This window comes from Bactrocera oleae, chromosome 3 (genome assembly GCF_042242935.1).
Source record: "Bactrocera oleae isolate idBacOlea1 chromosome 3, idBacOlea1, whole genome shotgun sequence".
Taxonomy (NCBI): domain Eukaryota; kingdom Metazoa; phylum Arthropoda; class Insecta; order Diptera; family Tephritidae; genus Bactrocera; species Bactrocera oleae.
The window spans coordinates 2,697,748-2,766,073 of record NC_091537.1 but is presented as its reverse complement, the minus strand read 5'-3'; the positions used below and the strand labels follow the sequence as shown (position 1 = coordinate 2,766,073).

At 37.5% G+C, this 68,326-nt stretch overlaps 5 protein-coding genes across 8 annotated transcripts; 3 read left to right on the top strand and 2 right to left on the bottom strand.

Annotated features, from left to right (window-relative positions):
- The first annotated feature begins 1,872 nt into the window (after positions 1-1,872).
- Positions 1,873-4,320, top strand: LOC106622297 (acyl-coenzyme A oxidase 1). Its single transcript, XM_014241435.3, has 2 exons — positions 1,873-2,979; positions 3,044-4,320. Exons 1-2 carry the CDS (start codon positions 2,012-2,014, stop codon positions 4,101-4,103), a joined length of 2,028 nt encoding a protein of 675 aa, XP_014096910.3. The 5' UTR covers positions 1,873-2,011; the 3' UTR covers positions 4,104-4,320.
- A 12,540-nt stretch (positions 4,321-16,860) lies between these two features.
- On the bottom strand, positions 16,861-19,063 carry LOC106622294 (fatty acyl-CoA reductase wat). The gene is made up of 5 exons (XM_014241432.3): positions 18,792-19,063; positions 18,599-18,686; positions 18,291-18,539; positions 17,444-18,231; positions 16,861-17,372 (listed from the first exon to the last, which is right to left on the bottom strand). The coding sequence occupies exons 1-5, from the start codon at positions 18,989-18,991 to the stop codon at positions 16,958-16,960; spliced, it is 1,740 nt and encodes a 579-aa protein (XP_014096907.2). The 5' UTR covers positions 18,992-19,063; the 3' UTR covers positions 16,861-16,957.
- A 5,902-nt stretch (positions 19,064-24,965) lies between these two features.
- On the top strand, positions 24,966-27,513 carry LOC106625005 (V-type proton ATPase catalytic subunit A). The gene is made up of 4 exons (XM_036369351.2): positions 24,966-25,291; positions 25,352-26,049; positions 26,130-27,107; positions 27,175-27,513. Exons 1-4 carry the CDS (start codon positions 25,099-25,101, stop codon positions 27,265-27,267), a joined length of 1,962 nt encoding a protein of 653 aa, XP_036225244.2. The 5' UTR covers positions 24,966-25,098; the 3' UTR covers positions 27,268-27,513.
- Positions 27,514-29,311: 1,798 nt separating this feature from the next.
- On the bottom strand, positions 29,312-33,447 carry LOC106625007 (V-type proton ATPase catalytic subunit A). 4 transcript variants are annotated; one of them, XM_014244806.3, is made up of 5 exons: positions 33,304-33,447; positions 32,055-32,151; positions 31,289-31,986; positions 30,231-31,208; positions 29,312-30,161 (listed from the first exon to the last, which is right to left on the bottom strand). In XM_014244806.3, exons 2-5 carry the CDS (start codon positions 32,128-32,130, stop codon positions 30,069-30,071), a joined length of 1,845 nt encoding a protein of 614 aa, XP_014100281.1. In that variant the 5' UTR covers positions 32,131-32,151; positions 33,304-33,447; the 3' UTR covers positions 29,312-30,068. The 4 variants fall into 4 exon arrangements, with proteins under 4 accessions (XP_014100281.1, XP_036225245.1, XP_036225246.1 ...); XM_036369352.2 differs by having other exon boundaries at positions 33,212-33,376; XM_036369353.2 differs by lacking the exon at positions 33,304-33,447 and adding an exon at positions 32,610-32,634.
- A 1,994-nt stretch (positions 33,448-35,441) lies between these two features.
- Positions 35,442-36,681, top strand: LOC106625006 (cilia- and flagella-associated protein 251). Its single transcript, XM_036369355.2, has one exon. It carries the CDS (start codon positions 35,644-35,646, stop codon positions 36,562-36,564), a length of 921 nt encoding a protein of 306 aa, XP_036225248.1. The 5' UTR covers positions 35,442-35,643; the 3' UTR covers positions 36,565-36,681.
- The last annotated feature ends 31,645 nt before the right edge of the window (positions 36,682-68,326 follow it).

Genomic DNA, 68,326 nt, shown 5'->3' with positions numbered 1-68,326 from the left:
ATTTGAAAAAAGAGAGAAGAGAAGATCGCACAACCAAACACAATAATAAAAATTATTATAATTTATTTATTATAACGTAATATATGAAAAAATTGAGTAAATTTTGTTGGCTTAAAATTTTTTGCATGCTGACTAGCACTAGCACTGCTAAACTAGCTTTCGATAAATTCTCATTTCATATGCTGCCTACGCCCTAATTTCAATAATTTTTTTTTTTATATAAAAAATGATATATTTTATTCAAACTTTTCATTATACCGAAGATACATATTTGATAAAGATTTTGTAAAATTTTGAGGGGAAAATATTCAAAACTCGGTCATTACGACGTCATTTCCGGCAGTCCCACGGTAAAAACGCGTTAAAGTTTTAGGCGAAAATATAGCTGAGCTCGAGCGCGCTACTTTCCAAAGCTGTATCTCCAAAACTATTATTGGGCTCTACTTGAGCATTCAGCACAATATTTTAGAGATAATGTTATAGCAGTAAATAAGGCAATAATTATTTTTTTGCTTTTTGAAGCCGTGAAACCCATATTACCCCTTAAACGAGAACGGTATAAATTTCTGGTCATTAATTTGTTTGAGTATTGGCTCAATATTAGCTTAAACTTACCTTCTAGGCAGTAAGTAAATATTTTTGGTGTTGTGTATTTGTGTGCGATCGTCTATTTATGTGCATATGTATCTGCCGTTATGCTAACTTGGTTTGCTCTCTTCAATTATTCGAAACGTTTATTTTTGTTTTTGTTCGTTGCTTTCGCTTTTTGCGATTCGTTCAATTGGAAATGTTGGTTAATTGAGTTTTTTGCTATCGAAGTTTTTTGTTTTATTTTTGCATTAAACATTTTTTTTTTGCTAAAGCATAAAGGTAGCCAATTTTTGCTTTGTTTGCTTTTCACTGTCATTTGTTTGAATTTTTTATTTCTGTTGATTTTTTATCACTGCTCCGGCCGTTTTTGCTTTCTACATAGACATACATACTTGTAGATATGGCCGTTAAGGTTTTTAAATTGTTTTTGATTTTTGTTGTATATTTCTTTCTATTTTTAATTTTTTTTAGTGTAAATTCAGGACATTTTAGTGCCGAATCAATGAACGTTTACGCACACACATATTCATACGCATTTATGAATTCACAGTTGAAATTGAAATTGCTAAATTTTATAGGCCTTTCGAAAATATTTATTAGAGCTTTAAGAGCGTTGTTCTGAATTTATTCAGACAACTTTTATTATGTTAATGTGTGCATTAAATAATGCATATAATTGGTGCTTGAACTCTGCTAGATGTTTGGTCATGCTTCTTCTGCTTTCCGTTTGTTTTAAAGCGCACTTTAAGTCATCTGACAAAGCTTCAGTGATCTAAAAGGTTTAATCTACATTCGAACCACTGTTGTTCTACATATATGTGAAGCTTTTTACTACACTCGGAGATCTAACATTGGAACCACTAGAGGAAAATAATCGTTTAATACTTTTTTTGTAATCTCAGCACCCCAGTTGCTGCTCCCATCACCACGTCGACCGCCACATAAATTAACAGCTTGTTCTCAGCAATACTTAAGCTTTCTTGCTGCACAACATGAATGCACGCATTATCGCTTGCATTCTCGCTTCGCAAATATCCGCTGTAGTGTAAGGTAAATGAACTCGTACGTTTGCAACCGACGCTTTTCTACGCGCTTTATCTCTGCCGTAGTCTGTAGGCTCTCGCTGGACAGAAAATAAAAGTGATTAGGCACCAGGCTTTATAAATGATTAAGATAATCAGTTATTTATACGCGTGTGGCAAATAAAACAACACTCTTGCAGCAAGCAAGTTTTGATGGTTGAGTGCAATACAAAGAGCTCTTATCAACTCGTTTTAGCTAGTAGGCTGACAACATTCGGCCAGTTTGGGTGCAACTGTAAGCTAACGCTTTCATAAAGTTTTGAAAAATTATATACAAAAGTGCTACAAACTTATTAAAAAGTAGAACAAAACAGTTTTAGTACCGAAAGTGTAATATAATGACGAATGTTGATCTGCAACGCGAGCGGCAGTGTGCAACAATTACGAGTGAAGACTTTGCGGAGTGGTGGGCAGGCGGTCGCGCTGCACTGCATGCACGCAGAGCTTTAGCTAAGCTTTTCATAGAGGATACCGATTTGACGGACCCCCAACACACATCGCTGATGTCGCACAAGGAGCTTTATGAGTACACAATTGCGAAAGCTTGCAAATTTCTTAGCAAACTGCGCGCATGGCATGCAGCCAATGCTCAGAGCAAAGCCAATGCAGAGCAGAGTGCGATTGCAACGCTATATGATTTTCGAATGCTGCTGGCTGGTCCATTGGGTACGGCGTTGTTTCAGCAAAACTTGCCGCTGCGCTTGCATTTTTCGATGTTCTTGCCAGCATTGTTGGGCCAAAGTACGGAGGCGCAGCAACGTGAATGGTTCGATCGCGCTTGGCGCATGGACGGCATTATCGGCACGTATGCGCAAACGGAGTTGGGGCATGGCACTTTTATACGCGGACTCGAGACACGCGCCGATTACGATGTGCAAAGTGAAGAATTCATTTTGAATACACCAACGCTAACGGCCTACAAATGGTGGCCCGGTGGTTTGGGTCAAAGCGCCAACATGGTGATTGTCATGGCGCAATTGTATATAAAAGGGAAACATTACGGTTTGCATTCATTTTTGTTGCGCATACGTAATGCAGACACACATCTGCCGGAACCGGGTGTAGATGTGGGCGAGATCGGACCAAAGTTGGGTGTGAATGGTGTGAATAATGGTTTTCTGGGGTTAAAGGACGTGCGCATACCGCGCTCGCAAATGTTAATGAAACATGCACAGGTGCGTCCTAATGGACGCTTCGTGAAAGGGCCCGAACCGTTGCTTACCTATGGTACCATGGTGTTTGTGCGTGTAATGATCGTGCGCGATGTTTCCTTCTGTTTACTACAAGCGGCCACGATAGCCACCAGGTGAATGGGGTGAAAATATGGCAAATTGCATACATTTTCACTTTACCTTTTATTTGACGTGCAGGTATTCGGCAGTACGACGTCAGAGTCCAATTGCAACCGACCAAACTGAGCCACAAATATTGGATCATACCACTCAACAGGCGAAGTTGTTTCCACAAATCGCAAATGGTATATTCTTTCGTATTGCAGCGGACGTTGTATGGGTTATGTATCAAAATGTTGTGAAGGAATTGGATGCGGGTGAGCGTCGCAGCCTGCCCGAGTTACATGCTTTGTCCTGCTGCCTCAAAGCATACTGCTCAACGGTGTCCGAAGAAGGTGTTGAAGTGCTACGCAAATCCTGCGGCGGTCACGGTTATTTGAGTTCGTCAAATTTTCAACAAATCTATGGAACCGTCACTGCCGCATGCACTTACGAAGGCGAAAATACGGTTTTATTGCTGCAAACTGCGCGCTTCCTCGTCAAACAATATGTGGAGGGCCTGAAACGGAAAGTACTGCCAAAAAGTGTCAGATATCTGCGTAATGCAACGCGTCCTAAATGGTGTAATACTATTGAGCTGGAAATGCTGACGGAACTCTTGGAGTTTACGGCTACCGAAAGCATTCGTACACTTTACGAGTATCAAAGACAGCAGCGTAAACTTTTGAAATCGGCAGTGTTAGTGGCCAATAAAGCTGGTATACGTTTGACACAGGTGGCCACGTTACATGCACGCGCATTTCTAGCACGCACCGCATTGGAAGAGCTCGAAAAGTTTTGTAAACACCTGAAACCTGTTTTGGCGGACGTTCTCACGCAGTTGGCTGAGTTGTTCGTACTGGAATTGTGTTTGAGTAGTCTGGGTCACATTTTAATGTCTTATCCGTTAGACACGCGACAAGTCGATCAGCTGCAGTCTCGCTACGAACAGTTGCTGGCGCACTTTCGTGTCAATGCCGTCGCTGTGGTCGATGGTTTCGATTTCGACGATCGTGTGTTGGGCTCCACCTTAGGTTGCTATGATGGACGTGTCTACGAACGTCTGATGGCGGAGGCGCGGAAAAGTCCCTTGAACCAAGAGTCGGTTAATAGCACATTTCATACACACCTTAAACCCTTAATGCAAGGCAAGTTGTGAATCTTTTTCGCCTAGAAATATGCTTTATTGCTAAAATAGTTAACTGAAAATTAGTTTAAATGCAAATGAAAGAAGGCACTCTGCAGCATGAGATCTGTCTCTGTAAGTTCACTGTTTTATTAGTCTTCATTTCCCATAAGGTATATGGTGTCTGCTTAGACTTTCTTTGCTCATATTTGTTTCATGTCAAGCCTTTTATATTTTCTTAAGCTGCGAACAACACAATAAAATTTTCTTTTAATTATGTTTAACTTTTTTTTAATAATATGCAGACTGCTTGAAGTATAATGGCCAGTTCACATAGAACTTTTGCTACGCTTTTCCGAAGCCAAGCAACATGTTGGACAACTTCGCATCTTTTTACGCTTTGCCAAGCAACCGTCGCCCATTTTTTTTATTAGAGAAAAACAGAAAAAGCAAAGTGTGCATTGCGGCATACCCTTTGTTTGCTGCGCTTCATTGTTTCAGTATGCACTGTCACGCAAAACGCGCCAAGTTGTATGTGAATGGGCCTTAAGTCTCACAGAGTTTCGTTTCAAACAATGTCACTCCGCTTGCGAAAATTGCTTTGACGCATTATTTTGAAATTTTGAGACTTCTAAAAATAAGCAAAATTTACTCTTTTGTTGTTGCTGTGAATGTGTGTGCATATGTTTGCCCATTACTTAGTGAATGCATAACTTTATGTATAAATATTTAAATTTGTGAAATTTTTCACTTCTTTCGCCATTATTTTTTTTCGTGACTGTATTCGTTTGTGCGCAAAGTTTTTTGCTCCGTTATGCAAATAACCGTAATAATGAAATATAAATTTTCGACTGCTAATTGCAGCGTGTAAAAAGCAACTTCAGTCAGCGCACATTGTCTACCTCACTCCTCACTGCTCGCCATGAACCCCCCATAATTCCGCTTGCTACCTTTACATCCGTTCCGCACGCTGCGACTACGTACAAAAAGTGCTTCCGTCGCCTTGTCGTCGTTAACCGAAACAGAGTCAGACGGTCGGTCAAACGTTGCGTTGTTTGCGTATTTGCGTAATTAATAAAGGACTCGTTAGTGCGTTGCCATATTTTGTATTTTTTCGGTTGTTCACACAGTTTAACTTTTGTTTTGTTTCCCCTTTCGTAATTTTTATGCAAAAACTGGTTATTGCTGCTGAGTAAATAATGAAAATTAACGCATATTCGCTTGCCACTCGCCAAACCGTCACTTCCGCTTAGCAAGGCGCACAAACACACAAACACACACACACGCATAAACCTGTGTTTATATGTATGTGCACAGCTACATTCCGTTACATGCTTAATAATAAATGTAACGAAAGCAATTTATGCCGCAATCCTTTAATTGCCATCAGCATTGTTGCTTTGTTGTTGGCTAAAGGACTCTTTCGTTAAAGCGAAATGAATTTTATAGCGTTCCGCTTTTCCTTTTGCTAATTAGCTGATTTTCGCATTTTTAATATGAAAACGCACTAATTATGAGGGTTGAGTTGTTGTTTAGCTGTGTAGTTTGTTGTTGCATGTTGCAATTTGTTCGCTTTTGGCGTGTTGTTGCAACACTTTGGATTGTACATTGCATGCATTAAAATATTCGCGGTTCGAGAAATGCTCAGCTGAATGATTATTCGGTTTTTTGTTCCCCCTCTTTTTTCAATTTCCGCCACAAAGCTCTTCATTAGTGGAAGAAAAGCTTACAAGCCACATCTTATACAATATTTTATATTTCCTTGCAGTTGTAGTAAATTAAAAATAGTGCATTGCTTCTTTGTTGTTGGTTTGCAATTTACATTTTGTGTTTTCTTCATTATTTAAATGCGAACTAATTCACACTTATAGGTTTTAATTATTGGAAGGTAGATAACTAGAAAAACTTAAGCGCGTTAAATGGAGCAACAATGCTCATTTCCAATAAAAAAAACCTCATCTTAATTATAAAAATGTTCAAATGCTGGCATTTGCTAATGACATGAACCATTTTAATTTATATAAAAACAAGTAAGGGAGCGTTAAGTTCGCATGTAACTAAACATTTTATACTCTTGCAAAGTCAAATGGTATACTCGTTTGAACAGGGGCTTGAACAGTTTTGGTTCGATTTAGACAGAATTGGTCATTATTCACACAAAGTTTTACTCCGATAGAATCATTGTTGCTTGATTTGCATAGTGGAAAGTGGATAGAATCAGATGGAATTTAAAATGGTGTTATATGGGAAATAGGCGTGGTTGTAATCCGATTTCCCCCATTTTCGCACTATAACATAGAAATATGGGAAGCATGTTATGTAAAGCTGATGTTTGGTTGAAATCGGTTAAGTAGAACTCAAGATATGGGTTTCCACCTACGGAGAGAGACCACGCCCACTTTAAAAAAAAATGTAAAATGCAGATGCTCCTCCCTAATGTGATCCTGTATACCAAATAACAGTCTTGTATCTTATTGCGGAGCTTAGTTATGCCAATTTATGTGTTTTTGATTAGTGGCGTTTTGTGGGCGTGGCAGTTTTCCGATTACGCCCATCTGTAATACCAACCGTCTCACGGTACCAAGAAACATGTGTACCATAGAGATATCTCAATTTTTACTCAAGTTACACCTTTCACTGACAGACAGACGGACAGTCACCCGGATTTCAACTCGTCTCTTCATCCTGATTATTTATAGGTATATATACAACCCTACTTGTATATCTAACTTGATTAGTTTTAGCTGCTACAATCAACCGTTAGGTGAACAAAACTGTTATAGGTACTCTGTAGCAACAGGTTGCGAGAGTATAAAAACGAGATGAATGTGTCTAATGTTGAACAGAAGCCAAGCAAATATTTCTTATCGCTATAAAGAAGTGTTGCCGCTAACGAGTCTTGGCTACAACTACATACATTGCAACTGTTATAACATTGATGTTAAAAAAATTTGTACTCAATTTGGACAAAAGCTTAGTTTAAAATGTTTTTTCATTCCTTATTCACCTATAAATGGAGCATTCTACTAGTTTTGTGCCGCGTTTGAATTACCAATTGATTTTGCGAGGACTTTTTCATGTCAGAAATATGTACAATCGGAGATTTGCCTAATTTTCTAAGTTCGATCGAAACTCCGTTTGGACTCACGCACTTTATCTGCTCTGCTCCGGTGGTTTCAGGCAGGCAGTTGATTTTATATAATATCATCATCATAATATCGTAATGTATGCCAGCTTGCGAACCGTGTAACTCCTAAACCAGAGGCAAAGACTGGCTTTTCGTTATTGCTATTATTTGACACAGGACAAAGCAAGTTTTGAGTTATGACTCTCTTCTAGTGAAACGCATTGTAAATTTATGCACTTAGTGCGAATTGCTTGTTGTTGCGCCAAAGAAGACTTGAAAGAATTACAAAAATATTTGCAATTACCACTTTGAAGTGCGGTTGCTGCAAGTCGACAACAGCCAAATTGAGAAGCTCATAAAAAAGAAATCAAATGTTTAACAAAATAACAAAACGATAAACTCACGTCGTTGAGACGCTCCGATTGCTGTTGTCTAATTGTTTAAGATTGTTACAGTTGTAATTGAATTGATAGCGAGCCACAAGGCGAGCAAAACAAGGAGTCTAGCGAAACAACTACGAATACAAGCGAAAATAGACCAAATGTGCTTACTGCACACTCACACACATGAGAGCGCCGGCGAGCGTGTGTTTGTGTTTGCTTGAGTGCATGCCATGGCAGGCGAAGAGCCGAGCGGTGCTCACATGAAGCAAAAGTGGTTAACAGAGATTTCATTCGAGTTCATTCATCCAATGAAGCAATGAAAGCAGTATATTACGAGGGAGTAAGGGAGTGTACAGGGGAAGCAACAGAATTAAGAATTGTGCGTAAAAAAGAAACAAGTGATAATGATGACCATAGTAGGGCGTACGAAACTTTTAAGTGAATTACGGAAACTCTGCAAAACGCTGGAGCGGTGTAAGCGGGGCGGTTAAATGGCAGTTTATGGACAAGAGTGATTTTGCCAATCGCCAATAACTGCATGACTGAGCATGTGCGGATGTGTGTGTGTGTGTGTGTGCACTAATTGGGAAAACAAAAGCAACAATAATAAGAACGCGGCATAAAGCATTGAAGTTGCTTGGCGATGGACGCGTCGGAAAAGTGGTTGGCAACGCCTGTAAGTATGCCAAGCCTTGCGATCAAATGAATTTTGTATGTAACGCGGCAATTGTTGTATTTGTTGACTACTTGATCCTTTAATTCCGCAACTAATTGCCAATCGCATTCGACACTTAACATGACTTCTTCGCCTTTGATGGTCAACAGTTCAACGCTTCCATATATGTGTGTATATATGTGTGTGTTTGTGTGTTTGCGTGCAGTGCGCTTACACAATAGCCAGTGCGCTGCCAGAGCGTGGTGACGTCGACTGGATGGCCAGTGAGTTCACGACGGATGAAAATCTTCAAATTTCGTTTAAATAAGTTACTGATGTTTAGGGCGTGTGAGTGGGCGGCCATCCGTTAAACCCGGTCGTATGGCAAATCGGCCAGTTGTGAAGTAAGCTGCCTAAGAGCTTTCCTGCTGCAGTCCCGCCGCCCAACCATTGGCCTGTCAGCATTTGTTTTATTTATTTTAATTCTTTTTCCTTTTTCTTCATCCGCAGAAATTCAATTAAAAACCACCATAACTTTTGTGCGCCTTGTGTATGTGTGTGTGTGTATGCTGGTGTTGGTGTTGGCGTGTGCACTTGGATTTAATCAGCATCAGGAATAAGGATTGTGCTAAACTACATTTAATACCCAGTAAAGTGCAAATATATGAATGTTTTTAACTGCACACACACACACACATACGTGCTTTGCTGTTTTTGTATATATGTATGTAAGCGCTGGTTGCATGCAAGTGTGAGTGAGCTTGAATTAAATGGCTGTAAGTTCTTTGTCGACTACGACTACGATTGGGCGATAAGACAGCAGCTCTGCTATGCCAGAGGTCATTTTGCAATCATGTAACGGTAGCGGTAAGCCAAAAAGGGCAAAGGCAACGGACGAAGTAAAGTTGCAACATGTGGCCCCGGGTGCCTGAAGTGTAAGTTGAATGCAGTAATTTGGTTGGCAGTACTTTACGGATTAAATTAAATTGAAAATAAAAATTGATTTCCAAAAGAATCTGTTGCCAACTTATCGGCGTCAAGTGGTTTTATAGCAACGATAGCGACATGTATCATCATGTGTGTGTATGTATGTAAATTTAAAAGGATTTTCACATTGGCTAAAAATCAGTAAGCTGATCATATTATATAAACCAAATTGTATGTAAGAAAATACTTTTTGGCAGTTTGTTGCTTTGCTATTCAAAAAATAAAATGGCGTCCACACACGTTGCCTTTCGAAGTTTACGAATATTTCGCGATTGCTCAAACCCAACACGCAGCACAAGTGTCCGACTGTTGTTGTTATTTTTTGTAATCATTTGCATGCATAGAGACACAGATAATACCACGAAGCACTCAAGTTATGAATACAGACAAATCGGTTCACAAAGATTGTAAAAAGTGAAACGCTCTCGCTTTCGCTGTGCGCAAAAAATTATTGAAGAAAATGCTTTTTTCTGAGACGCTTAAACCAAGTGAATGCATAAACAAATTAAAAATGTATTTTCAACTTTTTTATACTCTCGCAACCTGTTGCTACAGAGTATAATAGTTTTGTTCACCTAACGGTTGTTTGTATCACCTAAAATTAATCGAGTTAGATATAGGGTTATATATATATAAATGATCAGGATGAAGAGACGAGTTGAAATCCGGGTGACTGTCTGTCCGTCCGTCTGTCCGTCCGTCTGTCCGTCTGTCCGTCCGTCCGTGCAAGCTCTAACTTGAGTAAAAATTGAGATATCTTTATGAAACTTGGTAGACATGTTTCATGGTACCGTGAGACGGTTGGTATTGCAGATGGGCGTAATCGGACCACTGCCACGCCCACAAAACGCCATTAATCAAAAACAAATAACTTGCCATAACTAAGCTCCGCAATAAGATAAAAGACTGTTATTTGGTACACAGGATCACATTAGGGAGGGGCATTTGCAGTTAAAAATTTTTTTTAAAAAGTGGGCGTGGTCCCGCCTCTAATAGGTTTAATATGCATATCTCCTAAACCGCTAATGCTATAATAACAAAATTCACTGGAAGCAAATGTTTTTAGCACTTCTATTGACGGTGTGAAAATAGTTGAAATCGGGTGGCAACTCCGCCCACTCCCCATATAACGGTACTGTTAAAAACTACTAAAAGCGCGATAAATCAAGCACTAAACACGCCAGAGACATTAAATTTTATCTCTCAAATGGTATAAGATGACTTTATAGGAACCGCGTTCAAAATTAGACAGTGGGCGTGGCACAGCCCACTTTTAGGTGAAAACCCATATCTTGAGATCTGCTTAACCGATTTCAATTAAATTCGGTGCATAACGTTCTTTTCATGTTTCTATGTCATAGTGCGAAAATGGGTGAAATCGGATTACAACCACGCCTATTTTCCATATGACACCATTTTAAATACCACTTGATTCTTTCACTTTCCACTATGCAAATCAAGCAACAATGATTATATCGGCGTAAAACTTTGCGTGAATAATACGTTTAAAGTATGCCACCTTGTGACCAAAAATTTTCTAAATCGAACCAAAACTGTTCAAGCCCCTAAGTACTAAATATGTGGACCCCAGTGCCTTTAGTTGATCTTCTACCGAAAATATCAGTCAATCCACAAAGAAATCTCAAACGAGTATACGATTTGACTTTGCGAGAGTATAAAATGTTCGGTTACATCCGAACTTAGCCCTTCCTTACTTGTTTCTAACAATTTTTGTTTATTTTTGCGTGATGGAGCTACAATATATGTATTTTACTCTTTTTATTTTTGAAATGTTCAAATCACTAGCATGCTATTTTTGGGGTTAATTAAATATTCGCATGACATTAATATGCGCATAAAATTTTCATGCTGTATAATACATTCATAAATTATGCTTGCCGGTGAATACTTATATATCTACATATGTATACTCGTATGTATGTTTGTATAAGCGTAACTGTCCCAGCGTAAAAGCACTGGCTTTCATATACGTTATGTTTTCATGTAAAAAGTAGCAAAAACACCAAAAAATGCGGAGCAACTTTAATGTATTTTAACGCCAAACTTTGACACTTGAGACAAATATTAACAATGACGGTGCAAGTTGGTGAGCCAAAAAAATTGTGTTGCCTCGTGCGCGGCGAGATGAGCAGCAGTAGAACAGCAGCCATAACGACTCTGGGGCTGCAACCACACCAGCGCAACGAAGACGAGCATTATGCGCGCTATAGCCTGTAGCCGCACATACATACGCGCGCACACTATCTGCTAGACCAGGCACATGTACATATGTAAATTAGTTGAGCAAAAAATTTGCATGCATGGAAAATATTCGCTCCAAGTTCGGCGTAGAATAACAAGAAAATGTAAATAGAAACTTTAAATATAACTTTCAGTCAGAATTTGTGTAAGTATATCAAAATAACACATAGAAAATAATGTAAATAAAATGGAATTTATTTAGATTACACTTCCAACTAATTCGGTCATTTGGACATTACTCATACGCAGCGTAGCACACAGCGCTTTGTCGGCTTGAAGGACCATAAAGCAGTTTAGCGTTGGCATGTTGCGCACTGTGTTTGATATTCGGCAATTTGTATGCATAATTATGGTTAAAAATCAAATTATTTCAATTTATTTTTAATTTAATTTATTTATGTTTATGGTTGGTCACGGAATACTTCGGAAAACAAATCGAACGGAAACAAAGCGGAAATAAAATAATTTGATATACAGTTATGCTGCTGGAAAATTTATTAGCATTTGACTGACAAATTGAATACAATCAATGATGCACTTGTAGCATTTGTACAAAAAATGTACAAATTCTCATCTAAAGGCTGTTTGGCGCATAAACACGTATTTATTATACGTAATAATAAATGTGAAAAAATTTATTCCAAAATTGACAATCATGGAAACTACGAAAATAATGATGATTTGATTCCCAGAAGCAAGCGAGCAAATAATTAAAACCTGCGATATCATCAATTAAATTTTTGTGAAAAAAATAAAATTTTATAAATTGCGAAATGCTTGTTTGTGAAAAATGTGAAAAATACAGAAAATAATAGATTGGTATGAAAAAATTATAGAATTTTTGTATTTCAACAGAAAGCAAAAACAAACAGCCAATTAGAAAAGCTTAAATTATTATTATTTTTTTTTTAATATACTAATTGAGCTCACTATTCATTCAAGAATGTATATATTTTCTAGGGCTTAATATGTGGTAAGCAAAAGTACTCTCTAAAACATCGGCTCTACTTTCTCAGTCTTATTATTCTTTATAGTTCGCAACTATATTCGAAAATATTCTCTACTTGACATCCAGGTTATGTTACCACCTAAGCGTTTCGTTCAAGAACGGCTAGTATAGTTCCTGACGGAAAATGTACAGACTACATATACATATAAACTAAGGTGGAGCGAAAAAGAATTCTTTCTTCTTAGCCTGAGGGTCAAATTTGTAAATTATAAAAAAAAAATTTTGGAAAAAAAAAATTTAAAATTTTTAAATTTTAACACCTAGAGGCGGCCCACTCATTTTTAAAGTGTCGTGTTAAAATGTTTATTTCGTAAAAAATTTTTGATAAGTTTTCTAGAAGCTGTGGAGAGTCCTCTTTCTGGCCAATTAAAAGTTGTAAACTTATTGTATAAAAAACTTTGTGGTCATTATTGGAGCTTTAAAAAATACTTAAATGACCACATGCTTACCTTAAGCGTTAAAATAAATTTTGAGTAAAAAACCGTCAAACTTGGTAATTTTTATATAAATGTGAAGAGTTTAAACCTAAAAAGTTAGTTTTTGTCCTAAAAATATTTTAACTCGAAATTTACTTCAAAAGCTCTAGATGTTAAAAAATTTTTTTTTTTCCAAAAATTTTCTTTTTTTATAATCTACAAATACCCTCAGGCTAAGCAAAAAAAAAAATATTTTACCCTAATATAAACATATATCATACATCATATATGTATATGTATACACGCATACATACTTATATCGGCTATTGCTTGAGGTTCCAAAGTGAAGTTTGTTCGAAAATATTGCTCTCTTATTGGAAATAACAGTATTCAACGAAAACGATTTTGCAAGTAGTATTGTCAACTAAAATTACATACAGACAAACGAACAAGCATATATATAATAATAACAACAATTTATATAATAATATAATGTACCGCAATTTATACATGCTAAACACGCGTTTCTATATTGACAACATATATCTACTAAAAAATACTCTTCGCTCGCTCAAACACTATGCATCCACGTTTTCATTGATGAGCTCCAACTTTTCCACGATTTCGCTTAAGCAGCTTGAAAAGCTTCACTGCATCACTTTTAAGGATTTTAAATCGATTAGATGTTATCAGAAACTGGCACATGACACTGCTACACAACAACAACAAGTCAATAATACACCTACGCAGTTATAATGACTTTATATACACTCGTATGTACTTAGTTACCTAGTTATTTACTTCACTATGACTTTGCCTTTTTTCAGTGAGTGTCCTTTTTTATTTGCTTTTTTTTTAGACCAAAAGTTTTCAACAATTTCATTATCTGCCAACAAGCATGAAATGATACGCCCAAACAATTTTTATAGAAAAACTTTTTCGCATTTCATACTCACATGTTTTGCACTTGATTCATGAGTAACAATTTAAAATGATTGTGGCAAATGTAGCAGCAGCAACAACAACACAAGGGGAAGTGACGAATGTGACACAAGTGAACTCGATTGACTGCGAACATATATATACATATATTCTTAAGTATATAACTAAGCAAATGGTATGCATACATGGACTTCCACATAGCGGTCCGCTTGGACGCGCCGTGTGACATATGTCTCATTGCTGAGTGGGTGTATTGTCAAGCAGATAAGGATGACTGCGGGTGGCTGAGCATGAAGTCCTGTGTGAGTTGTGCTATCTTACGAGGCACATATATATTATATAGGTGTGTATGTAAATAAATATGCAGGCAGTTGTGTACTTATCGGTTGTGCCAACAAGTTGACAGCTGCTTTGGTGTCGGCAGCTGGAGCGGTCAGTTAAGAGACCTCATGTATGCACATTCAGCCACTCTCACCTATGCACATGCACCCATACATACGTATGAAAATATTGGTATTCTTTCCGTTGTGTGTGATGGACACTTTGTTGGGAGGGTTTGTGGGTAATCACTTTTAATTGATGCCTAAGATGACAACCTTTTTATTGAACTTGTATTAAGCATTAATCTGCAATTATGTACTTATTTGCTTTGCCAAGTTTACTATAATACATATGGTAGATATACATATTTACTAACGGATTACACAGCTGTGAAGAGGCTTACATGTTTCGCTACCTGCAAAACTTATAACCGCTTTACTTTTATTAAGTTTATAAGTACTCATGTACGTATATTAAGGTTCCGTTATTTCCCAAGTTAATTTGTGTTTTCAAACGCACCCTAAAGTTTCAGTTTTCGCCATGTCGTATGAGCGAGATAAAATTCATAAGGCCCTTGTATGATTGCTCAATACATTCGAAGCATAACTTTAACTGCGTATAATATTTAAAGTAATGTTTTTATGGAAAAAAGATTCCTTATGTACCGCAGAAAATTTTGTATTAAAATGTCTGTTTTTATACTCTTGGGACATGTTGCTAAAGAGTATAATAGTTTTGTTCACATAATGGTTGTTTGCATCACCTAAAAATATGGTAATCGAGTTAGATTTAGTGACATATATATATATATATATAAATGATCAGTATGATGAGGGAGTTGAAATCCGAGTGACCGTCTGTCTGTTCATCTGTTCGTGCATACAAGTGATAACTTAAAATTGAGATATCTTAATAAAATTTGGTACACATTTTGCGAGAGCATGAAAATAGGTGAAATCGGATGATAAAAACTACTGAAATTGCGAAAAATCAATAACAAAATGCGTCAGAGACATTAAATTTTACATTCGAGATGACGCAAAAGAGCTTTATAGGAGCAAGTGTCTAAATTGAACAATGGACTTGGCACAGTCCACATTTATGTCAAACCACATATCTCCGAACCTACTCGATCAATTTTAACCAAATTTCGTAAATAAGATTATTTTGACATTCTCATGTTACAGTGCGAAGTCGGACGGTAACCACGCCTATGTTCCTATAACACATCTTTAAATTCCATTTGATTCCTTGTGTTTCCAGTGTACAGATCAAGCACTTATTAATATTATATATCAGTCTAAAAATTTGCTGGAATATTTCCTTTAAGGTATGCCATCTAAGGTCTAAAAATTGTCAAAACCCAATATAACTATTCAAGCCCCAAGATAACTGAAATGTGAGTTAGCCTATAGGTAACTGTTTGCCGAAATGAGAAATATAATTGAAATTCGGAGAAAATGTTTTTTGATAATAATAGAATATATCCTTGTGTCAAAATGGGTTAAACCGGATCAATACTTCCCTTAGCCCCCTATTTACGTAATATAAAGATTTTTCAACTTCCAGTTGATTTGATACCATAAATATCGACAAATGTGTCCATATAAGCATATATTATACATACACACATGAATATTGGTTGGTTGCAAAGTTTTTGGTCGAAATGAAAAAATACTGTTTTTGGTACGAAATATATTTTTTTATTCAATTTAATCTCCCTTAACTTCAATACACTTATTCCAATGATCCTTCAATAATTTTATGCCATCCCTATAATTACTTTCCGGAAGCTCTGCAAAATACCCGTCTGCGGCTGTAATAGCTTCTTCATTCGATAAACGTTTTCCACGAAGGAATTTTTCAGGTTTCAGAAGAGGGAGTAGTCGCTGGGAGCCAAATCTGGGGAATACGGTGGAAGCTCAAGCAATTCGAACTTTAATTCGTTGAGTTTTGTTATTGTTAAAACACCATTGTGAGCAGATGCATAGTCTTGATGAAAAATGATTTTTTTGTGCTGAAAACCAGGTCTTTTCTTACAAATTTTTTCATCCAGCTGATCCAAAAGCTGCAATAATATTCAGAATTGATTGTTTTACCTTTCTTCAGATAATCAATCAACAAAATTGCTTTTGCATTCCAAAAACTTCTATGCCTCCAATGATTTTAGCATAATTTTCGCTGACGGAAAGTAAAATAAAGTATGAAAACTAACTTTCAAAATAAGCTAAATTTGAACTGAAGGTATTTCCCCAGCCTTGATCCTTGCAATTTGTAAGAGTGTAAAATATTTGGTTACATCCCTTCCTTAGTTATTAAAAATATAGTTTTAATTGATTTGGAGATAAAAAAATTTACAAAAAAATTACTGTTTTTTTTTGTATATTCCATCACAAAAAGATAATTAAATAAGCCTTGTCGTGGCTTCAAAAGCCATTTGTTTCTGTTTCTAATTGAGTTGCCTTAAAAGCAAAGGTTATTGAGATAATGTAATGATTATATGTGTATTTGTATTTATAATGAAATGAGTATGGTACGTCAAGAAATTATGTATTTAAATGAAGCAACCTGCATGAAAATGAAATTGCCTTTCGAACTATCGAGTTTGTGGTGAATGGTTTTGTTGAAGAAGAGCATTCTCGTGTGCTTCGAGTATCAGCAAATTATTGAAAATTAAGAACAAAAAGATATATATATATACATATATGTATATATTCGAAAACCTAGGTGCCTTTATTGTCACTTTACACAACATTTATGAGTTATAGAAAGCAGAAGTTACAGTCTATGTTACATTTGTTGGACTGTTTCCGAAACCAAATCTAATGCTGATTAATTTCATGAATACTTCATGCAATCCAAAGCCCCTGATTACCGCATAGATCAGCACAGCTTGGGAGACGTAGAAGAGATACTTAAAAACCGAATGCACCATTTGCCTGCGTCGATAACTCACAGCCGCAGATTTCGGATTTTCCAATTGATCATCGCAAATGAAATATTTCATGCCCTGCATGTATGTGTAACACCATTTATTATAGTCAAATAAACGCGTGTCGCAGAGGAAAATCTTGTGGTCGATTGGATCCATGCGGTCCCAGACGGCACGCATATTGGTATTCTCGAATATCCACTCGTAGTGAATGAAGTAAGCAACTGCATTGAGGAACACTTGTGTTTTGCGCACCCAAGGTAATATGCTGAAGATATAATGCAAAGAAAGGTACGTGAAGTGAATAGAATTCGAGTTGCACTCAACTACTGGACTTACCGCTCTTTTCGCCTGAGTATTTTCAGACCCAAATCAAGGCACAGAGTACCTATTAGGTGATAGTATATGCTAAGGTATCTAAAAAGCAATTTATTGCCGACTAAATTCGGACATAAAACCCATAAATGACGTTCCAGTGGATTGCTGAGATAATGCGACAAAGTCTCAGTTGTCATAGCTTGAACTGGTAAGTATGAAGAAGATACTATAGCGAACACTTTGGGACTCGGTGCGTTTGCTGAGACCTCAGTTATGGCTGCTACTGTTGACTGCTCTTTAAGCGCATTCGTCGAATTGATTAAGTTTTTATGTGCCACCACATCCTGATGCAAGGACCAAGTAGCTGCTAATATGGCGTTTATCGTGAAATCAGCACAAATTATATCGATATGTTTGTGTGGATAGATGGGTAGTAAACGCGACAGGCCAGCCGCTAAAGCGAATATACCGCCAGTGATACCGTAGACATTATTTATCCAACCAGGAATTGGCTCACGGTTGGTAGATATGACAATGCTGGGCCGTGAAACGCATGTGGGAAATTTTGCGGCGCTACGTCGTACGAGTTCTTCTGAAAGACACTTCGAAAAGGTATATGTGTTAGGCCACTCACCTATCATTCTAGCTGTTATGGTGTCGAATATATCTAAGTCTGTGGCCGTATTATTGAACTTTTCGGCGTAGGCTATAAGTATGTCTGGCTCCAGTGGTGGCTCGCAGAAGTCTTCCTTGACCACTTGACAATTCGGCTTGCAATTGCTGAAGGCAGTTGACACATAATGAAAAACCTGTAAGGTTTTGCAATTTGTTAGCCATGAATCAGTTGTATTTACGCAAATTGATTTACTTGTAGTTTTTTGAAACTCTCCGCCAGTTGCAACATTTGTCGCGTGCCACGCAAATTAATGGTCACTAGTTTATGCAGACTGTCATTGAAGCGCACTTCGGCTGCGGCGTGCAAAACGATCTCAACTGTCTCCGCCAACAGCTGACGGTGTGTATCTGATATACCTAAGCCAATGATGGACATATCGCCTTCGATTATGCTGACATGATTGCGGTAGTTGGGGTATTCTCTGCGCAGCTTAGCGAATTGCTGACATGAATGTTGCTCAAAGTTAGAAAGTCTTCGAAAAGAGTTAATAAATAACATACCGTTTGTTCAAACAATTCGTCGAGCCGCTCATGTGACGTTTTGTTCTTTTTAGTACGCGCCAGCAAATAGATCATGTGGACCTCGCACCTTTCATTAAAATAAAAATTTATCACATTTTTTTCGATTCTCAGAAATAATTTTCGAATTCGAAATTAATATTTCCGATTCGATCTTTGCATCTTCTCTGCTCACCTTAACAATTTCTCCAACAGTAATTGCCCTAGAAACCCTGTGCCTCCAGTTAGGAAAACTGTTTTCCCTCTGAAGTAATTGCGCATCGGGCTTCGCTCGATGTCCTCTGTACTCAAGTTGTAATTCAATACTCCTTCACTTTGCAAGCGTTGTTCGAGCACTTCGATAGCTATTTGGTTTTTCCGCCTTGCACCAATCATTTTTTATAGGTCTTGTAAAATAAACACTTCGAAAATCACTGTTGTTGAGTAAACTGAAACCGATTTGGATGTCGCCACTATCTTAAATACTGTAATCCAAGTTAACTCTACGACTTAATATTAAAATGTAATTCAGTAATTAGAATCTTGCTTAAGCAGACCGCTTATAAACAAGCAATTGGTTATATAGCTCATATTCAGCATAACGGAAAGGGATAAATATGCATGAAGCATATTTAAACAATTCAAAAATTTACGAAACCGCAATTTGTTATTGTTTTAGTGGGCATTTAGTGCGTGAAGTAATTCCACACACGTTATGCGATGCATAACAATACCTGCGTCACAAAGTCACAATTAACACACCTCAACCTTAACTCATAACTCAATGCAAACACAGCCAATTAGATGCATTACAAATATATTCTATTTATTTCAGAATATTCAGAAAGCAATGTATAACTAAATATGTACTCATGCATATAAAAATATGTAGACACAGGTTGGTTGAAAAGTTTCTGCACTCGAAATGAAAAAATACTGTTTTTGGTGCGAAATATATTTTTTTATTCAATTTAATCTCCCTTAACTTCACTACACTTATTCCAATAGTCTTTCAATAATGTTATGCCATCCCTATAATAACTTTCCGGAAGCTCTGCAAAATACCCGTCTACGCCTGTAAAAGCTTCTTCATACGACGAAAAACGCTTTCCACGAAGTAATTGCTTCAGGTTTCTGAAGAGGTAGTAGTCGCTGGGCGACAAATCTGGTGAATACGGTGGTTGCTCAAGCAATTCGTATTTTAATTTGTTGAATTTTGTCATTCTTAAAACACCTTTGTGAGCAGGTGCATAGTCTTGATGAAAAATAATTTTTTTTTGTGAAATGTCTATGGCATTAACAATTTCTCGCTTGGTCAAACTTGGATCTTCACTAATAATACTATGAACTTGCTTAATGATTTCTGGTGTTATTGCGATTTTCGGTCGATCTTCGCGTGGATCGTCTTCAAGCCTAGTACGAACACGTTTAAGTTCACCAGGCCCAAAATTCAACGGTGCGTTTTAAAGATGAGGACTCTCTATATACTTCTAACAATTGTTCATAAATTTCATTTGTTTTTAAACCTTTCAAAACAAATAATCTAATCATGGCGAGATATTCAATTTTTTCCATATTAAAAAAATAATCTGACACCTTAACTTTAAATGGCTTGTAAACAAATAATCAATTGACAGAATGACTTGTAACTTTGCATGTGTTCTCACGACAGATATAGCAACTTGAGAAAAAAAATTGGATCTAGTAGCGCTATTTGTTAGTGAGAGCAGAAACTTTTGAACCCATCTGTATATTTTACATTTTACATTTTATTTTTTAACGTCCAACGAAATTAAAGAATACAAGCATTCATATGAAATTGTAGAAGGCAAAAATTACTTAAGGACGTTTGACTGTAAAAATATTACTTTACTACTTTGCTTTTGCAATATCTACTGAACTACTTCGTTATTATATTATATCTGGGTGTATGTATATATATTGTCAATATTAGCAGCCAGAACACTCGGTCGATATTATGCCAACATTCGAGTAATAACAGTTTTGCATAAATAGTTTGCTTTTAGTAAGAATAATATTAACAGCTCGAACCCAAAATAAGCTGAATATAAGATTAAACGTTGATTAGGAGTTGAAAGCCAAAGCAAGGAGCAGATTAGTTAGTATGTTAGTATGTACAGTGCGGAGGGTAGTAACAACAAGTATGTTATGTAATGTACATAAACACATTATACATGGAGCTACTTCATACACTTGTATGGGCGTGCAAATAGATATATATATGCGTATGTGTATGTAAAAAATGTATCCAGCGACGAACTAGTATGAATCACGAAGCCAACTAGTCTATCGACTCTTTTTTTCACCACCAGCGGGTAGTGTAGGCTGATGCACTAAGAGATGACTATGATGTCAGATTTCGTTCAATAATACATTAGTCTCACACTAGTTCAAACTGAACTGAAACTGCTAAAAAGCTATCTAGTTTCAGAAATGCCGATACTCAACTTTCCAATGCATTTTTATAATTTTTTCTGACTAATTCGATTTTTGTCGAGAGTGTTGATATCACTGCAGGGTTGCTATGTGGGACACAAGTCCGCACTTACACGTACATATTATGCATATAGCTTTTATTTTCACTTTCTTGTTTTGAGAAGAAAACATTTATGTATATATGTATTTGTGTATGATTACACATATAACAGCCAACGGTCTTATGGGCTGGATGGTTGAATTTGAATTTTGAAAAATAAAGCATTTCGCAAATACGAGTACACGCGCACAAATGGAAGTGTGTGTGTATAGGTATGAGCATATAACTGTAAATGCTTTAGTTTATGTGCTTATGTGTGTAAATATGCGATTTACGTTTTTGTATAAACAAAGAAAAATACATAATACTTTCGGGATCCATGTTAACTTTTTACCCGAAATCAACAAAACAAAGGCCGTACATTGAAAAGGATTTTTCGACCCTTCAGTAGCTTAAGGCTTACAAGCGAGTTTGTAGCAAAGAGTGCAAATATATTTCTGAAATCACAAAAAAAAAGAAATCTCATGCACATTCTCCAAACTTTTTTGGTTGTTAAATAAATCTTTAATTTTGTAATTTTGGCTTAAATAAAGTTCTCAACGTAGTTAGCGTAGTTAACGGTAAAGTAGTGAGAAATTCAGCAAGCTTTTTGCAGTTAACTATAAGCGTTATATGCTCAATGAATCCACATAATTAAATGCAATTATTTTTGGCATTAATAACTGTATTTTGTGCTGAATTAAATTATTCTCAACTGCAAATAAGATTTATGTGAAATTAACGCCAAAAAGGTGCTATTTTAATCGAAGACTTTACGACCATCACTTTTATATAATTACGTAATTTTAAAATATAAAAATTTAGGTGACTTTTTGGTTTTGTTGCAAGTTCAAAAGTTCAACGTCATGAGAAGTGTCACTATTTTCTCAACGATAACTTGAAGGAGTGCTTACATACTTACTGAAGTGTATTTGTAGTTTAACTAACGAACTCTTTTGCCGGGTATGCGTCAGCCAACTTACAGCTCTGGCAGCAATAGAACCTGGACGTTTGCGTAGCAATTGCCCACTTGGGAGTGAAATTGAGTATTTTGCTTGTAATTGAAAATTGCCACTCAGCAACATACCAGTAGTTCAAACGCTTTTGAAGAGGTTCACATCAACCAAACAGTGAGTACGAGCATAGCCAACTGATTTCTGTGAAAATTATTGGAACTCCCTCAGTAAATAAGCAATACGCGACTGAGGGCACACCGCGCGTGTAACACATTTTTATAATTTTACTTTTGCAGACAAGAAAGAGTCTCTCTCTCTTTTAACTACGAAACTAATTGTTTTCTTGAAGTATTTCTTAAAGGAATGTATTCTTATGACTGCAGTCATACTGCAACAGGGTGGCACAAAACTGTGCAACTTGACGACAACAGAAAGCAGGAAAATGCACAAATAATTCGAATAAAAATAAAAAAGCGCAATTATGCATTGCGCAGATGCTGGGCCGAGCTTTGCCACCGCTGGTTAACGAGACTTATATAAGAGGTTTCGACAAACGAAATGCACGAATGGAGGTGCGAAAGTTTGACTAATTTTTACTCTTATCGCACGTTGCGCACACATTCTCTACCAAGCAGTAGTCGCGCACTCAAAGCAACGGCATTCGTTGGGCGCCAAAACTTCTGTGTATTTGAGGATACAAAATTTATTTGGAAATAAAAAGAATTTGAGTCGAAAACGTTTGGCAGGCAGCGATAGCGTGTGCAAACAAATGTAGCGCACTCCCGCAGTCAGGCAGTCAAACAGGCGAGGCGAAGGGCCAGCTTGCTAACAAATGAAAAAGGGTGCAAATGTGGAGAATAGGAAGTAAAATCAATTGAACTAACCAATTATCAAATGCTGTTGGCAGAAGTGGCATTAGAAGTGGAATAAGTTCGAAAATGTGTAAACGCGTTTTGTAAGAGCGCATGTCGAGGCGAGTGTGGAGCTGGCGCTTACCGCTGGAAATGGTAGTTCGATGAGTGGCGTAGCTGCATTGGGAAAATATATGGTTTGGCAACTTTTTTATTGATGGTTTTCAGTTTGCAAAGTAATTTTGAAAGGCGAATGTTTACATAATATTAGATAAGTGCGTTCGGTTGCTGGAGTGCGGTGCTGCAGTGGCGAAACTTTATCTTACCAGTTATGCAAACTCATTCAAATATCTATAAAGCCAAGCACACAAACACATATGTATGTATGCACACATACATACATGCTCGTACATGTGTTGGCGTGTATGCAAGAAGTTATTCAATTTTCTAATTGCAGCTATGCATGTACATATGTATGTATGTGTGTAAGTGTGGGCGAGCATTCGAGTATTTGTCTACTTTATCTGTGGCGGCTTCAGTGGGTTTTTATTTAAACTTACTCTGCTTAAGCGTCTATCTAACTTTCGGACAAAGTTTTCATCAATGCATGAGAAGTCAAATTGGAGTGCTTTATTTTAAATAAATTCACTGCGAATTGCTGATAACGCAGCAGTAAACTTTTTCGTGCACAAATATGTAATACTTGTAGTAGCTGCGGTGTCTACATAAGACGAGAATTGATTAAAGGAGGGGTCAATTTATATTTTATTTTCATCAACATATGTATATGTATACAAACATATGCATATACAGTACAGTTATGTAATTAAAAAACAATTGTTTAACTGTGTTTTCAGCTCAATGCCGTTTTTGGATTTTTTTTTAACTATCCTGGGTGGGTTTGAGAATTGAAAATCTCTTTAATAATGGCTAATCTAATATAATATATATGTATGCATGTATATTAACAGCCTAAAGTTAATGTAACAAAATGAAGTTAACAATCTTTCAACACCACGTTCTCTTTTTCATCAACAAGCCTGTGGCAATGTTAAGTTCACGTCACTCAGTCTTTCTTCCAGCCGCCGGCACCGTTGTCTTGCTCCCTCATCCGATGAACAGATGCAGCAGAGAAATTAAGTACTTTTGTTGCATGCATTCTGATCGCGCGTCAGTTACAGTAATTTTCATTTTACTGTATGCCATGTTGTCACCGAGAAAACAGTACATTTACGGCGTCATGAATGTCCTTCAACAGTATATTGAAGCATCCAACAGCATTGACCCTTCTTATGCTGGTCAGCCGAACAAGCAGCAAAGCAAACAAGCTGTGCGCACCACGTGAAAGCGAGGGCAGGCACTGATTTGCTACTCGTTGGTGGCTGGATGTGGCAACTGTTGGCTCTGCCACTTTGTGGTTGTAATAAAGAGATGTTTATGCTTTTACCAGCTGGTAATATCCTTTCTCATTAAACTTCAGTGTTTTCTTAAACCACCCATTGCAGTTTCGAGTTCATATTAAGTGAGGCAAAAATTATATTAAAAAGAAATCATTAAGTATAATACTCCACAAGCGAAACCCTGTGGTTAAAAAGAAATAAAACTGGGAGATTATTCGCGCTCGACCACATGTAGCATAGGCTGTCATACTGGGTATATCGATGTGTCTGCGCCATTCTTGCATACTATAAATTTACGGCTGCCAAAGTTATATATAAAAATCCGTAAATGTAAATTAAATTCCTTCTTAATCAACTCTGTTGTCAATACAAATTTACTTGAAGTTCCGGCGACGGATGAGATTTCATTAAGTTTAAATATAAAGTAAAACGTACAAAAGCAGTTCCGCCTGGATTTGAGTGAAACTGTAAGTGAGTCGCGAAGAGCATTAGTCGAGAAGTTTTATATTGACCATGAGGAATATTTTTAGTTATATCCATCTATAGTCTGATGCCTATAAGCACTACATATATAAATTTCCCAAAACCGAATCGAATTAGGTATTATTAGTATTATTTGTAGTTGGCAAATCTGGCATACAATTCAAAATCGGAAAAGTGACACATTGAAATTGATATGTAATTTAAAATATAAAAGACGTTGTGAATGAAAATTTATTTAACAATTTATTGAAAATTACGTTACTGGACATATTTCAAAATGTCGTCTGAATGGTGTACTTGCTATAACACGAAACCACAAGAAAAATCATGTGGTTGTATAGATGTTGACGGAAAAGAATGTGTTTGCCTACCGCCGTCGAAAGAGAAACTATCTTCTATTGAGGAAGTTACAAAGCGTAAAAGCTTTGACGAAAGCAGGTACGGGCGTGTTTTTGGCGTTTCTGGTCCAGGTAAACTGTAATATGTCATTGAAAATAACTGTTAATTTAAATTTGCTTTAAACGCGATAGTGGTTACTGCTGAGAATATGTCAGGTTCCGCTATGTATGAATTGGTGCGGGTTGGATATTTTGAACTCGTCGGCGAAATTATACGTCTGGAAGGTGAAATGGCAACAGTTCAAGTTTATGAAGATACTTCCGGTGTTACAGTCGGTGATCCTGTTTTAAAGACCGGCAAACCCCTCTCTGTGGAATTGGGCCCAGGTATAATGGGCAGCATTTTCGATGGCATTCAGCGACCTCTACGTAGTATAAACGAACTTACAAGCTCTATTTACATCCCCAAGGGTATAAATGTAACGAGCTTGTCACGAGATATAAGTTGGGAATTTCGCCCAGGCAAGGTGTCAATTGGTTCACATTTGACCGGCGGTGACATTTATGGATACGTTCAGGAAAACACATTGGTAAATCATAAAATTTTATTAAATCCACGTGCAAAAGGTACTGTAAAGTATATAGCTCCACCGGGACAATATACCGTCGACGATGTAGTACTTGAGACCGAGTTTGATAATGTTGTTACCAAACATACCATGTTGCAAGTATGGCCAGTGCGTCAGCCACGCCCAGTTATTGAAAAATTGCCGGGAAATCATCCATTGTTGACTGGGCAACGGATATTGGATTCACTTTTTCCATGCGTTTTGGGCGGAACAACTGCAATACCAGGTGCATTCGGTTGTGGCAAGACAGTTATTTCTCAGGTAATACGTTATTATTTTATTAACAGATATAATAATATATAATATAAAAGTAAAATTTAAAAAAACTTGTAAATTTCTAGTCTTTGTCTAAATATTCCAACTCTGATGTCATTATATATGTCGGATGTGGAGAACGCGGTAATGAAATGTCAGAAGTATTACGAGATTTTCCCGAACTATCTGTTGAAATTGAAGGGGTCACAGAATCTATAATGAAACGTACGGCTCTTGTAGCTAATACATCCAACATGCCGGTCGCAGCACGCGAAGCTTCCATTTACACAGGTATAACTCTCTCAGAGTACTTCCGTGACATGGGCTATAATGTATCAATGATGGCTGATTCCACCTCCCGTTGGGCCGAAGCGCTTCGCGAAATTTCAGGTCGTTTGGCTGAAATGCCTGCCGATTCTGGTTACCCAGCCTATTTGGGTGCTCGTCTAGCCTCCTTCTACGAGCGTGCTGGACGCGTCAAATGTTTGGGTAATCCCGAACGTGAAGGTTCCGTCTCCATAGTCGGTGCTGTATCGCCACCGGGTGGTGATTTCTCAGACCCTGTTACCTCGGCCACACTCAGTATTGTACAAGTATTTTGGGGGCTAGATAAAAAGTTAGCGCAACGTAAGCATTTCCCATCAGTAAATTGGCTAATATCGTATTCAAAATATATGCGAGCGCTGGACGAATATTATGAAGTGAATTTTCCGGAATTTGTCCCTTTACGTTTAAAAGTGAAAGAAATTCTGCAAGAAGAAGAGGACTTATCCGAAATCGTACAGCTTGTGGGTAAAGCTTCATTGGCCGAGACCGATAAAGTAACTTTAGAGGTTGCCAAGTTGATTAAAGACGATTTTCTTCAGCAGAACTCATATTCGACATATGATCGTTATTGCCCATTCTACAAGACTGTTGGCATGCTGAATAACATAATTACTTTCTACGATCTATCACGTAATGCTATAGAAACAACAGTTTCGGATGAAAATCGAGTTACATGGAATGAGATACGTCAAGAAATGGGAAATATACTGTACGAATTATCATCCATGAAGTTTAAGGTGAGTTTGCATGTCTGATATTCTTTTTGTAGATAAATTAAGACAATGCATTTAAATGGTTTGTTAGGATGCACAAAAAGATGGAGAACGAAGAATCATGCATGACTACAAAAAACTTAATGACGAAATGCAATTGGCTTTTAGTCGAATGTTGGAATGAATTAATTTGGTAAAACTATTTCATTCGAACTCAAATTCTACTTATTGCGTAACACTAATGATACCGTTATTAATATTTTTATACTACAGCATAACACATACACAGTCATAAAAAACATAATAATTTCCATTTGCTGAACTTATAACTGAATCACGTAAAACTTTTTAATTTTTACTCACAGTTTTGGTTTATACCACGCACTTGAGATTTCAGATTTTATATCAAAAATAAATGTTTTAATTTAAAGTTTCTAATATTTTCAATTAATTGCCGATTGCTAAATAGCAGTCCCCAAAATGAGGCTGAGTATGAAGCTATAAAATAAGCACGAAACTTAACTGTCAAGTATTTAGAATCCTGACACGCCCTTTTCAAATTTCTATGCATATGGTGCATTACATATATTTTTACATTTCACAGAAGCGTTAAACTAAGTGTATACATATGTATGTAAGAAACTCCTAAGTCTTTTAATTTGAAATTTTGTTTTAGCATGCCGAAAATACTTTGCTTATGATTCTAAATTATATTACACGCCGAAGAAAACATAACGTACCTGGTGTGCCATACTAAAGAATTAAACACTGTTTTACGGTATTTTCTAACAAAGCAGTAAAATGAAGTACAAATTATTTCGTCTGCTCAAATGTATATACAAATTTTGCATGAAAGCAAAAATTGAAAAACAAATCAAACACAAAAACAAAACAAAAAGATTTTCCGTAATAAACTCCTAGCAAGTTTTTAATATCCAACTTTATACGTACTTATATAAATGCCGAATATGTACGTGGGCACACAACGCTTTGCTGAATTCTAGTATTGTTACAATGTTCCATTTAACTGCCCACTGCAAACTATCTTGTCAAAAAATAAGCTTAGACTTTTCACTGTTATCCACTTATTATCCCATTAAGCGCCATGGTTACAATATGTCCTGCAGTTATTGCTTTAGTCCGCATTTCTGCACTGGTACTGCCGCTCAGCACCTCGTCAAGTCGCTTTACGGTTTCACTTCACCCAACCGTGGCCAGCAGTGGAGTCTACGCTAGTTTATTACGCTATCAAAATCAAGCACACAACTGGCCACATACTGTGCCTTACGCCGCATGTGTGTGTGTAGATTTTCATGTTGAAATGAAATTTGCTTTGTTGACGCGCACATTTTATTTTTATTGTGGACATTTTATGCGGACGGACGGTCGGTCAGCCGCCCTGCAATCATGATGAAATTTGAATGTGTGTATAAGTTCTTTGTATACGAATAGCGTTGACGACGTGTCATGTTTAGCAAAGTGGAACGCCACAAGCACTCACTTCACCTGCTGCGCTGCGTTTATGGCGGTGGCAGTTGAGGGTACTGAAATTTATTGGTGGCCCACAAAGTGGTGAGTTTAAATGTTTTTAATATTTTAGCACTTTCGAGTCATAAATTTTGAAGTTTCCGCTCTCACGTTTCGAAAGTACATATTTTCGTTGGCTTTTAACTTTAATCTTTCATATGGTCTAATGAACGATATGGCAGTGTAGAAAGTATGTATGGAGCATGTTTGGGAAAATGCAACAAATTTCAGTCAAATTAAGTGTTCACTTTACTTCTGGCAAAAAAAGAAAAAATACAAGGTTTAAGTACGCATAATAACATAATCTAATCTCTAGTAACATTACTTACACAACATGGCTTAATCTAAGAAAAGTTTGAGTTTTAAATTTTGCCAGCTAATTTTCAGCAATCTCATTATATAATATATGGTACATTAAGCAATTAAAGTTAATTATTTATATAAGTGTTTTGTACACTTCACTCAAACAAGTAGAAAATTATTGAATTATTTTAAGTTTGTGTGTAAGCAATTTGTTTATAAAGTTCAACCAAATACCCTATTTTCTGAATCCTCTCTATAGTTGTTGTTGTTGTAGCGGCAGAACTCTCTCCCCTCTCTATCGTGTGTAGCTGTGTACATTTAAAGCAAGACCCTATTTGGTTCTGCAAAATTTTCGATTAATATTTACTAATAGATAATGAAACTAACGACAGCAGGAGTTTTGTATGTTTACAGTAAAATGTAGCTTGAGGCTGCACATTTTATTTCAGAATGCACTTTTCACAATACATTTTCAATAAGGTAATTATTTACATTACATTCAACAAATGAAGGTTAGCTGTAGCAGCGAAAACAATACATTTAGATTTTGACAAACAAGAATTTCAATTATACAAATAATACTACTGGTATGCATTTTTAAATAAGTAAATGTGTATATGTAAGCTGACGTATAATCCGCACTTTTGACTTGTATTTTGTAGATTGAATGCGCAGTTAGCGGATAGCAAATATCCGTTCTACAGTTATGTATATATATATATATAGTGTGTGTAAGTGTAAACAGTAAATGCGCACGGTTCACATTCCAAAAGATACAAATGTTAACAATAATATTGGAAGTACATTTTGGGACGTTTGTGTTTTTTCACTTTGTTGCTTGCAATAAACATTTTATTTTCAATAGAAACACCGAAAGGCCGGAATGTTTTCGTTTTAACATTTTCACAGAAAAACATTGTAATTAATTATAGTAAATGATTTAAATACGTTTGTTGGAAACATTTAAGTGGAATGCATAATTTTGTCTTTTAAAAAGGAATATTTGTGTCCCTTTTGGTGCTGTTTCGTTACTGATTTGGGTGACGCGTTTACACGATTTTCGTTTAATTAATCTACATAACAATATTATAGGCTCTTTGTCTTTTTAGAACAATTAAAATTAAATCGAACTTGTGTAGAAATCGCTTATAAAGCTTAATCTTCCAAGTTTCTGAAAGCCTGTTGCAGATCCTCATGCAGTTGCTCGAAATCACCCTTGATCTTGGCCTCACCATCCTTCACGGGATCCTATGAGGCAAAAAATTTAGCAATCAATAACAAATGACTACTGTTATATTTGCAGTTATTTGTGCTTACCTTGAATTTCATGGATGACAGCTGGTACATGATGTTGCCCATAGCTTCGCGGATAACGTTCCATGTGATCTTGTTCTCGGATTGCGCTGTCGATTCCACAGAGTGGCGGGCCAAGTCGTAGAAGGAAATTATGTTCTTCAACATACCTACGGTCTTGTAGAAGGGGCAGAAACGATCGTACGATGAGTAGGAGTTCTGTTGCAAGAAATCGTCTTTCAACAATTTCGCCACCTCAAGTGTGATCTTGTCTGTTTCGGCCAATGAAGCTTTACCGACCAACTGTACAATTTCAGATAGATCTTCTTCTTCTTGCAAAATTTCTTTGACCTTAGTACGCAATGGCACGAATTCAGCAAAGTTCTTTTCATAGAAATCGTCCAAAGCGCGCATGTATTTCGAGTAGGAAATCAACCAATTGATCGAAGGGAAATGCTTGCGTTGGGCCAATTTCTTATCCAAACCCCAGAACACTTGTACGATACCCAAAGTGGCGGATGTGACAGGATCGGAGAAATCACCACCAGGTGGCGATACGGCACCGACAATGGAGACGGAACCTTCACGTTCGGGATTACCCAAACATTTGACACGTCCAGCACGCTCGTAGAAGGAGGCTAGACGAGCACCCAAATAGGCTGGGTAACCAGAATCGGCAGGCATTTCAGCCAAACGACCAGAAATTTCACGAAGAGCTTCGGCCCAACGGGAGGTAGAATCAGCCATCATAGATACGTTGTAACCCATATCACGGAAGTATTCGGAAAGTGTGATACCGGTGTAAATGGAAGCTTCACGAGCAGCGACAGGCATGTTGGATGTATTAGCTACTAAAGCGGTACGCTTCATGATAGACTCGGTGACACCGTCAATTTCAACGGACAATTCGGGGAAATCACGCAATACTTCAGACATTTCGTTACCACGTTCGCCACAACCGACGTAGATAATGACATCAGAGTTGGAGTACTTAGACAAGGCCTGCGATGGAAGAAACACAAAACATCATGTTAATTATATTTTATTTGTTGTGATTAGATTTGTGGTTTTCTTGTAATTACCTGTGAGATGACAGTTTTGCCGCAACCGAAAGCTCCGGGAATGGCGGTGGTACCACCTTGTACACAGGGGAATAGAGAGTCCAATACACGCTGGCCAGTCAACAATGGGTGGTTGGCGGGCAATTTTTCAGTTACTGGACGTGGTTGACGTACAGGCCACACTTGCAACATAGTGTGTTTGGTGATTTCACCATCGAACTCAGTTTCCAAAACGACATCATCAACTTTGTAGTTACCAGTAGGAGCAATGTAACGGACGGTACCCTTGGTGCGTGGATTTACGATCATCTTGTGTTTTACTAATGTGTTTTCGTGCACCAGACCGTAAAGATCACCTCCGGTGATGTGTGAACCAACTTTTACGTTAAGTGGGTTGAATTCCCAAGCTTGGGTACGTGACAAACTGGGTACGTTTACACCCTTGGGAATGTAAATGGATTCGGTCAACTCGTTAATGTCCTTTAGTGGACGCTGGATACCGTCAAAAATGCTGCCCATAATACCGGGACCCAATTCGACGGATAGAGGTTTGCCTGTACGCAACACGGGATCGCCAACAGTTACACCAGAGGTTTCCTCGTATACCTGAATGGTGGCCATGTCACCTTCCAGACGAATGATCTCACCCACCAATTCGTAGTAACCTACACGCACCAACTCGTACATAGCAGAGCCAGCCATACGCTCGGCTGTGACGACTGTGAGTTTTAAAGAGTATATTCGTTAGTTCATAAGGAAAATAAATTGATCTTGACCTACTACTTACCAGGACCAGATACGGCGAAAACGCGGCCGTATTTGCTCTCGTTATCCTCATCATCGAAGCGCTTCAAATTCGACATTTTGGCTTTTTAGATGTTCAACTGAAAAATTCAGAAAAAAAAGGTGAAAAATACTAAACTTACGACGAAGAAATATTTTAACGAGGTTTAGCAATGCAAATAGTGTTTAGTCAGCTGACGGCTTTTATTCAAATTAGACATTAGCAAGTTTCTCTTATCAGCTCTGATTAGAATTCACATGGTCTGCCAATAATCTATCTAATTGTCCAATATTTCAAATATTCCACACAAACCTTAATTTAATAATAATTTTTACACAATTTCTATACCACTTAAAATACAGTATTTTTGGTGACTTAAAATATTCACACTATTAATCACATAAAAGCTTCGTGTTCACGTGACCTCCTGATCACCAGCGATGTATTTAAGCAAGCTTGGGGATCGTGTTCAATCGAAAATTTATTTATTATTTCTTCTCAAAGAAAATATTATTTAAGTACTTCTATCTTAAGTGGTTAACCTTTTTATTATAATACCTTCAGTGGACGAAATACCCTTTCAACCTAAAATAATTAATTGAAACGAATGAAGATACAAGATTCACTTTCGAAGTTCGAAACTTTGACAGTTGCATTTGACGTTGATCACAAGACTATTGTCATCTGAATGTGTCAGCTGACAACTGATTAACCACGATCGGTGAAAAAACTACGCAGGCAACCATTTTGAATTCTTAACATTAACAACTATAATTTTGGGTTTACTTGCAGTTTTAATACAGTTTGTATGTTTACTAACTTCAGTAGCTAACTTAGTTACAAAGTCATAATACACCTATTCGAAATGGTTATTAGTACTGATCACAAGACATTCGAGGTCAGCTGACAACGTCATTTAATTGGGTCTTATGTTTTTGCCGTCTTTTAAAGGAAGCAACAATTTTTGTTTTTGTTTGTTTCAACTCAAATCCAATGCACTTTTAAATCACTTTATATACATATTTTATATTGATAGAGATCAATTAAATAGTAGCATAGTAGCAAATTTATTATTTAGCGCTAGAAACTACCCTCCGCCTAGTTATTTATTATCTAATCAGAAAACATTATTATTCGTTTGCCATTATCGCAATAATTACCGTTCTGGTTAGAGTGTTCCACAAACAAGTGCGCTAATTGGATTTTAATTCAAATAAAATTTTGTCACAGCACGGTGGTGCGGTTAACTCACTTTGTTATTTGTTTTATAGAAATGAATTTACAAACGTTGCGCTTCTCCAGCAGAACAAGACCAACTGTGAAAATTAACGACGTCGCCAGTAAATCTGTTTCGAAGTTCGAATTTCGATATCGAATTGATCGTCACATTGAGCAATGGAAAAGCTTTCGCTGAGCGCACTTCTATATTATGTTCGCTCTTTCGTACTTGCTTATTGTAGTGTTACCAGCATTATTTCATTTTTGTCAAAATTTTTACAGGGTTGCTTTAATATATTTATTGTACCGTAACTATGGAAAAATTTGGTCTTATATGTAAGGGAAAAGTTTATGTATTGCTATAATCGAAATTATTTTGCTCCAGTAGTTTGGTTCTAATAAAAAATGTATGATTTTTACATAAGAAGTATGCTTTTAGCTAATTGTATGCACTGCTATTCTAGAGAGCAGAACCATAAGCACTTATTTGACTAGTAAAACTTACAAAGAATTTTGGTTTGCCTTCATTTTTACAGCTACTGTATTGTTTTTAATTGGCTAATGAAGATTTTATAGTGTACATAGCTAAAACAATCAATATACAAAGTATAATTTTTATTTTAAGAGAGAATTATTACACCTACAAAATTATTATATATCATTCTACATATTAATATATGATGTCTTAAGTAATCTTAATTTTATGTTAAAACTCCCCATTATGTAATCAATAACCATGCAGAAATATCCAAACTTTCATTTCATTCGAAATTAACTTTTTTCTTAATATTCATAAAAGCTCGCACTGTTCAATATGCGTGCGCTTTAATGTGAGAGCCAGTTATTTCGAAAACTAAAACTCTCGCTAAACTCTCTTTCGAATTAAGTATGTAGAAATAGTGTTACCATGTTATTTAATTACGAGATTCTATTCAATATTAATTTTAAAATAAAGTTTTAATCAACTTATTTAGTATTAAATGCGTTGATAAGACAGCAATTCTCTTAAAAATATCTTACTTGTTGTCTAACCTAAGTTTGTATGGACATTTTCAGATTATTATATTTTTATTAGACTAAGTTTAGAGTTCTCAGCAAAAATTATTTTCTTAAAATAATCAGATCATAATGAGAAGAAATAATATCAATATGAACATAGATCTAGTTCTCATGTACATAGGTATGTACAAATATACCGAATAACCTTGCTTGCGTCACATCGTCCGGAAGTTTCATGCCTTGGTACTTACTTTTAAATAGGTACCTTACAACTAACTTTATCCCTGGTTCCGGTCTTTTAACACTAGAACTACGAAGATTTACCTTATACTTACACCTTATACTAAGTAGGTCTCTTTCTCTCTCTGAAAATTAGAAGCGTTAGAACAGAATACAATATAATATTATTTTATACACAAATAAAAATCAATAAAAATCATGGCATTATCGTAAAAAATTAAATAGGAATAAAGAGGAAATGATATAAATAAATGTAGCAACCGGTCATTTTGAGCGCTTCGTAGTTCTAGTGTTAAACAAGACTGTAGGTGGTAGGTTCTCACGTAAAGCGTGAGGTTTGGAAATCATTTTCCATTTATACTTGGCCTAGTACCAAAAATGGCTGAAATATGCAGAATCAAACATAAACCTTGCGTGTCGTTTTCATTATTTGCAGTTTAAAAGGTTAAGTAATACAAATTCGGATAAAAATGGGTATTTATAAGTTGTAAGTGTTGTAAATTTTCGAAATATCTATAATTTTTACAAATTTGCCTAGATATGAGAATTTCCGAATGTGAGTTTTCTCACTTTTCACTCTTTTTTATACTCGTATAATATTTCATAACTCGTCGCTTAGTCACAATAAATTTTGAACCAATTTAACAACTTTGATTGAAAGTAAAATCTAAAATGTCTTCAACTACTCCTTACCTCTGATCGCTCATTCATTTATGTGGTAATTTCCTTGTGAAATTTGAAAATAAAAATAATCGCAAGAAATCATTGAAGTGTGGTGCAATTTCGGTGTCTCAAAAGCAGTGCTACCACAGCCACCGCAGCCAGTAACTTCACGGCCAATTGCGCTTTTCAATTAGCAAAGTGGCAAGTAGTCGGTGCTTGGACTTCGTAATGGCACCAGCAGTGACGATTTTCGGTCACGCATTAGAGACAAGAATGGTCGCTGCTAAATTACTGGGCGACAGAGATAAAAAGGCCCAACACCGTCCACCAGTGCGCACATTACGGTTTCAAAGCGTTACTGGAGCCGTTGGTGGAGACGGATTCACTCAAGATATACTTATACGAAAAGGACCAACACAAAGCTAACCAACTGCAGGCAGCGGCCTGGTGTGAATGGAGAGTAGCAGCAATTATGGCCTTGCGAAGCAAAATGCATTCGCCATGGGTGTGGACTAGTGTGAGACTTGGAAGCATATTTGTGGTATTCGGCTGCCTTTTGGTAATTGTTGAGAGTGCATACGCGCCGACCGCATTGAGGACACAGTCGGATGATGCAGTTGCAATTACTGCTAGTTTACAGCCGAGCTATGATGATCTGTTAGTAGCTGGCTCTGAGAAGCATGAGCATGAAGATGAGAAAAAAGAGGAGGAAGAAGAAGCCGAGGAGGAAGAGGAGAAGGAGGAGTCATGGGAGGAAAAATCCGAAGAGGAGAAGCACAGTGAAAGCAAGAAGAAGAAAGGTGAAAAGGGTAAGAAGGGACATAAGGAGGAGGAACATCATGAGAAAGGCGAAAAGGGGCATCACGACAAGGAAGGCAAAAAGGGTGAAAAAGAAGAAGAGCATGGCAATGAGAAGAAGCACAAAAAGGATGAAGGTCATCACAAGAAACACAAGAAGGGTAAGAAGAGCGAGAAAGGGCACGAATTCGAAGATCATGGCTCGTATAAGAAGGGACACTCGATTAAGGGTAAGCATCATGTACACAAGTTAAACGAAGACAAAAAGGAAAAGAAATACTATGACGAACACCACGATGAAGGTGAAGAGGAGAAGCATGGTGGTTTTGAGGAGGCGAAGAAGCATGAGAAGGGTGCCCATCATAAAAAAGGCGGTCACAAGAAGAGCGCACATGAAGATGAATACGGAAAGAAAGGTCACAGTAAGAAGGGCCACAAAAAGAAGGGACACAAGGGGCACAAGAAGAAGAAAGAAGAGAAAAAGAAGTGGGGCGAAGAGCAAGAGGGCGGCAAAAAGAAGGGTAAAGAGGAGAAAAAGAAGTGGAAGAATTCAAAGAAAAAGGAAAGCAGCAGCAGTGACCATGGACACGATTAGTAAACCATGATAAATATTAATTGCAGCAGAGATATTGTGGTTAGTAATGGCGGAGGTACTGCATTAGTTTTCTATTTTATTTATGGTCTTTCGGTGTTGGTAAGTGAAAATATTGTATCGGATAGCCTTCATTATTAAAATCTAATATTGTAATAAATAATTGTACATACAACGTAAAATAAAGAAAGATGATAAAAGTAAATTCCGTTTCTAATGAGAACTTGTTTGGTATGAATAACGGTTATCTTTGTAAAAGGGATTGACCGGATATAAAACCAGGTCCGTTCCGGACCCAACTGCTGTTGCATAGTTATTGCTTTTAACTGTTGCCTATCGAAGAACAACGGTAAACCACCGAGTGTGTTGGTTATAACTCATATTTATCGACTGCAGAAGAGAAAATTTGAGTTACTGTATTCCTCTTAATGTCCTTCATACTAATTGTGCGATTGTCTCATTGGAAGGAATTTCTTTATTAAAAAAATGATTCAGGAAATAAGCTTAACGTTATTTTTTGCATCCAACCCGAAAGGATCCAAATTTGTGCTCTTCTCACAATTATTTTGAATGACTCACAAGAATCGCCGGCTCTTTGCTATTCAAACTGTAGAGGGCACTACACAAATCACTGTTGTTTGCAGAATTTACGCCTTCATGACACAAGGCAATTTGTGGTATGCCAGCATGCATATACATGTGGAGACAATAGAGGCGCATGGTGAAGGCCACCGCAAGGACAAGGTACTCGTATAAGCCTCACCTTGCGGGCACACACATCACCAGTCACCACCAGTGGCTCATCCAGTTGGCTCTTGTGTTAATTTGTTAAAAGTTCTCTTAAGTCATGGCAGTGGCGTTCGTTTGCTGGCCAGGTGTTGTTATTGTTGTTGTAATTATTGTTTGCTAAGCTGTTAAAACAAATGAAGAATTTCCGGTGCTATGTGATTTAGCCGCTTCTGCCACTGCTGCGGTTGCCGGTCCGGTCAGTGCAGCATTGCGGCCCTTACATATTGGCTAAGCCATGGCCATGGTCACTGCTATGGCGTTCGACTTTGTTAAGGTGTAGAAATACCTAAATGAAATTTCCGTGTTCATTGTTCGCCCAACGGAAGTGCATAACTTATGCTTTATATACATGCCACAAGCACTGCTGCACGTAAGCGTTTGTTATTGTTGTTATTATTTAAGTAGTAGTGGCAGCACTGACGTTGTCGTTGCTAGTCTTACAGAGCTTGGGCCGGCAATATTAACTCACTGCCACACACTACCCGTATTGTTCTACGAAATCTATTGTTGCTACATGCCACAGCTTCCAAAGTTGGATCGTGCAACGGGTGCATACATACCTGGCGCATTTGGGAATCGTTATTATGGCTTCCCAGCAGGCAAAACAAGAGCTCACTAATTTGTGCGCACCACCCACAACAGCCGCTCGACACAACGACTGCACGTACATTTATATGCTTATGAGGCACAGTTGCTCTTGCAGTAGGCATCGAGTTTGGGGTACGCGGCTTAATATGTTCTACAAGAGTATTTGTTTTCGTATATTTGGTATGCCAGTTAAGCTACTTCTTCGTCGGCAGCGTTCACCGCAGGAACTATGCGATGATGTATCGCTGCTGTCCATTTCGGTCCATTGGGGGCATGAGTGTGTATGTGTGTGCATGTGCAACTCGGCTGCTTTAATGGTGGTCATAATTCTGTTACTGTTGCATCATAAGCCATGCTAGCAAGTGCACGAATAGTTATCTATGCTTATGTGTACTTCATCTTCTCATCCACGGCAGCGGCCAGTTGTTGTGGCATGTAATGCAATGTGCAGGCGTATTATACACCAACCCGCTCACACGGCCAACATTTGGTCAGTTTAAAGGATTTTCACTGCTTCTGCAAATGGACTTAATTCTTTTGTGTATTAGTGGCAGTTATGGCCGTTGTGTTTAGTGCAAACTGCAAGCGCTTTTACTTAGTTGCAATGTTGGCCAATTCGAGTGAATCTCCATCCTCTAGTGTGGATATACGAGGGCTGCATTGTGAATTTATATTTGGAATTAACGTAAAAGAACTTTCGAGGCAATACTGGCGCTGTCAACTCTCGCCGCTCAAGCAAAAGAGAGTCATAGAGGTACTATCACCCGTTAATGCAAGACTGGCATGGTTTTGAGGACAAAAAAATGTTGAATATTATTCTGAACTCTTGCAGACCACGTTAAAAGTATTTTGGAGCTCTATGTATGACTTTTTAGTTCATAGTCACTGTCAACACTGTCTAAATATGACGTGAACATCTTTTTCTAATAGATGTGACCGAATTGACAGGTAACGCAGTGCCATCATGGGTTACAAAAAATATCGAGACCAGACTTATTAACTATCGCTTTGTTAATGAAGACAGGACACGCTTTGAAAATAGCATACTAACGCTATGCTTTCATTCGATATGTCACGGACTTTGCAAGCCTTCCGCGTACATATGTATGTACTTACGTACAATACATATCTAATGATTATTGGATTGCTCGAGCAAAGGCAAACTTTAGCTGGGCTTGTGGGCGTATTGCACATAAATAATTTTCTTTTGAATTATATTCTCATTGAAAATACAATAATGCCAGAAAATTTCTCTTTACAGCTTTTGGCGCTTTAAATTATTTATTAGTTGGAATATTATGTTTTTATGCACGTGTGCGTTGGATTTGGCGTTAAATTCTCACTATCGACCATAGTATGCCTTGGATTTTACTGTTTGTTGTCTTGACTTCCTGTTAAAAATAAGCTTGCCTTAAATATAATATTTATTTGTGGCATGAATATTAAGTTGCAATACACAACTGCTGTAGATAAAATTTGAAATATCATTGAATTACTCACTTGAGTGCTGGCTTATTTTTGTGTGTCAATTAAAATTGTGCAACTCACGCAACTACGCAGTACATACTAATTTAAACTTAAGTAATCAGCACTGATATTGGGTTTCTGTAAATTTTCTCTCAACTGCCGTTAAGCCTTGGAGTGTTGCGGTAATTATCTTGCTGAGCTCTTCATATTACATATTCGAGCTTAATGCGGATAATCAATGAGATCTTCTTTCCTGCGACAACACTTCAATGTGAAAAGAAAATATGCCAAAATTAGATTTTATTGTACGCGAAACTTCACCATTCTTTTCTGAGGAAGAAACTATGGATATTTTTTTTGGTTTTTTACATATAGATTTACTTGTTTCCTATACCATATAGGTATAATGCAAGGATATATTTACTTTAATTAAATATTAGTATTTTATTCGGTGATATTTTTCTACTCCATGTGCTGGGGTGTGAGCGTTCGACACATGATATGTCTTAACCAATTTTCATACTCATTAGTAATCAATCGCTTTACATATGTGTATACACAGGTGAGCCTAATAACAGCACGGCATTGATTGGTTATGACGGAAATTCTCCGATATGTTTGTCAGCCACATAACCACAATCACGCATGCAAATTGGCTGGCTTACATGTATTCGATGCCGAAAGCAGCAGCAGATCAACAGCTCAAGCCCATATGCCGATAAAAGCAAGCGTATAAATTTATTAAAGCTGCGTGTGGTTGTGTATATGACCTACTTGTATCCAACAATTAATCATGCAAGAAATGCCCACTAAGTACAAGCAAATATATACACACACATACACACACCCACACACGCAAAGCTTGGACCGAGCATTAGCAAGTGGCTGATCTGATCGTTTGCTTTTTGGCCGCATGTAACCAAAATTCGATTATTACACCCACAATTGAACGCCTGACCACACAATCAAGGCATATTATATTAGTTGGCTTAGTCACCTTAAGGACATAGCAAATGCTTATTAGTGTTTATTGCAGGCGCGTTTCGGCAGACAGGCAGTTCATAAGCAGTTTGCGTTTGCTTGCAGGCAATACCTCAAGACACGACCGTCTAAGGGCAAAGCTGTTTGCATGAACAAATAAACAGATGCGTTTATGTTAAGCAGGCAAGTGGCTCAGTGATGTTTAGTGGCACGCATTTACGTACGAGGGCGTACTGTTAGCAGTAAACTCGAGACCTAAGTTTGTAAACATTCTGAGCTGTACTACTTGGAAAACTTAGACTGCGTAGATGGTTAAGGGCTTATTAAATGTAGATGGCTTTCGCAGATGCATTTCAATATAAGAAATGCCCGCTCAGAACGAATTTTGCAAATCTGCTACGAAAATATCAGACAATATCAGATAACTAGGGTATGATTTTTGAATGCCAAACGTTTCAAACCGATAATACTGCAGCCTTATGAGGTATACAAGTTCCGTATTGGTAGCAAATTTTCCATATTTTTTTCTTCAATCTTTATGATATATTCTCTGCTTGAGTTCCTCGTAAAAACATTATATTTGAGTAATATTCATTCTGATTCGTTTACTTTTTGAGAAACCTTCGTATATTTCTTATACGAGTATGTATGTAGCTGCTATTGAATATCGAAGCTGTTAAATATATGCATCTAACTATTAGTACAAAATTTAGAAATATTTCACCAAATACAATTGTCTTTCAGCAATATACAGCCGATTAAATCTGCATAAAAGAGTTTGAATCGCTTTGAGCAGCTATTGTAATGGAGAACTATAGAGGAATATCTCTTTTTTGCGGATTATTGAGACAATAATGCAATAAAGAAACGAATAATTTCTTTTACACTGTTAACAAAATAATATTTACACAACTTCTGTAATTAAAAAATTAATTGTATTATTTATTATAAGATTTTCTGCTCGATCTTCGGTCATTGTGCATACATGCTTTAACAATCCGCCTAAATGTAGGCCACTCTTTACAGTCGATGAGCAGATAAAAACTTAAATTGTTGCCTACATTTTGGCGCAATTGTTCAGACTTACCAAAGTCGCACAGCTGTTGCAAAAATAATTTAACAAATTCAAGACTTCTATGAATGCCCAGTTAGAATAGATAGCGTTTAAGCGCAGCAAAAATGCTCCAATAACTAAAGAAATTAATTTTGCAGTAAGAATATGTTTAATAAGTACTCAACGTCCATGCGAGTGTGTCGATCCAGGGCCGTTGCACGTGTGAATGATGGCAAGTAATTCGAAAATGCTGCTTTATGCTCAGTTGTCGCACCGAAAATGTGATATCGACAGAAAAAGTGCTCTCCATTTAAGTGGAAAATTGTGCAAATTTGGCAAATTAGCCTTAGGCGGCGCCACTGGAGTCGAATCCCATGTGAAAGCTCGCCATTTTTGCTCTATGTGATTGAGTGCGAACCTCAACAAATTGTATGCAATTAGCCGAACGCCATGCTATGCCTACATGCAAGGATCATGCCGCGAATGGCGCTTGAACTCACGCACATTCCTACATCTGTCTATATACATACATATAGGTAGCGAAATGTGCTGCAATATGCATTGTCATTGCCAACAGCAGTCGGATGCACTCACATCTATAAGTACTTCCAGCTCATTAGCGGACTACAGCCATAAGTGCGTCAGCAATTTAAGCTTTAGCATCCATGTTGCTGTTGTGATCGCATGCAGCTGCTGATGCCACAGCTAATTTGAATTATTCATACGCACTGGCCGCACGTTCCCACCACTCTCCCATATATGGGTATGTGGGTATATGGATATGTGGAGTTCGGTGCGTAAAACATTCAATATAACCTGTCGCAGGCTAATCTTATGCACAACAATAATTTTCAATTTATCCTTATGGCACATAAATTCGGCAGAATATGCGAAACTCTCTGCCTGGCCTCATCAGCCATTGTGGCCGTTCGTATGGCGCCTGGTGCTTCGTGCCTGGCTAATTGAATAAGCCCATGAATATGCCGTTGGGGGTGGTAGTTGTGCGCGACGAGGGCTGGTGGATGGTGAAACGTCGCACAACACAATGAGATAATACAATACACTAATACCCAACAATGCGCACCACAACAACAGCAACACAACACCAATAAAAACAACCACAATAGTTCATTGTGCAATGCAAAGCCGACCAGTTAGCCAGCCAGTCACCAATACAATGGCAATAATAATAACAAAGAGCGTGTGCAATAAAAGAAACAATAGCAATAACAACAAATGCTGCAGACAATGCGATGCCAATACCGCTTATGGTCGTTGTGTGTGTAAGCTTGTGTGCAGTGTTGCAACAGGCTCAGCAGCGAGCAGCGAGCAGCGGATAGGGGCAGCAGTGGTCCAAATTGTTGCAATTAATTAGCGAAATGACTGCCGACTTAGCCGTTGCTAATAGTGTTGCCATAAATCTATGTGCATATATACCCATGTATACTATATACATACATATATATATTATATATGTATGCACTCATATGCAAAGAGTACTTGGCTATTGTCCGCCGATCAGGCTGTCCATCATTTTGATATGCATTATTGCGCTAGTTGTTGTTATTATTATCTAAATGCCATATGCATGATTGAAGTAGCAAAATTCGCAGCTGCACACACACACTCAATCGTGCCAGTACGCGATGCAGGGCTTAAGTATACATTTCACTAGTAATCAGTTTTTGCGTGTAATTCTTTGTAATCGCTTTGTCAACTACATGGAAAACATAATTTACCGATTCGCTTAAAACACAGCAAATGAGCTCTATCACTTAACCATGGTTGACTCATTCCATGCACTCTCATATAGACGCTTGCTCTTTCACACTCACTCGCACGTTTCGCAATCAGCGGGGTCCATGCACCCACTTGTCGGTAAGTGTTCGTCTGCTTGTCGAATTTCATCATTTTAATTTGCTGCATTTTGTTGCTGTGTTGGTCAGCATAGTCTGAGCGCTCTTTCTGTGGTCACTGGTGCTGAATTATGTCGGAAATCTCATATAAATTTCAATGTGCGTGCAATTACGTGCTGGTGTGTGTGCTCTTAGCTGGAAGATAAGCGACAGTAATTATGGTGGTTTTGGAGATAATGCTAAATTTATAGCTCAATAACATATGTGGAATTGAGGAATTAGCATGAGTCATTTTGAAAGCACTGGCATGCTTTTCATTTACTTAAGTGCATATGTAGAATTATAGAAAATTAAAAACAAATTCAAGACCTCGGGGCAGCTTTCTTTAAAAATGCAACGCATATAAGGCATGTGGGACTATCTATTCGCCAGCATATCTCAGAAAAGTCGCTCTTTTATTTAATATAAAGTCAAGACACAAGACGATAAAGTGGTGCGCAAAGCTTTGAAAGCTTCGACAAATAGTTAGAAAAGAAAGATGTAAGCTTCATAATTAGATTGTTAGCTTAAATTTATTTATATATTTAAAATTTCAGTGTAACTACAAATGATTGCATGCTGCACCTGTCTACTACACTAAAACTTTAGTGCTTTAAAGCTTGAGTGGCATTGGTAATAACTGGAAGATTGCTAGAGGTAACAGCAAATTAAATTAAATGCAAAAAGAGAAGATCCGCGGCCAAGTAGTTAAAATACATATTATAAAAGCTTTCAAATGGTTTATTGCTATAGAGCTTTCGCACTTATTAAATTGTTTAAGCGATTTGAACTTAATATGCTTTTATTAGTGTGGAAGTAAGAGCCAATAGTGTGCGCTGTGTTGCGAGCTTTCACCGATAACGCACACTTTCAGCAAACCTGCGAAGCTTTGATTGCGATTATAGCCGAAATGATAGAGAATTTTAGTTGCTTTGCTGACATATCAATGAATGCGCTTTGCTGGCAAACAATCTTATCCGAACTACATAAATATTTGCACAGTCAAAGGGGAAATCGTTGCTTACACCTGATGCAAAGGTTACCTTATTTACCAGATGCTGCATATTATTACTCATTCGCTGCGTTGCAATAATTCAACGTCGCTCCCCTTGAAATGGCTTTTACGCCAGCGTTGGGCTCTCTATCTCGCAGCGCTAAGCCAATAAATCTTCAACAAAGTTTTTTGCATGAGCAAAATAAATAGAAAAAAAAAGCCAAAACGAGAAATGAGTGTCGCAATTGAAATTAATTTCTCAAGGAGCGCAGGGCAGGTGAAAAAGCTGCTACCAAAAACTAACTAAGCTGCACAAGCAAATACACTGCGCAGCGTAGTTTACATAAGCAGCGATGCCTTAGCTGGTAAAAAGCTGCAGTCGAAGCGTTGCCTAAAAGTTTTTACTGCTTATTCGCACCTTCAGCACAAGTCGCGGGGTGGCTTCCCTTTACTTAGCAAGCGCTGCCAAGTGTTCTCGGAACTTTTCGCTCACACGATGCAAGCATTTATGCATTTTACGAACTTTTACAGATTTCCCAACGATTTTTCTTCATTTTCTGTATACACACACACATACACAAAAAGTGACGATTTATTTTACTTTTACCTGTGTTGAGCGGCTGTGCTGTGTCGGCGCGCGCTCTTTGCCACGCCATTCGATATTCAACTGGCTCAACTAGAAACGCATTTCGAATGCAAAATGACATTTTCACTATCAAAACGTACAAATCCAATCGATTTCACTAACACGTTGCAATGCGCTGGCATTATTGTTGTTGTTATTTGTGTAATGCACAACTATGCCACAAAATTGAAAAGAAATTGATTTTGATTTCAGCTACGAAGCTGCAATCGACGACTAAGGCATTGGGGGGCGTAGTTAGATGCCGCAGCTTCGAGAAACGCTCATAAATTATCGCAATGCGTTGAGGTTAAGTATACGCGTGTCTTGCGCGGCAGAAGACGCCAATTGTTGGTGGACGTTTGCAGTGAAAGAGTAAGCGAATGCAAGAGAAAGCGCTGTGATTTTCCGTTCTCCATTGTATGTGGTGTTGAAAGCACTTTTGATGGCGAAAATTGATATTTTCGTTTGCAATGGATATACCAAAGGCGTTTACACACAAGCAACTGTAACTAGTAAAGTAAAGTTGCATTTGTTTTCATTTCATTTACATTTTAATTTGCAGACTTTTCAACTCACAATAAAAGAAAAAGTTTCCTTCAACTTTTCCAATGGAAATTACATGAAAATATAGCAGTTTTAGTTGTACTATTTCACCTTTGAAGATTCTAGCAAGTAACTGCTCTTACGCAGAATTCTTCCAGTCTAGTCTGCAGTAATCGCGCCTAGAATGAACAGATGAATGAACAGATAAGCTTTGCATGTTCGAGATACTTCTGTGGCGACGTCACCACGTACTCTTTGCCTAGGTGTAGCTTCTAGTAGATCATGTCGGTGTTTGACAACATATTGCAATACATTGTATATGCTGCAAATATAATTAACACTGTAAAGCTGATGAGTAATCAGGAAAGTGCGCTCCAATCTCAATATCATCCAGTTGGTAACGAGTGGAACCACCGCTGTCGTCTTGCGAACTATCACTAGACAGCTGAGACTTCGCAGAAATTTATATAGCCCCAAATGTAGGGGTTTTAAATGGAGAAGAGGCTTTAATGCATATATAATATAATAGAAATGCAGTGAACTGGTAGGCAATCGTGCTGAGAGGAGTGAGGCGGTGGGCGTATGCTGCAAAGGCAAACTGACTGCCATGTTTTTGTCAGCAACTATAATTGAAAATACTTTATTAAATGTCAAAAATATCGAAAAAATCGTTTTTCATGTGTGCTTCGCGCTCTTATTGAATGTATGTATGCGTGCGCGTGTGTGTGCGTATACAGCAAGCACACGAGTTCTTTGTGTTTCAATCACACGCATTCGGCAAATGTTTCAGTTTCAGTTCAATAATATGCCTCCATTCTACAATGCTATGGGCTCTGCCGAAAAATCCATTATATGTTGCATGGTGTCGTATAAGTATTAAAGGAGCATTTTGTGGCATTCGATTGGCTGAGCAAATGTGTAATCGAACATTGCACAAGAAATAAAATAAAATATTTATACTTTTTCAATAATAATGGCTGATAAATAAATGGCAAAGGCCTGCGCTTGCTACAACCAAAGAGTGGCGGAAGGCCGCAACACACATATACTTGCACAGCGCTGTGCATTGCGCCAAAAAAGTTGTAGACAAGTTATGCGCCAAATGCACGTTGCCTTTGTGGCATGTAACTTTAACAACAGGCGACATATTGTGTTGGTATTTTTGTGTTATTGCTGCCTCCGCCGCCGCCGCCGCTGCTGCCACACGTATCGATATTGCTAGTAGTGGCTGTGTTGCTGCAGCTGTTGTTGTGGCTAAGCATGTTAAAATATGCCGCAACATTTTGTGGCATGAAAACACAAACGACACCATCTAATATTGCCGTTACTTGCAGTTGCATGTGTGCGGCGGTGTAAAGTACAAAAGATAGGAAAATGTGCAAAAATATTGCGGTTCACATACAACAGCACACAGGCACACACACACACACACACAAGTCGAATGGTAACATGCATTCCCTGCATGCAGCACTGCATTGATACGTAGCGGTAAATGTGGTTTTGGCACAACTATTTGCACCGCAATAAAGCCAAGAAAGCGCTGCGAAGTATGCAATGCTGAATCCGTTTTCCATTGTTCTTCGCCTTCGATTTTTGTGCAGCTCTGGTATTTTGTGCTCGAGCTGCTTTTGACACAACGCATATTTGTGTGCGTGTGTGTTGCCTAAATTTCTATCTTTGGCCGTTTGCTATTTGTGCGGTGCAGCCGAGGCCACAGCAATAAAAATGCCAAAGAGCAGCATACAAATAGTGGAAAATGATAATAAGATTTTCTTGCTGCAAATATTTATTTCGATATTACTATATAAATATATATGGTAAATGTAGGCATCTGCATATGCCCATAACTATAACTATGGTATTTCGCCGATTTTCCTTGTGGCATGCAGCAGTAAGCGGAACGTGGCAAGCGGCAAGCAAAACATAAATAACCGACAGGCGATGCAATGAGGCAGACAAAATTCGATTACGCGGGTGTTCAAAGCGGCCTAGCGGTATGCCTTTGTCTTTTTGTGCGCCGCAGCTCCTCATCGCTGCGTTGAATTATTATGCAGCGTAAATGTGCAACGGCATTATTATTCTATATTTGCGCATGCATTATCGGCGCGCATACTACATACATGCATGTCACATGCCGCATGCCGCACATATGCTTTCATGTCACTGCATCATGCATTTGCATTTGCTTGCGGTTGCCGCAGCACAAAATTCTTGAAATATTCGCTTTGCCTGCTGCGATTTGCGGTTCATGCCCCCCTCAAGGCGCGCCTCTGCCACGCCGGCGCTGTGCTTAGTTTTAGCGCCACGGCTGTGCCTGTGATTTGTATGCGCGCATATTTTTCATTTTGTCCCCATTCGTTTCGTATTTGCCAAATATCAAAGGATTCCGCGGTTGCAAGCCGTGCGTTCGCTAACGCAATATGTTCCGCTTTTAATGCCGAATGTGGCAGGCAATACTTGCACTCAGCGGCACGTGAGCACGCCCATTCAAAGTTGAGTGTGAGGCGTGGCGCTGCACATAACCACAGGGACACATTGTCCGGTGGCAGGCGCGGCGACAGCAGCAGCAACTTGTGTTGTACCGTTAATTTTGCCAACTTATAAAAGTCTCGATGAAGTTGATGCTGGCATGCCACACATACGCACACGTATGCCGGCAACTACGTTGGATTTTATGGAATTTTATCGCTTTGTGCCCTTGCCCATCACTCGAAGTGCGACTGGTGACTGCTGTGAAAGCTTGTTAATTTTTATATCCACTTCACGCCTGCAACGCTGTGTGGCGCCAACTACAACTCTAATGATTTCATTGACGCCGTGTTTCTGGCTTGTCTCTGTCAGTCTGTTTGTGAGTCTGGTTTTGCTGTCGGCAGCGGCAATGAAGTTGTTCTCTCTCAGTTTAGTGTTGTTGTGCGTGCGCTGACCACATCATTAGTTAAACAAATGTGCGTGAGGTTGGCGCATAGAAGTGTTGTTGTAAAGTTGGCGTGGACTTTGGTTGAAACCTTGCAAAGTTGACATTCATTTAGTAAATAATGCCATGAAATGTGCGACAGCGTATCTCTCGAAAACTATTTAAGGTAGTAAAAGCTGGACAATATACACAGCGTGAGCTTTTATTATGCAAACAGTGCATAACTTTGATTGGTTAGATCTGTTTTAGAAATCGAAGATCGGTACAATTGTAACCAGAAGCAGCTACATATACTCTATAGTGTTCCGAACTGAACCATTTGTTCAGAGTTTGTAGCGTTGCCTTGGATAGTAATCTGTGCTGAATTAAGTAAAGATATTTTATCAAGTAAAAAGTTTTCCAAAGTTTTTTACAAGGATTTGATTCTGATCGATCAGTTTGTAAGGCAGCTGTATATAGAGTTATAGTGTTCCGATATCGGCGGTTCTAGTAAATAAGCAGTTTCTTGCGGAGAAAAGGACGTGTATAAAATTTTAGATCGATATCTCAAAAAATGAATTACTCAGCTCGTCATGCTGATCATTTAGTAGGGTGGCGCGAAAAGAAATTTTTTTTTATTTTTTGCTTAGCCTGAGTTAAGTTGTAGATTATAAAAACGGAAAATTTATGGACAAAAAAAAAATTTTTTAACATCTAGTTAGAGCCCACTCAGTTTATAGGAAATTTTGGAGTTAAATTTTTCATTTCGTAAAAAATGTTTGATAAGTGTTCTAGAAGCTGTGGAGTCCTCTTTCTGACCAATCAAAAGTGATCAACTTAAAAACAATGTTTGTGGTCATTATTGGAGTTTTAAAAAAAAGTCTTAAGCGACAACATGCTTTCCTTAAGCGTTAAAATAAATTTTGAGTCAAAAACCTTCAAATTCGGTAATTTTAATATAAATGTGAAGAGTTTACACCAAAAAAAAAAATTTTTTTTGTCCAAAAACAATTTTAACTCGATATTTACTTTAAAAGTGGACCGCCTCTAGATGTTAACATTTTTTTTTGTCCACAAATTTTCGCTTTTTATAATCTACAGATTTTACCCTCAGGCTAAGCAAAAAAATAAAATAAAAAAATTTTCGCTCTACCCTAATATATAGAGTCTTCGACGTTTACAGATTTCGTGGAGAAGGTAATATAGCCTGTTCAGAGTATAAAGAGAGTCCTGTACATACATGCCCGCTTGGGTACAAAAGAGCACAATTAATAACCCGATTGAACAAGCTCGAAAAATGGCAGTAAAGGGAGTGAAAAGTGACATTAACCGCTTGGTGATTCACGACGCTTACTAGACTCATACCTATGATATTCTATATACTATTTTGCAGCGTTACAACACATTTGTACCTCCATCACGTGACAGCTGTTTTCACTAGAATTTCAACAATTTGTCATAGAGTATGATTTGGATTAGAAAAAGAAAATACTGGAACATATATTGATCTTGACTTGATTCTAGAACTAATACTCTCAAAAACAAACCCAATTTTTCCGAAATGAGAAAGTTATTGCTGTTGATTGGTTCGATTTTCGAATTTCGCCGTTGACATTATCGCGGCCATTAATAAAAGATGAACATTTTCCAATTTCTCAAAGTCAAACATTTGCGCAAACTACAGTGATAAGCTCTTCTGCCAAGCTGCTTTTAGCAGCTATCAAAGCAGCATTCTCTAATGACGCTGTCGCACATTGAATTATGAAGTATTTTGAGTTTCGCATTTCTTATTATCGTATTGGCTGGCAACCATCTGCAATCGTAAACAGTCAATATTATTAGCGAATTGCGGCTGAAATTTCACAGCCAGCGCTAAGCTGTGCGCTTATTGCCGCTTGCTGCTTGCGAAGCGGCAGCGCATAAATTTGGCTATTAAGCAGCTTATGAGCGCAAACTTGCCGTTTCTTGTTGCGGCGCTCAAATATTCTATTAAAATGTGTTATTTATTTCACTTTATTATTAATATACAACTTTGGCTTTAATATCTTTATTTTTCTTTTTGAGCATTAATGCCAGCCATCTTCGCTCAACTAGCGCGATTGTGCAAGAACGTGGCGAAATCGAAGTTATGGCGGTTGGCGGTGGGGAGATCAAATAAAATATTGTGTTTTTAATATAATTTGTTTGCTGAGAAAGTGAGGCAGAGTGTTATATTAATTTAGAGGTGGTACATTTTTCTGGATGTTTTTATTTTTTCTGTTTATATTTTTAAGAAATAAGTGGATAAATTTAGAAAATAATATGTAATTTTTCAATATTATTATTGCTAATGTTACAGTTTTATTATTATTTTTTTAAAAATATTTTTGTGATTTTTTTGTAATCTTCTTATGCCGCTGTAAAGAGAAATTGCAGTAGTAGTGGAACACATTCACCCATAAACTAGCGGATCGATGTCGCCATAAATATTTCTATAGTTTGCCAAAACATAATAGGGAATTATTCGAGTGGCTGCAGTTTCGGCTACAGTCGCTTGTAAGAAGCATAAAATCGCGCAGCAATTTCGTTCGCCCACTTTTAGCTAGATTTTATATAAACTTCTCTTCTCACAGTGTATCTAATACATCTTGATACATTTATGGTCGTCGTGAGAATGTCATTAGTTTAGTGTCTCATCAAACTTGTCAATTTCGTCAGGCACCTCATCAAAAAGTATTATAACAACGTTTATTGCATACTTGAGGGCGCTTTTAAGTGAGAAAATTTAACTTTATTGAATTGGCAACCCACACTGCTCACACTTACACATTTCCACACAGACGCAATCAAACTGACACAAACAACTAATTTAAATATTTTGCCGTCTCCACTTTCGTAAATAAATATTATATTAAAGCGCCCGTATAATATTCGTCATCTCAAATTGATTGTGTTAGTGGGCGCAAATAGCAAAATAGCGAAAATAGCATGGAAATTGTTTTGTTAGTGCGTGGGCGCAGCTGATGTTTTCTGTCATGCCATCGAGTTTGTTGCTGGGCAAGCATAAATACCGCTATAATTACATTTAAGCGTACGAAAGTGTGTGAAAGCGTTGCCTCTGCGTTGGTAGCTGGTTTTTGCATTTCAAATCGACTCGATTTGTTGTTGGTTTTTCATTGAAAAAATTTCCAGTGTTGCATTAAGATTGTTTACGTGGGCCTCTCTCTCTCCACTGCTAGCAAAATTTGTGCAAACTTTTAAGTGTTGTTTAAAAACCTTTGTTGCATTGACTTTCTACTCATTAAATATTAAGAGAGAGATTAAAAATAAGAGTTGCCATATTTGTCAATGTTAATTTAACAAAAAAATAAAACACATTTATGAACTTAGACATTGAAATGCCATATTCATTATTTTCGCACATGTAAAATTTTTCAGTATCCAATAAAAATTTATGATTTTCCTATTTTAATTTTTTTTTAGTTTCGGTGTACTTTTTTCTTCATTCGACATTTTCATTGACATTGTTTGTCTGTATATTTTTATTCACCTAATTTACGCAGCTGCACGCCTACGTTGACTTGGAAGATTCTACTCAATTTTAAATCCACCAATAATGAATGTTGTTTCTGTATTATTATTGTTGTTGTTAGTGTATATGTAGACATACTATGTACATACAGAAGCTGCCAAATGTAATGGAAAAGCAACAAAAGGGCAGCAACAAAAGTATGGCTTTTCCATTACATTTGTGCCTTTTTGTTTTTGTTATTGTTATTGTAGTTGTTGTTGTTTGGTATTTCTAATGCTATAAAATAAATGCTCAGTCATGTTTGGTAATTAAATTTCAATTAAATATTCATTGCTGTCGTCGTTGTCTCAATTACAAAAGAAACTTGTTGTGCTGACAAGATTTGCTTGTTCTTGTTGTTGTACACACGCTTATCAATTACAGTGCCAGCACAGCAATGGCATGTGGCAGGCATAGTGTATATTTGTAGCGTGTGGCCGATGTTGGAAGCGAACAAGCTATTTCGATGCGACATAAATACACTTACACATACACTGACACATATACAAATACATACTTAGACATGCAATTAATTTTGTTTACAAGTATATTTTTCAATCAGAGGAAGCGATCTGGACTTTGCCTAAATTAAATTGTAATTGATATGAACTTTATCTCAGCTGTTTGCGGGCGTGTATGTTTGACTGTGTTTTGGAAGTGAGCGTTACGCTACATTGTTGGTCTTAGAATGGCCTATACATACTTTATATAATAATACATAAATTTATTATATAATATTCATGTGATTTGCTGGTCTCTTAAAACTTTGTAAACCAAGTGCCATACTATGCGACTGTGAAACGAAACGACAAAGTTAGACACATACCAAAAGTTCGTTATGTGTTCTTCATAGCTCAATTATATAGTGAATGAGAGAATGAGAAGTTAATATTTTATCTCTCTTACGAAACACTTTGATTTTATTGCGAAGTTTTTCAAAGTACAATATCGAACAACGCTGAAGTGATGGCGCTTCCGCCTGCCAAAAAATTCAGGATTCTAAATTCTCGTTTCGAAATCGGAGCAACTATACCATCGCTAATGTGGTGTGTTCATTTTGTCAAATTTGTTTTGCAGGCTAGTTTATTCCTATTTTGAACTATACTTTTAAATTTTTCGGTGTCATTTGTGGTGTCCATTGACGATCGCCATCAGAGTTGACTGCTGACAGAACACCTGGAGATCACAGTTTTGATCTGAAATCATAAATTTTGTTTTTGTTTCGTTAGTAACATATTTTCTAAGAATATGAACCAAACTTTGTCCAAAAGAGTTGAAAATTAAATGTTTTGGAGGTGTTTAAACAAAATGTTTTTATATCATTTTTTTCAACTTCCTTACATAAAAAATATATAATATTTACTTAAGAATATCATTCCAGAGTTTGGTTCATATTTTTCGCACTTGAATAGAGGACATTCACACAAATTTTCAGAGCGATTTATCAATAGCTTTGCGAGCTAAGATTCCGGCAAGTTGAAAAAGAGTCGCAAAAGTGCGCTTCGGCACTGAATCGACCGGTGTTTACCTTAGTGCTCATATCATCGGGACTAATTAGAATTTCGTTTTAAAACTTAAGCTGCACATTCTTGAATAGTTTACTTAAAATTTAAGTCATAAAATCAATCAATTTTTTTGAATCATCTAAACTGGTTTCCCCCCTTAAATACAGTCAAACAAAGCATGCGTTATTTTACATCGAAATTTATATGGTTTATTGCACTGGCTGTATCTTTAGTAAATTTGGCATAATGTAAGCCAGGCCTGAGTTAAATGTATTTTGTGCTTGCTGGTTTTTTTGCTTTCGCGCAGATTTCAGCGATCCGTACGCCTTGAAACTATGATTTTACAAAATGAACACGCTGAGAAGGCTGGTAATTGAAATGTTTATGTAAGCGTTGTCAGCTTGTCTATCTATTTATTTTAGTCCGTCTACGAAAATACTATGTTTGTTACCTTTCAGCGCAGCCCTCGTTAAAGAAATGACACGTGGAAGCAACAACAAAGTTAGCAAGTTCGATACGAAACAAAAGAGTCGGCATTAACGTGCTATAAACGCTTTTTTCCATGCTAGTAAGTTTTGTTGTACAGCTGTCAGATAAGTTTTGTTATTTTCAATGGATTAAATGTTAAATATTTGACAAAATGACAATACAAAATTAGTTTATTAAGCAAAGAGTATTCATTTGGTACAATCAAAGGCACAAATATGCACCGTTATTAGAAATTTATTCTCTCTTAATTTCATCGAGATTTCTTACATATTGACCGTTATGTAGATGCGGTGTAAAGTCAACCGGAAGTTCGAAAATATTTATATTAGGTATATTGGGGGCTAAGGTAGGTATTGTCCCGATTTTACCTACTTGTATTTTTGGCACAAGGGAATGCTGTCATCAGAAGAATACTCTCCTCGGATTTCAATACGAGAACTCGCAGATTGACCGTAATGTTCGTTAAAAAAAATAAGTAATTATACATTCGGCGGACCAGAAGACTTAGCAGAAATGGATATTAGCCGTCTCAATAAATTTGTCATAGACTCAAAGCGTTTTGTCGACAAGTAAAGGTCTTTTGATCCAGATTTAGAGAAGTTTTTAGGTACCACAAGTACCTGCTTAGGATCGACCTGTGATATCAGTTCTAAGTTTTACCACCAGCTTGTTCGATTCGCTACTTTCTACAGTTGAGCGAAACGAATGCAGTTTAAAAAGGCTTTGAATTAAAGTAGCTTTAATAAGTCGTGCCAATTTTTTTAATTTTTTTATTTGCGTAAATTTAAAATTAAAAAAAAATTCGACAATAGCATTACACGAAAATGTTTAAAAATGCTTTCCGTAGCAGATATATGACACAACAATTCCAAGTTCGCAGCAATTTCTGATTCTACTAGTATTAGCGTTAGTGTGGCAACATTAGTATATGATTTTAAAACCCAAAAAATTCGAATTTTCGCGTAAATTATTACCAAAGTAAGACTAACGCATTTCAATGCTCAAAACGTATTTAATGTTTAATGCGCACTTTTATGTATTTGTTGTTGCCGACGCGGTACGACAACTTTTCTTTGAATATTCATTACTTCAGAGTATTTTATGCAAATGTGATGTGTGCAAACGCATGAAGCTTAAATATTTAATAAATTCTGTTGTGTTTGCCTTTCAAAAAGCCGCCAACGCAGCATTTAAGAAAAAAAGAGGCGAGAGCGTTTATATGTATGTATGTATGCATGTACTATATGTATGTATATTGAATGAAAGAGTTGTTGTTCACTGCTTGAATTAAATGGCATGGGAGCTTGTTGATACCCTTTAGTTGTTGTTGCGCTGAATAAATACTCACTTATGTGCCGCTACATACATACATATATACTTATACGAGTATATGAAAGTATATGTTTATATATTTGCCAGCAATAAAGTGAGCTACAAATTAATGAATGATTCAGTGAGTGGGTGTGTGTGCGTAAATGCCGCGCGTGTGATGGAATACATCATCAGAAATGCATTACGCAAATAAACACAAGTGCTTACAAATCACATTTGTATATGTATATGTGCGATACATCATGTGCGCTTGCATAAATAAAAGTGAATTTAGACAATCACAACGCATTTGAACGCACATGCAACAGTAATGCGCCTGTCGGTCTCTGTGTGTGTGTGTATGTGTGCGTGCTCGCGCCTAAATGTATGCAATGCTTAATTTACGACGCTTTTAAAGTGTGGAGTTGTTGCACACTTTGCCAACGGCTGGCTTGTTGTCTGCTCAGCATTTTCCGCTCGACAATTGTTGCTTTCAGCGTTTGTTGTTTTTATTGTTGTTCATTGTTGTGCGTTTGTTGTTTCTACGCGTACATATGAAGATTTGAATTTTTAATTGCGCCCACTCAACGCAGCAGCTGAGTGAAATGATTACAGTTATGCCTTGTTTGCCTCTTTGTGGTTGCCGCCCATTTAATTTATGTTTTTTGTTTTTTTACAGTTATCTTATTGTGCTAGATTTTACTGTTGCGCACTTTATTCTTGATATGCTGTTGTTGATGAATTGTTTTTTTTTTTGTGTTTGCTTCCCTCTTATTTTCAACTTTTTCCTCTTCTGTTCTGTTATGATTACTTGGATTTTGCGCGCTCGCATTAACTCCTTTGGGCTCTTTGCGCTGACGTCCTTTTCCACATACTATTTATGTAAGCATTTTTTGTTGCACGTTAAGCAGAAGACAGCGCAGAGCATACGCAATGCTCCAATGCGCCTCGCTTTATTGTTGTTGTTGAGCTGTGCTGTAGTCTTATCTGTTTGCAGCCCCACAAGGCCTGCCAGTGTGGCTGCGCGCCAAGCGTTTGCTGCTCCGTCGCATGTGCGGCCTTTGTTGTGTTTCTTGTTTTTTGCAATCGTTGTTGTTTTTGTGTTTTATTTTTAAACACACATGCCGTTGGTTGTTTGTTGTTGGCAGCCGTTGGAGTACTTAAATTTGCTGAGTACTCTGCAGTTGACAAAAAATTTATTGTCTTAAAAATGCAATTAAATTCGGCTTGGTCCTTTCGCAAGCAGAGACAGGCCGGATTTTTGGCCTTTGTGCTTGCGCTCGCTTGGGAAGGTGGCAGGCAGCACTTTAAGCTTTTTGTTTGACAAATTCATTTGCGTTTGCTTCGCATTTGGCTGCGTCTACCGCCGACTTCCCTTTTTATAAAAGTATGTGTGTATGTATGTATGTATGTATGTACTTTGTTGCGTCAAATTAAGTCGCTTTATTTATTTCATTTCGCTCTCTATTTGCGTTTTTGTTCGTGTTTTTGTTGTCGCATTCGCTTTACGCACTCTTTTGCTTGGCCATTGTTCGCCTTTATTTATCCTCGTTATTTGTATTTGCGCAAACAGTCGTAAAATGAAGTGAAAAGTCAAACAAAGCGACATTTGCATGTGGAAGTTGTAAACATGAAAATTCTTTAGCTAAAACGAATGCGTATTTTATTGCGCCGTCCGGAAAGTGGAGGTAACAATGTTGTAATTATGTTTATGAAGAAAAGTAATTAACGTTAAGTAGATGTAAAAATTATCATATCTGAATAAAAAAGTTGATGGCGAAATCAAAGTGGATTTAAGTGCCGAAGTTACGTTGTTAAGTTCGTTAAGAGAATTTCTAATGGCTAAAATGACCGTGACGAAGATTTAATAGATTGACTGTGAGCCAGCAAGAAATCAAATAAATATGGGCAGTATCAAGTGGCTACAATGCTGCCACTTGTTTAGTACAGTAGGACTCGTGAAAACTATTTTCCATATCAGAAGAAAAAATAAGCGATACAAGTTCTTCGTATCTGTTGTTCCAATCGAAAGCCCATAGCTTCAAGTATTTTAAAAAGTGTTTCCTACACTCTACGTATTCTAAAAGCTTGAGACTTGCTCTAAAAGAGCAGTCAGAAATAGAGGTTTTTTTTAAGGCGGAAGCTATCTTAAGAGTACATGCGAAGTATGCACTTAAATTAGCTTAGCCAGAGCAATCTTGTTGAACTGTGTTTCCAAAACTATGACTTGCTTTTGATTTGCTTCCTCGTACTCTATTTTATACATACTTGAGTAACAGCGTTTTTTTTCTAACGCCGATTTTCTCAAGAAAATGCTCGCTGGAATGATATCTAACGACAACGAAGAGAGAGTGGCTTACTAAAGTTACTACATATGCTATAGGAAAGTTGTTAAATACTTCAACAGGTGTATCGCGCTCCATGACAAATCAAGTTTTACTAAACAAAAACGTTTCTTTAAATCCCTCCGAACTTTTCAGGCTTTTTAGTGTTAAAGAAGCTCCAACAACAATTATAGATTTGTCTTCGCGAGATCAGGCTCCTTTAGATATTAACTTGACACTAGGGATCTACTTTTTTCATCGTTTATTTTTGGAAACAGTAAGCAGAGCGGACAAGAGATAGACTGTATTCGTATTGCCATTGCGCTTAGAGCCGTATGATACCTGACCTCTCATTTGCCGAAGGAAGCAATGTCATAATGTTGAAATTTAATGATGTGGGTTGTGAAGCTAAAGACAGCTGTTTGCATGCTCCAACTGTGACTCCGACATGCGGTTAGTGCAACGGCAAATGCATGTTCTATTTCCGCAATAATCAGGCGCTCAACATCGGTGTAGTCACGCACTACATGCACGAGTCCCTCACACATACAGACATACTCGTACAACAATCAATAAGCACACACCTGATATTACCACGCAAATGCAACCATTTGCATTTTGTTGCGCACTGATTTTGAATTTACCGTTGCAGAAGGACTGCATAGGAGATTTGTAGCTGGCAACATGCAACAATGACAGCAAACCGCAAAATCAACAGCAAGCGAAGCAAATTTGAGATTAGTTCTGCGGAGAGTTGAAGTGAAAATGGATTTTGTGGCACTTTTCTCGTGCGGTTGTATGTGTGGTTCTGTGCACAACTGAGGCAGTTTAAGGCGGTGGTTTGTTGCACACTTAGCTTTCGGTAAGGTTTCGGGTTCTTGCAGTTAGGTTGATAGATTTATATCGTTAAGCTTGACGCTTGAGATAAAATAGAAACAGCAGTGTTGAGAGAAAATATTGAACTATCTATTTTATCACTATCATAAAACTGGAGAAAGGAAACTATTGTGAAAACTAGTGGGCCGATAGAAGATAGAAGAAGAACTCGGGCTCATATCCATTTAGGAAAATTTATTAGATGAAATTGATAAAAGCATTTATGTAGGAACTGCAACTGCGAAGTGCAAGAGTAGTATAATAGACAATGAATATTTGTAGAGGTAAACCACAAAACAATAAAAATAAATATTTCTGTCAAATTTCAAAATCGTTCTGTAATCTTTTCAAAAATCTGTTACACGTATTTTGAAATTCAGTTTATAATATTGTTGGCCTTTACGTTTTAATCCTTTTAAGATTTGCCACCAATCGTTCGGCGCTAACTTTGACTGCGCGGCACAGCCATCATGGCATATGCTCTATGACAGCGACGATTACAAGTCACAGCACAACTTTTGCCTATTGCAGGTAAATCGTTGTATTTTGTTGTTGCGTTTTGTAACGAACTTAAGCCTTTGGCGCCGCGACTAACACGAACTTTATCGTTTGCTGGCGCACAACTTAGAACTTAGACTTTTACAAGTTTAACGTCAAACCGAATACCGTCAGACGTGTATTTGTTTAGGGCGCCTAAAGTCTAGTAGCTTGTGTTTATGTGTGTGTGTGTGTGTGGTTGTGCGGATGTGTGACAAATAGAAATTCAATAAAATCTTTTGTTGTAGCTCCGTCGGTTCTTTAGGCTGTCACGGTAGTGGCAATTGCTGAGCATTTTCCACAACAAGTCAGCAACCTTGGCAAACTGCTGCACCTGAAGCCTGTTTTACGTGCACAGCTTGTTCCTTTACCGCGCTGTGTTTTGACTGTGTCACCTTCAAAGTGTTTCACAATCGAATTTCGAACTTTGCGGCAGGTTCAAGCGTGTTAACTTTCGCAAGTCCACGGGGACGTTATGAGTTGTGTGCAGAAAGTTCAAATTCGTTAGCCTTTTAGTCCTTTTGTATTTCTCTTGCTATGAAGATGAAGTGAACTGTGCTCTAATGGAATCACTGTCTTAAGTATCAAAAGAGCAAACATCTACATAACTAAATATCAAGCAATAATTGCTATATTTTAATTTTTCAAGAGCGCTGCATGACCTCTGTTCTCGTGTGGGTTCTTATAAAAAGAATTGTTTCGGTATTACATATGAAGTTTATATGCTTCAACGTAAAGCTAGTTAAGTTAGTTTTTCGCAATCTCTGCTCGAAAACAGCTACTTATGGAAGACACAGATACCTTGTTGCAGTAGAAGCATCTTGATAAATTTATAATTTTAATATTAATATTTTGTAAATTATATTGGTGTGTAAATATTTATTCCAAGTCTAAATTTGTCTTTCCTATGTCTTCAGCTTACTACTTTCAAATTATGACCAGCTCTTTTTTGCAATATATCACGATAATAGTGTTTAGCAACTTTATCATTATGACACTGCGCCAAAATGTAGGCAACATTTTGAATTATTTCAGCTGATATTGGATTGAGCGGAATTTTAAGTCGAAGAATGGCCGAATGGCATGCTTTTTGGCTGGCAAGAACTCGGTGACCAGCTCAAAAGTAGTTTCAAGTAACTTTTTTTCACGCGCGTAGCTTTCTTAATATATGCAATAAATGACTTAAGGTTCTATCACGTATTTCATAGTGTATTGACGCAAAAAATTTATGGTTCATTAACCCACTAAAAATCAATACTTTTTCAGCGAAGCTTTCTCCGTGGAAAAACTTGCGTGAGAAAAGAAGATCTCTAGTCCAGGTAGCGCTACATAATATAGCTAGCAACTATGGTATACACCGAACACACAGCCATGGACTTAATGCTTGACGCATAGTCTCGCCTTCACATTTCTATCATTTACTCAGGCTGGTAGAGTATACTTTGGAGGTGCGGACAAACACCAGCGATTCGCCAAGCCAGCTTTCCTACGCTTAATGTTGGTGGCAAGGTTACGTGTTGTTGCAGTTTACTTTGACACACGCATGAATTGCAACGTTGTTGCATGCAATCTGTCTAACTTGTCTAGGTAGGTGTTGCAAACTGCCGCGCTTACGGCAATAACAGCGTTGACAATGCCACACATTCTTGCATTTTTCGTTTGTTTGCCTGTGGCAAAGTGAGTGCAATGGCTGAACGTGTAGCACGTAACAACTATGGCAGTGTGTTGCATGCTTCAAGTTAGGGCGACTGTAAAGGCACCTATATGCTTATACACATTCAAGTGGCAAAAAAAAGTATTGTGTTCGACAGCAAGGAAGGTAGCTGAAACGCAGCATATTGGCGAATCTTACTCTGCTCTAATTTTACAGTTAGCTGTTGTGTGTTGCGCACTATTGTAGTGATGGCAACAGTACAGTTTAATCATGCACCCAAAAATTGACCATCAATTTACGGACACATCATAACCACGAAGCGTTGCATGCCTTGTTGCACGCTAAGATGCATAGCGTTCAGAGCAAAAGAGATTTAGAGAACATCAGCAAAAAAGTGAATGTACAGCATTTGTTGCAAGTTAGCGAAAAAAAATTCTTTCGGCAGAGAAATAAAAAAGTTTTGATTCGAGTTTGTCTGTCGTTGAACAATATTCTTTTTTGACACTGTTTTCCATTTCTTTTTCGAAAACAACTTTTTTATTTTCGCCACTTTCAGCTTTTAGCAGCCGAGCTTTACTGACATAACAGAAATCTTAAAGATGATCCTAAGAATAGTATTGAAGTACAGCTTTCGGAATAAAAAAACTTGCAACTATTTTAGAAACAGTATAGAGGGAAATAAGAGAGAGATAGAGAGAGCGAGAGATTCTTCACTGAAACTTGGTTTCAAATAGGCATATTGTGTGGCCATTTTACATAATCAAAATCATACGAAGTCGCAGAATTAACTATATCTACCATAAATGATGGAATTCGCTGCTCCAAGTGTCGACCACTAAAACACAGATTCTAAAGAGAGCGCACGCAATGATTGAAGTATTGCCACAAGTAACAAGCAAAAATTCCGACAAGATGGAAACACTCATTTGAAATTTTTTTAAATAAACCAGAAAGAGATGGCGAGAGCTTGCTGCTTTTTTTGTTTTTTAATAAAAAATGCAAATTTAAGAGCCAGATTTTAAGCGAACATATACACGCACAAGCTTTTGGTATTCTTACATATATTTGCAGCGACTGCCATTGCGTGAATAAATATTCATGATGTTTCGCAGTCTTGGTTGGCAGCAACGCAGTGCAACGGAAAACACTTAAAATTTCCCAAAGCACCTGAAGGATTTACTGCTGGTTGTTGCGCTGCCTTGCACAAACGATGCCATCACGTCGCTGACGTGCTTGTTATTGTTGTTGTGCGTACTCATTTGTTTCGCTTCTTTTCGCTTAAACTTCGCATAAACAGCTGTTGTGGCATACTACGCGTGCGCACTGCCGCTTATTGGATTTGGGCCAAGTTTTGTGGCATGCAACGCATATGCCGCGCTTCCATATATACATACATATATGTGTAAACTGCAACTGTTTATGCCACGCAAGTAATCTATCAGGTTTGCGACATATTTTTCTTGACTCTCTCAGCTTTTTTGCCGTTTGCTACACATATCCACGTGTGACACAAACCGTACGCCACCAAATTCGTTGTAAGAAATTTGAGATCGAGAATTTTTGCGGATTTCATAAAAGTTTTTCCATTAAGCGACAACGAAAACTAAAGCTCAAAGCAGATTGCTTACAATATCTCTTCTGCAGCGACGGAACAAAGCACCGACAACTTGGCGCGCATGTGTGTGCGTTTTTATGCCTGACATGTGTTTGCTGTGGCACCTGAATTTGTTTTGTTGTTTATATGCATTTTGTATTCACCATCTGCTCGGCAATTGCAATACGAATGTGAGACATGTTAAAAGTTCCAGGGTTAGCGACGATATGCAACGCAAAACTTGCCATTTGCCACTGCCGCTTATGCAACCTCGAAGCTTCGAGCAGCCAGTAGAGTGGTAGTAGTAAGAAAAAGTCAAGAAACAATAGCGCCAACTTGGCGATTCTTCAACTTTCAATTCCCCACACTCCAGCGAAAAAAACAACGTCTGCGTATATGTGTGTTGTGCATGTGTGTGTGTGTGTGTGTGTGTAGCGAGGTACATTGGATCTTATAACTTTAACGAATCTGGGAAAAGTCGGCTGCAGCACATTTATAACGGTTGGCTGACGCACACGGCACCTGCCTTGGTGGTCCGCAATTGTGACGCTTGCTGTGGCATTTTGTATATCTTAAGGCGCAAATCATTTGAGACCAAAGACAAACAACCGGCGAAGACTTTGTGATTACAAAGGAAATTTGAAGAGCGACAAACGGCGTACAACGGGATTGAATTGAGTGTGAGTAAGTATGATGTGAGTAGGGACAATGAGAGTTAGAGGTAGAAAGAAGCAGACACTAACTGCATACAAACATTTGCCTATATATGCCGGATGTTTGTCGTTGTTTTAGACACGTAAAGAAAGAGATCCAAGCTTTTAAAGCTGTCTCGATAATTTTTAGATTTCAAAGAAAATAAGATTCTAAGAAATTTTTGCTCCAGGTAATCGTATTGCCAATTTGCCGGGCCTTTTTTGGTATCAAGGTCCACTGGTCAGCAGAAATCTGTATGTTGGACTTAAAGAGAGGTGTAAGCCGATTCTCTATTTTAGGTATCATAAATTTTCTAAAACCTCTCACATATTTAACCCCTTCATCATATTTTAGAAATGATCAGATTCGATTTGTTCGGTTTGTTGAAAAGTATGACAAAATTTGACATAAATTCGTAAACAAACATGTCCGCCATGAGCTGTCAAAATCACATCATCCCTATTGGTAAACGCTATATATAAAGCAGCTTCGTTTATTTTCGAAAAATAGAATTTTCACATGTGCCACATTGTTACTACATAGATTCAGACTAGTACCAATACTGGTTAAAATCGGACAATCGATGACTTATGAAAATTCGACTAAAATATTGTGGTTATTTCCAATAATATCGTTATATGGGAGGTGGGCATGGTCATACACCGATTCTTTACATTTTCACTCCGTACTTTTATTAGTAGAAATGAAGTCTAGTTGAGTCACGCCTTGTATGAGTAACTTTCAAAAAACTCCTTAGAGAGCAGATCAAATTCAATAATCGCACATTTATGTATGATTTTGCACTGTAGCACTGTTTGTGTTAAATTACAGTTTCTCAGTTTTGTTGGGTGTGGCAGTGATGCAAGTACGCCCATTTACTTGTAGTTACGAAGACGATAAGCTAACTTTATCTACCCCTCTTACTCTGGCCTAGTAGGGTTTTGCCTCCGTGGCACTAAGATATCATTCTCATAAAAATTTGTCTTAACACTAGCAATCATTTAAATAAATAAGTCAATTATTCGATTGTATTAAAAGCGGAAAAGCAGATAAATCGCATTCTATGATAATCAAGACTTTTAATTCTCAAACGCTGACAAAGTTCAAACAGATTCTCAAGCAGTTATTATTACTTTTAATTTAATTTGCAAACATTTCCATTACCGTTAAATCTCGTTGAATACAAGGTTTGCCATTAAAAACTAGTAGAAGCTAGTTATTGTTCTAGAAGCCCTGTTTAACAAAAGTGATTGCCTCGTAGCTATAAGTCGCGCTGTCATTCGTCCATTTCAACATTTGCAACATTCTAAAAATATAAAAATTTAAAAAGGAAATATAAAAACAATAAAAAAAGCGAAAAAAATGAGAAAACAACTTTGCTCACTTTTCTTGCTGACAAAATGGGAAAAGTTTAAATGACGTTGCAGCATGAGTGCTGCGCTTCTGCAACTCATACGTTAACACCGTTTCATTGTATGACGCGCGAACAGCCAGCGAAAGTTGCAGAAAGAGTGTGCGGCAGTCAGCTGGTGTTGCCGAGTAAGACGTTGTGGATAAACACAGCTGGAAGTCGGCAAACCCAATCGTTAGTTAGCCGCTGTGTTGTTGAGGTGGGCGAGCTCAAAAGTGAGCATTACTTAAAAAGTATCGAAGTGTAGGTATGTATGTATGTTTGTATGTGTGCACACGTGTTTATTTCTTTAGAAAGTTCGAGTTGGAGTTGTTCAGTTAGAGCCCTAGTGGGCTTGTTGGTGCAGTCTGCCAGTAGAGTTTTTACTATTTGCTTCAACATGTGTAGGTGCATATGTTTGTGTTTAACCGCGCCAAAGTCTAAATACAAAAATATCGTAGTGCATTTTAGGGCTGCTTGGTTGTCAGCTTCTTTGTGTGGCTAGTTAGCGCCAGCACATATGCATATGTTGATAAGTTTGTGATTCTCAGAAATTTCCCGCTTTGTATCTGGAAACTCAACGCTGTTCCAGTCAGTTGACAACTCTTTACGGCTCTGTGTCAGAGTATGGGTTTATTACATTTTTCTTTTAGTGACCACGCGCTAACAGTTAGGCAGCAATACAGCTCGTTTGCTGTGGCTGGCTAGAATGTTTTAGTGTGATTTTAAGGCTATTATTACTCTAAGTATATCTAAAACGCTAAAACTTCTTCGAGTCATGTTTCTAGACTGGTTATGAACAAGTTTTTACAATTTTGAAGAACTCTTCAACTTAGCACTTTTTTACTAATTTTTAAATTAATTGCATCGCTAAATTCGCCTCGTATTTTCTTATACCATGGTCGAACAAAGGCGTTTTCAATAGTGCGACCTCGAACTGTAGCACAAATATGGTGCATAGACTGCTGAGCACAGTATAATTTTTCCTGCTCTGACATTCCATAAACGTTCGGGTCCAGCGCGTCATACCTGCTTCAAGCGGAGTCGTTTCGAATATTTACGAAGATTTGTTTCGCGTTTCACCTTGACCGTGGAATAGTCTAGCTGAAGCCATGGAGCCATTTCTCCTTGAATGTGGTAAATCTTTTGGAAATTATCGCTTAAATTTTTGTTTGGAATATTATTGTACTTTTTCATAAACTCGCAGACTTTTTTAAAGTGCCCAAATGCTTACGAAAGCGCATAGAGCAACATACATACTATATAAAAGTAATTTCCAAGCGCTTGCAAGTGGCACTGTTGTTCCGTTAGTTGTGCATTGTTGAGTCTGTGTATGTTTTTGTCAGCAAAACTTTTCATATTTGCAGCTCGTTTCACGCGACGTTGCCACTTGTGCAATGTTGTACGTGTCAAATAAAAAATACGAAAAACATAAAATTTGACTACAAAATGATATTGAAAAAATAGAGTGAGTAGCGAAAACAAATAAACGAATGGAGCTGTGTAAAAGTTTTGCTTGCATTACCTTGCCACACGTAAGTGCAAATGTGACAGAAAAAATAAGCAACCAAGAGAAACTTGTCAATATTTAAGAACAAATATTTTTTGTTGTAAATAAAATTGTTTTTTAACGCTTCATAATAGTTTTTCCAATGAAAATGCACGCAGACACCTAAATATGCATTATTTTAGTGCAACGCATTTCAAAATCAAAATTTGCTAAATTCATGAAGAACTAAAAGATTTTTAAATTAAAAAAAATAGATAGAAATTGTTTCATTATTTTTGAGGTACTAATTTTTTTTTTGCTAAAAATGTATTCATTTATCTATGATGCTCCCTTGTTTTGGCACTGCTGCAACAGGCAGCAGAAATTTTTATTTAAAACGCGACAAGCATTGCGGGATACGTCGCGTAGTTGCTGCTGAAAAGTTGACTTTTAAGACACTCTGTCCCAAAGAAATAAGTTCACTTCGATATGTATAAAAGTTAGTATTAATAATCTCTCCTTTTGACAAAGGCTACCTTAAAGTAAGGAGTAGCGGGTATAGAGAATGCGGCAAACCATTTGAATTATTTAATAGCGCTGAAGCATTTGAATTTTAAACCATTGTGTTTCCAGAATGAGCTTCAACATTATGCTGAGCAATGCATTTAAGAACATATAATCGGGTTGCTCACGAACACAAACTGTTACACGATCTACGTTCTCGGCAACACCACACCTCGAAATCGATCGGCTTGCCTTTGATTCATTGCACGAACTAAAATTTCATAACCTTCTCGCTATTACCGATTCTGATGTAAGTAGAACTTGGCTCTATCCTGCACCCATCTGCAATGTAACCAGATTTGTTCTTTCGATTTTTCGGTGCACTATACTTTGAGTGCTTGCGATACTATTTATGTATCTTATCAAAATCGAATGCTCAACCGATGTAATATTCTTTTAAATATTACAACAAACACTCACCGATATACACACATACCATATATAATATAATTATATAGAACTAAACTTACTTGGCTTCGCTTTCGGGGCGACGCTTGACCTTTCGCACTTCAGCTGTTCTGCATAATTTGATTCCAATGCCATAGCCACCGCAGCAGCTGTTACGGTTGGCTGCTAACTTAAGATTCGTCCATTTCAATTTTGGCCAATTCTTCTTGTTCAGTTATTCGTATATACAAAATTCCTTAGCCGCGAGGCTTTTGTCCTCTGCGGCCAAGCGCGTAACTTTGCTGAGTTTGTGTTTTTGTGGATGTGTGTGCGTACATATTTGCTGGTTGACCCGGCAGGACATTTCTTTTTATTAATGAAATACACTTCAAAAGCAAACATGAAGACCGTTGTGTGTAATATATTTAGAAAAGGTTGAAGTTGGTACGTATCAAGACCCAAGCGCGGTTCTTCTTTTTTTTAACGATTTTTTTTGTGTTTTTTCAAAATATGTTTCAACTGTTCATCTCGAACAAGATAGCGACCTTTTGAGCTTTTGTCGTTTTCTATTAAAGAAAAAAAGCTTAAATGCTGAATGTTCAACGATATTATTGACATCAACTTTTGATGAATCCCAGCATTGAAAGAGCTGATATCTTAGGTGAGATGCCAGTATAGTAAAGTCTATAATAAAGTCGTGGATTTAACTTAGCTTTGTGAGCACTGATAGTCCAGCGCTTATATCTAACCCAGCGATTGAGAATCTACTTCTGTGGTTTGATCCGAAAAGCTTTTGACCCTCAAAGTTGCCGACGTTCGCTTGGCATAAAATCAATTCCGTAATGGTCGTGTTAATATTTTTGTGTCCTAGAGGGAATGTGCATTATATTTATTGTACATTCCGTCGCTATAGCTATACTGTATATATATGTGTATACTTATATGCCTTCGCGCTGATTGCATTGCGCTGCCGAAGAGCAGGCAGCACCCGGAGCAAGCGAAAACTTTTAGTGTTTCTTTAGCAAAAAACCCAAAAAAAAAAAAAGTAAAAACAAACAACAACTAAAAGAAAGAAGTAGGCGATCTTTTCAATACTTTCATTTCATTATTTGCACGTATTCGTAGATTTGGCACCGAGGTGATTGTTTAGTTGCCTCAAGTGTTTTGGTTTGCTCAAGTGTTTGAGTGGCTGTGTACGCCGCGCGGCTGTACGCCTGAAGCTGCTCATTACAGCAAAGTTCTGCTGTCAGTTTGTTTGCATTGCTGGGCGTTGAGCGGCGCCTAAAACTTTACCGGCGCGCATAGATTTAACGGTCAATTGATGCGCTGCAGCATTTGCGGCGATTGGGACCCCTTCGCCATGTCTTGGCAATTGTGTGTGTTATTGCGCATTTAAATCGGTTCTCCTCTACCCTACTTCTTTCTCTGGCATGCATGTGTACGCAATCGACAATTCGGCAGTGTGATTTCCTTGTGTGCTCCTTGGCTGCGAGGTAGCAAAAGTTTTTAATTTTATTTATTGAAAAGTTTGCGGCAAGGCAAATCAACTAGAAGCGACTGCTCGCGCTGCAAA

Excerpts from the sequence above, each read along its gene's own strand:
- LOC106625006 (XM_036369355.2), top strand. The coding sequence starts at position 35,644 with ATGGCCTTGCGAAGCAAAATGCATTCGCCATGGGTGTGGACTAGTGTG.
- LOC106625005 (XM_036369351.2), top strand. The coding sequence starts at position 25,099 with ATGTCGTCTGAATGGTGTACTTGCTATAACACGAAACCACAAGAAAAA. Across the intron at positions 26,050-26,129 it reads GCAAGACAGTTATTTCTCAG|TCTTTGTCTAAATATTCCAA; the intron begins GTAATACGTTAT and ends GTAAATTTCTAG. Across the intron at positions 27,108-27,174 it reads TATCATCCATGAAGTTTAAG|GATGCACAAAAAGATGGAGA; the intron begins GTGAGTTTGCAT and ends ATGGTTTGTTAG.
- LOC106622294 (XM_014241432.3), bottom strand. The coding sequence starts at position 18,991 with ATGATTGGTGCAAGGCGGAAAAACCAAATAGCTATCGAAGTGCTCGAA. Across the intron at positions 18,540-18,598 it reads ACGAATTGTTTGAACAAACG|CAATTCGCTAAGCTGCGCAG; the intron begins GTATGTTATTTA and ends CATTCATGTCAG. Across the intron at positions 17,373-17,443 it reads ATACTCAGGCGAAAAGAGCG|CATATTACCTTGGGTGCGCA; the intron begins GTAAGTCCAGTA and ends TTATATCTTCAG.
- LOC106625007 (XM_014244806.3), bottom strand. The coding sequence starts at position 32,130 with ATGTCGAATTTGAAGCGCTTCGATGATGAGGATAACGAGAGCAAATAC. Across the intron at positions 31,209-31,288 it reads GCAAAACTGTCATCTCACAG|GCCTTGTCTAAGTACTCCAA; the intron begins GTAATTACAAGA and ends CTTCCATCGCAG. Across the intron at positions 30,162-30,230 it reads TGTCATCCATGAAATTCAAG|GATCCCGTGAAGGATGGTGA; the intron begins GTAAGCACAAAT and ends TTTGCCTCATAG.
- LOC106622297 (XM_014241435.3), top strand. The coding sequence starts at position 2,012 with ATGACGAATGTTGATCTGCAACGCGAGCGGCAGTGTGCAACAATTACG. Across the intron at positions 2,980-3,043 it reads GCGGCCACGATAGCCACCAG|GTATTCGGCAGTACGACGTC; the intron begins GTGAATGGGGTG and ends TTTGACGTGCAG.